This window comes from Scardinius erythrophthalmus (genome assembly GCF_964197995.2).
Source record: "Scardinius erythrophthalmus genome assembly, chromosome: 7".
NCBI lineage: Eukaryota > Metazoa > Chordata > Actinopteri > Cypriniformes > Leuciscidae > Scardinius > Scardinius erythrophthalmus.
This window is the reverse complement of record NC_138227.1, coordinates 37,096,743-37,168,831: the sequence shown is the minus strand read 5'-3', so window position 1 is coordinate 37,168,831 and position 72,089 is coordinate 37,096,743. Positions and strand designations below refer to the sequence as shown.

The 72,089-nt window shown below is 38.7% G+C and overlaps 2 protein-coding genes across 2 annotated transcripts; both read right to left on the bottom strand.

Annotated features, from left to right (window-relative positions):
* Positions 1–14,317: 14,317 nt before the first annotated feature.
* gjd1b (gap junction protein delta 1b) lies at positions 14,318–38,422 on the bottom strand (the record flags this gene model as incomplete). Its single annotated transcript, XM_081370390.1, has 2 exons — positions 14,318–15,161; positions 38,352–38,422. 2 exons carry the CDS (start codon positions 38,420–38,422, stop codon positions 14,318–14,320), a joined length of 915 nt encoding a protein of 304 aa, XP_081226516.1.
* Positions 38,423–44,953: 6,531 nt separating this feature from the next.
* Positions 44,954–55,799, bottom strand: nop53 (NOP53 ribosome biogenesis factor). Its single transcript, XM_081370164.1, has 12 exons — positions 55,568–55,799; positions 54,839–54,915; positions 54,662–54,749; positions 51,616–51,824; positions 51,477–51,532; positions 49,859–49,954; positions 49,665–49,763; positions 46,802–46,963; positions 46,541–46,716; positions 45,446–45,512; positions 45,282–45,358; positions 44,954–45,098 (listed from the first exon to the last, which is right to left on the bottom strand). The coding sequence occupies exons 1-12, from the start codon at positions 55,771–55,773 to the stop codon at positions 45,038–45,040; spliced, it is 1,374 nt and encodes a 457-aa protein (XP_081226290.1). The 5' UTR covers positions 55,774–55,799; the 3' UTR covers positions 44,954–45,037.
* Positions 55,800–72,089: the final 16,290 nt, after the last annotated feature.

The window sequence follows — 72,089 nt, the reverse complement described above, 5'->3', positions numbered from 1 at the left end:
GCCGTATCTAAGCACCAAGAGCGCGCGCGCCGCGCCCGCCCCTCCGTTTCGAGCCCGCGATGCGCGGCGATCGGAGCCCGGAGGCTATTCTGCCCCTGGCTGCACACGCAAAAGCGTGGGAAGCTATTCCAGGCGCATCAGAACGGGTGCTAAGCACAGTAAAACAGGGCTATACTCTGCAGTTCGCTCACCGCCCTCCGCGCTTTCAAGCGCGTATCGAGACCAGAGTGAATGGGGAAGTAGCACATCTACTTCGAGCAGAAATAGCTACACTTCTGTGCAAAAGGGCTATAGAACCGGTTTCCCCTTCCATGAGCGAGTCAGACCAATTTTGGATCTGAGACGTTTGAACAAGGCTCTTATGAGAAGACCGTTCAAAATGCTCACAACCAGACAAATTCTCGCGCAAATTCGCCCGAGGGACTGGTTTATATCTCTCGATCTAAAAGACGCGTGCTTTTCAGATCCTGATAATACCCCGTCACAGGCCATTCTTGAGATTCGCCTTCGACGGTCAGGTATATCAGTACACGGCCCGCCTGTCGACACAGCGCGCGCGCTGCATTCGACGCCTGGCCGCGTCCCTCCGGCCGGGCAGCACCGTACCTCTCAAAACATTTCAGAGGTTACTGGGTTGTATGGCCTCAGCCGCAGCAGTGCTTAGGCTGGGTCTTTTACGAATGCGCCCGCTACAACGCTGGCTGAATGCCCGAGTGCCTCACAGAGCATGGGCTTCCGGCGTTATTCGCATCAGAGTGACTCAGAGCTGTGTTTCAGCTCTGAAGCCCTGGTTAGCGGCCGACTGGTACCAGCGGGGAGTGACAATGGGAGCCATCTCACACCGCAAAGTTATCTCGACGGACGCTTCCACCTCAGGCTGGGGCGCTCTGTTCGAGGGCAAACCGGATTTTGGCCTATGGTCAGACCGGGAAAAATGCCTCCACATAAACTGTTTGGAGATGATAGCGGTCGAGAACGCGCTCATGCGCTTCCTCCCATTCATACGGGATCACCATGTGCTAGTCCGCTCGGACAACACATCCGTGGTATCCTATGTGAACCGACAGGGCAGTGTCAGATCCAGGAATCTGTGCAGGCTGACAGAACGCCTTCTCGTGTGGGCTTACCGCTCGCTGCGCTCGCTGAGAGCCGCGCACGTGCCGGGCCACCTGAATGTCGGTCCAGACAGACTGTCCAGGGACAACATTCCCCCGGGAGAATGGTCTCTGCACCCCCAGACAGTCCAGTTTCTCTGGCGCCTATTCGGCAGAGCGGAAATCAACCTCTTTGCGTCGAAAGACAATGCTCAATGCCCGAAGTTTTATTAGAAGAGCGAGGACGCGCTGTCCCAGACATGGCCCAGCCTCCCGCTGTATGCTTTTCCTCCGATCTCCCTGTTGCCACAGGTCATTTCGAGGATCAGAGAAATGCACCACTCACACAGCAAAAACTCCAGTGTTAAATTAACACTCCTGGGAGTGTATATGAGTCCACACTCAAGAGTGTAAAGTGTTAAAATATGAGTGTTAAATTAACACTCAAGAGTGTTAAAGTTAATGAGATAATTAAGTGATTAATTGAGTGATGATTGATCATTATTGAAGACATCTGATGTTAACTAGCAGAATCACTGAAGGAGAAAATCACAAATTTTAAGCCACCATTATGGTGATCATTGTTTGTTTAGTTGGGCTCTTGACCCTTATATTATTAACTTTAGATTTTGTTTGGCTGTTGTATCTGAGTTATAACTGCCAGATGAACAAAGAAAAAAAGTGATTTGATGGTGTTAGTTATATTATGACAATCATCATTTGAATTTGATCACTGAACTCATTAAGATCCTTATTTCTGACTTAGATTTATGTTGTTGATTACAGCATAATTGTGATTCTGCATAAATATCCAGAATTTTAGATATAGTACAAAGGATTTCTTAAAAGTTGTTAAAAAAAACAACCTTTCTTTTAGGCACACACAGACATCAAGATTCAGTCTATGCATCTCAACAATGGTGACGAGCAGAATATTCAATTAGGAAAAATAAATTACATAGACAATTCAGATCATAATTTATTCATACCACAATGCATGATGGGAGCCATTAATGAGTTGTGATTGGTGTCAGCCACTGCAACATGCTTTATTATTGTCACCACTGTTGAGATTCACAGGCTGATTATTGATGTATGTGTTTCTAAATAAATTCATTTGAAAGTATTTTGATCAGAACAATGTTTATTAAATATTTTGGATTATATGAAAAATACTGAAAATCATATGCTGTAAATCACAGAGCTGCTGTAATTAACAAGTTCAACCAATCTATCTCAATAAGTTTTGTTTTTCGGATCACAACATGATTATGTCAAAACATTACCAACACCATCAGATCACATTTTTCTTTGTTCATCTGACTGTTATAAATCAATAACAGCAGACAAGCCAAATTTAAAGTAAACATAGAAGGGTCAAGAGCCCAACTACATCAAACACTGATCACAATAATGGTGACTTACAATTTGTGATTTTCTCCTTCAGTGATTCTGCTTGTTAACATCAGGTGTCTTCAATAATGCTCAATCATCACTAAACTAATCACTTAATTAGCTCATTAACTTTAACACTCTTGAGTGTTAATTTAACACTCATATTTTAACACTTTACACTTTTGAGTGTGGACTCATATACACTCCCAGGAGTGTTAATTTAACACTGGAGTTTTTGCTGTGCAGTGCTGCTTATAGCCCCGCGATGGGAAAACCAAACTTGGTACCCAGAGCTAGTGAGGCTGTCGCACTCACCCCCATGGCCGATCCCGGTGAGAAAGGATCTCCTCTCCCAAGCCGGTGGATCGATCTGGCATCCCCATCCAGAGCGCTGGTCGCTGCATGCATGGGTGATCAACGGATACCCGTTGACCTGTCAGAAGGGGTCGTGAACACGATCACACAGTCGAGAGCCCCCTCCACGAGACGGCTCTACGCGTCTAAATGGTCGGTGTTTTCTAAATGGTGCGCTACTAAAAACTTGGATCCGCGCGCATGCGGGGTCCCACGGGTGCTCTCCTTCTTACAAGAGCTGTTGGAAAAGGACAGATCCCCTTCCACGCTCAAAGTATATGTGGCCGCTATTGCAGCGTTCGCTGAGACGACGCGCGGCCGGGCAATGGGAAGGAATGAGCTCATTATCCGCTTCCTCAGAGGAGCTAGACAGATGAATCCCCCGCGGCCCCCCTCGGTTCCCTCGTGGGATCTGTCCTTGGTCCTAGCGGCCCTAGAGGCTTTTCCCTTTGAACTGCTTGAATCCGCGGATCTAAAGTATCTGTCGCTTAAAACCGTTTTTCTGATAGCTCTGTCTTCAATCAAACGAATGGGTGATTTGCACGCTCTATCTGTTAGCCCTGCATGTCTTGAGTTCGGGCCGAATGACTCGAAAGTCATTCTCAGACCGAGACACGGTTACATCCCCAAAGCGATTGGAACCCCGTTTAGGGCACAAGTTATTTCCCTCTCGGCTCTGCCAGCAAAAAAACCTAAACCTGAGAGTTTACATCACGCGCTCCGCCGCTTTCAGGCGTTCAGAGCAGCTCTTTGTTTCCTTCGGCGGACGCACCAAGGGTCTTGCCGCCTCGAAGCAGAGCTTGTCCAGGTGGAGCATCAGAGCCCACTCCACTAGAGGCATGGCCTCGTCGTGGGCCTGGTCCAGCGGAATTTCTAATCACGGTATTTGTATGGTGGCGGGCTGGGCCTCCCCGTCAACATTCGTAAGGTTTTATAACCTGGAAGTTCCTGCCCTACAGGCAAAAATACTGTCAGCATAAGTGACATGTATGGTCTGCCCATTTCTCGTGTGCAGACTACGTTCATATGCTGGCGCTATTCTGGTACTATACTCAGGGTGAAGTGTTTGACTCAGACCGGCTGATCCGCTCTGTTTCCTATTTCCCGTTACGCGCTGTTGTCGGTGCTGGCCCGCGCTGCTGGCCGCTTGTATTATTCTCTGTCGCGCGGGAATTTTTCCCTTCATGTGAGACCGACTATGTCGTTTTTCTCCTACCCTTATGAGTGCTTATGTACTGTATGGGCTCGCTCTGCCGGCCCTACTGTTTGTACTGTTATATGTTTATAGACCGGCCGCGCCGCTCTATTTCATAGACTGCATGAAGTGCCTGTACTGCGCTGGCCCGTCTCTCCGACCAGCCACATTTCCCAGCAGAGTGTTTTCCCCGGTTCCCCTGGGATTCATGGGCTGGATGCTCGGCGCACACGGCGTTGACAAAGGGTTCCCGATGCGTAAGCTAACCTTACGCAATACGAGAGACCTCTCGTAAGAGAACGTACTCGGTTACTAATGTAACCTCGGTTCTCTCTAGAAGAGGGAACGAGTATTGCGTAACCTGCCGTGTCGCGCCACGAGCTTTTGCGCTTCAGACTGCGAAAACCAGAATTTTAGCCTGTGAGCGCTGAATATATACACGCTGGCCACATCCATTCTGACGGTTAGAAGGGTGTGGAGGGCGCAAAGTGCCCTCATTGGTTGCCGCGTTCAGAGCGCTCATCGATAGGCTTAAGCAGTTGCCGCCGAGCAGCCAATGAGCACGCTTATACAGCCTGCCTAGGTCTGTCGGCTGCTGCACTGCGTTGACAATGTATACAAAATTAAGGATAATTTTTTGGCTTCAGATCTCGAAGAAAGAAGACTTTCCCGATGCGTAAGCTAACCTTATGCAATACTCGTTCCCTCTTCTAGAGAGAACCGAGGTTACATTAGTAACCGAGTACGTTTTATATTATCCTGGAAACCAGCATGCATTATGACATGAAACTTTTGAATGTCACCATTGTTGAGATTCATGTGCTGATTGTTGATGTCTGTGTGTGTCTGAGTCAAGCAGGAGTTTTATAATGCACTATATGATTACTATATTCTTCAGAAGACCTTATTACAGAAATATTGATTTTATGTTGTAAATTCACAGATATTTGCTAAATATGAAATACCCATAAATTCAAAGAATAATTACAGAAAAGATCAGAGAATCAGACATGTCCAGGATGGTTGTGACATTATCACAAAAGCCAAAAACACCTGATCATCTTCCTCTTGACACTTTCTTGCCATAATAAATGTGTTTTATAAACTCACTGTTACAGCAGTCAGAGAGAGATGAATGGTAAGTAGTCAAGGGACAAGTGACCAACTAAAGCAAATACTGATCTCCATCATGGTGACAAGAAACTTTATTATTAACTATATCTCTGTTAATTCTCAACAAGAACTTTTGAAATAATGTTTAACTGGTTTCACACTCAGTGTTCCTGGAAGTCAATTGTAGTTTTTGTGTTTCTCTTTTTTCTGTTCTTGTTTCTCTGTCCTTCAGTAATTCTGCTTATCAGGTGTTCATCAGTTTCTCAATTCACTCACTTCTTTTCATTCACTCTGTCAAGTGGACTATATTAGTGAACTAATGTAGGGAATAGTGAATGAGGGTATAGGGTGTAACTGGGAAAACAGCCTCTGAGTGTCGACTTTGAGCAATGTTAATTCACAGTATATTCCTGTAGGCTAGTTTTGTTTTCTACGGTATATTACTGTTTTAATGGAAAATGGTATGATATTGTCAGAATTTGGCCTTTTTTTACAGCAAGGGTTAACAGTGTGGGCTTGAAACTTTATTTTTCGTTAGTTTAGCCACTGTTTCAAATAAATAACCTAGGGTTTTGTTTATTTTCTTCTAATTGGGTTGAAAAATAAGCAGATCTAGCAGCTTTTAAGGCCTCTATGTATGCAATCGAGCTCTCCTTCCATGAAATGCGAAATACCTCTAGTTTTGTTTTCTTCCAGTTGCGCTCCATTTTTCTGGCTGCTCTCTTAAGGGCCTGAGTGTGCTCGTTGTACCACGGCGTTGGACTATTTTCTTTAATCTTCTTTAAGTGCAAAGGAGCAACTGTGTCTAAAGTGCTGGAAAAGAGAGAGTTAAAAGTTTCTGTCGCAATATCTAGTTCTTCAAAGCTATCCGGGATGCTGAGGAGATGAAACTGATTAGGAAGATTATTAATAAAGCAATCTTTAGTGGCAGAAGTGATAGGTCTCACATATTTGTAACACGGAGTCGGCTTTGCAGCCTTGGCTAAATGAAGTTTACACGAGACTAGATAATGATCTGAGATGTCATCGCTCTGCTGCAGAATTTCCATAGCATCAACATCGATGTGATAATATTAGATCTAGAGTATGATTACAACAATGAGTAGGTCCTGACACGTGTTGTCTAACTCAAATAGAGCTCAGAATGGCTTGAAATACCAATCCTAATGCATATTTTTCATTATCTACATGTATATTAAAATCACCAACAATTAGGACTTTATCTGCAGCCAGTACTAACTCTGATAGAAAGTCAGCAAATTCTTTGATAAAGTCTATATGGTGCGCTGTTGGCCTGTATATAGTAGCCAGCACAAATCTCAAATGTGATTTATCATTTACACTATATATTGCTACATTAAGCACCAACACTTCAAAAGAATTATATTTGAAACTAGACTTCTTAGTAATTTTGAAAATATTACTATGAATTACAGCAACACCTCCCCCTTTGCCTTTCAGTCGAGGTTCATGTTTATAACAGTAATCTTGCGGGATGGACTCATTTAAAGTAATGTAATCGTTTGGTTTTAGCCAGGTTTCTGTCAAACACAGCATATCTGGGTTATAGTCTATAATCATATCATTAACAATAAGTGCTTTTGAAGTAAGGGATCGAATATTCAGAAACCCGAGCTTTATCATTTGCTCATTTGTATTATATCTGTTTTTTTATTTGTTGAACATCAATTAAATTTTAACCGTCAAAGCGAACATGCTTGAGCTTCCATATATCACAACTGATGTGTGGTATAAAAGCATAAATTCCATCTGTTCATCATATAAAGACTGTATTAAATACATTTATCAAATAACACTGCTGCTCAAAGAACCTAACATGTTCTGCAGCTTAATCGGTTGGAAAACTGAATAAAAATAAATGAATAAATAAACATTCATGCATTAGTTGCGTTGGTTTTCCTTTAAGCCTGTTAGCTGGGCTCTATGGACTAACATTAACTCCTTACATTTAAAGTTGAATAAAACTAGAAGGCAACTGTCTTCTAAGACATTATTTTAACCATCATGAAATCTTAAGTGATTGATTTGCAACACTAGGCAGCAACTATGCCAGATAATACAGTCAGGGTAGCCATATTTAATTTTTGACAGGAATGAAAAGAAGGTAATACATTTTTCTTTTCACATCGTTCACAGTATGTGTTCACAAAACCAGTTTTAGATTAAGTGATCCTGCTGTTTATAGAAACAATATTTAATCTGCACCAAATATCCATGAAAATATCTGAATTTAGTTGCAGCATACACACAAAAACGCACACTTTAGGACACATCATTGAGTTCATTCAAGGTGTTTAATTAAGTACACAATCCACAATTCAGAAACATATAGAAAGAAAACCTTCAAATAAGGTCAGTTACAAAACAGAAATCTGTGTTCCAAACAACAGATTTTCTGGTGGAAATTAGAAACAAGTAAGAATTGTTCATTTGAATTGAATTCAGCAACAACTATGAAAGAGATCGAAACAGGGCTGAGAGATATGGTGCCATTTGTAGACTTAACGATTAATGTACAGCTGTCAGTAAAATTTATATTACTCAAGCATTTTAGCAGCACCCATTTGATATTTCAGGAACATCACATTTTGCACACGGGGTTGAACATAATTGTGCGTTGACCTTTGCCTATCATTTCCACACACAAAATAAGACAAAAAAAGAAAAGAAAATCTGATTTAAATGAAGATTAATTAATAAACCCTTTTCAGTGAGTGCACATGATCTAACCCATTTTAATTAGTTAAAGTAATCAGACTGTTTATTTCAGGGAGGATTAAAGGGTTGCACATTGTAATCTCAGAAGGACAATCAGCTACAGGTGGCACCGTTACCCTTTACCATATGGCATAAGGTATCACAAGTCTAACATCTGCATTTCTAAATCTATTAATAACTGGAGAACTGTTGCTTTGTGTGAGAAAAAAAAAAACTATTTTTTCAGGAGGATAAGACCTTTAAATTGACTAAGCATTGCTTTAATTAGCAACTGTTGCCATCTGCCATATTATCAGACAAGCTTTCGCACGTTTAAGTAGAATATAAAGTGAATATTTTACAGAAATTATAAACTAAAACATTGTTGATAGGGCAATCATTATAGTGACACAATTGTAATCACTATGAAATTAGGTTTTTCTCTTTTCGTTTGACTGTAATAAGCATTTGGTTGAACTTCATTAAAAATATTCAGTATTCAAATTCATTCATGGGACGCTCTGTAAAACTTGTCGAGCAAAAGCAACCAAGGGGGCAGAGCTAAGCAAAGTCACTTGTCTGTCATGTTTCATATGGCTAATTACATTGATGTCACACTTTGCGATAAACTGAAAAGTTGTCCTGTAATAATCTTTCCCTTGTTAGACGAAGGGGCCCTGATTTGAATTTCTCATGCTGCTCTGTGTATAAACGTTGCTTATAGGATTGGTGCCTCTGCACAGATCCTGAGTTATAGCTGCGTGTGTTGATGTGATTTGTCCTGTGATGGTGCAGGTACGATGAATAAATTACGATCAAATAAATTACGATCAAATAAATGAATAAATAAACATTCATGCATTAGTTGCGTTGGTTTTCCTTTAAGCCTGTTAGCTGGGCTCTATGGACTAACATTAACTCCTTACATTTAAAGTTGAATAAAACTAGAAGGCAACTGTCTTCTAAGACATTATTTTAACCATCATGAAATCTTAAGTGATTGATTTGCAACACTAGGCAGCAACTATGCCAGATAATACAGTCAGTCAATTTCTCATGCTGCTCTGTGTATAAACGTTGCTTATAGGATTGGTGCCTCTGCACAGATCCTGAGTTATAGCTGCGTGTGTTGATGTGATTTGTCCTGTGATGGTGCAGGTACGAGGGATGGATGACTCGCCTACCCTTTTGCCTTTGCCAAATGCTAATCCTGTGTTTATGCGTCCATGTAAGCAGCTAGCAGTGATTAGGAGCCGCGACTCTTCTTATTCCTGAGAGATTAGTACGGCTTGTGCAGCGGGTGTCAAACAGCCCTGGCAGCACACGTGAAGTTGTAATCGCTTGAAGCTCCCCTTAACTATCATCCTAGACCAGTTTTGTACTTAAAGAGAAAGGAAAAGCGGTTACATTTTATTTTAAGGTGTCATTGTTACAGTGTAATTATATATTTAAGTACTGAGTAATATTAAGCAACTACATATACTTACTATATGGTTAGGGTAGGATTATGATTTGGTTGAGGGTTAGTTGCATGTAATTATGCATCATTTACTGTTATTACTATGGTAAGTACATGCAACATATGTAACAAGGACACTGTAAAATAAAGTGTTACTGGAAAAGCTGACCCTATATGAGGGTTAAAACTAAAGGATGGCTTTTTGGGAATGCAACAGTGGTTATTAAGAGAAGGAAAACCGATTAAAAATGCATAATCTCATTTAACTGTCCATGCCGAAATGAGGGATTCGTCACGAGTCAGGGATTTAGACGAACACCTGGGTTGGTAAAAGTGTGGTTGGGACACGGGCTCTGGTGACTGTGGGCGCCGTGATTTCTGGCAGTCGCTCAGAGAGCATTCTGGGACATTTGATGATCATTCAAAATGGATTAGAATGAGATTAGAATGATTCTTTTTCCTGAGCTAAGTGGGAATGAACTTCACTCTGTTGCATTCATTACTTAATATGTATATCTCGGTAGGGTGAATGTGATTTTACCAAGTAGAACATTGAAATCAGATTTGAGTTTACAGTTTATGTGAAGTTTAGTCCTACAACCAGGGTTAGTTGCTTCGGTCACCATGATTATGCCAAGTAAGACACGTTCCTGAATCAACATATTTTGATATTTGAGCATTATTCTGATTTTCCTGTAATGTATACATCCTGATAAACATGTTCGTAAAATATTCACTGGTATCAAATTAGTTTTAGAACTCTATAAAACATGGGCAAACTTTCAACTGGCTTTTGCAAAGATACCATACACAAAACAGTAATTGTAGAAACACTTAAACCATGTCATTTGAAAAGGTCATTAAAAAAAAAAAAATCTGACACCTGAGACATTTTTCCCCACACATGCACTGGTCCACTGTGTTTTTCTGGGAGTTTAATTGCCATTATGACTTTATGACTGAAATATCAGCAGTTAATATCTCACTGGCAGTAGATTAACGTCATATTGTCAATTAAACAGCAGGCTGGTTACTTACACATCCATTATGTCTCCATAAAACCTTTTTGTTAGTGAAAATGGTTATTTTCTACAAAATCATCTGGCAGTGACTACGGGGTGCATGTAACCATAAAAATACGTCCCTCACGTCAAAAGTTTGTGCTGAAAATTAAGTGTTGCATACGTTTGTTACAAGATTGCAATAAAAACCCTGCTACAGTCTTTTGATTCAATTTTGGCCCATTAAAGCCTCAAGAATTTGCCACTTTAACCAGTTTTCTAATCTAACCATGCTGTTTACTTGTCCCTGCTTTTGTGTTTCATAAAAAAGAGAGGGAAAAGAAGAATAAAAACATGCTTTCCATATCAGTCATTCATGCTTTACAGTAAACAACCCATTCACTGAAACCCAATTAGTTATGAAGTTGCATATAACTTTGGCAAGTAAAGCCACATTTTTACTTCATATCCTAATTCTGGTCTTTAAATACCCCCTGCGGTTAACCCTCATATTACAGCACGGTATAAAAGAGTAACACACATAAACATAATTCACAAGCTGGAATAAATAAAAAGAAGAAACAAAAATTGGACATTGTTCTTTTTTCGTCCAGTATTTAAACTTGGATATAGGATTTCTGAAAATAGACTGAGGAGAAGAGTGGATTAATGCAAGCACATGAAGAAGTTCTCACTTGGGGAATCAATCTTCATAATCTCTGAACTGCACTTGAAAATAATACGCTTGTAAAAGATGCCCTTTGACGCTGCATAGTTACAGAGGTTATGATTTTGGTAGAGATACTATATCCTTAGATCAGAATAAAAGAACTGGGATTTTCAGGAGAAGGTACAGCGTACTAAAAAGAGACAGATATAGGATGTGCTTGGTCCCAAGAGAAGGGATGCATTTTCTTTTTACCCCACACAAAAATAACTATATAATTTACATGTTAAACTGGTCCCGATTATTAAATCGAACTTGAACCTTACGTTCAGCCGTTGCAGTGTTATTATTATTTTTTTTTTTGTGATTAAATTGAGTTTTTTCCTATTTTTGCACTACAAAAATAATGTTCTTAAAGTATTTTTGCCTTGTTTTTCATATTAGCCTCCTTAAAACAAGATTAATTTACCAAACCGAATTTGATTAAGATAAGCAGTCTTCAGAGAATACATCTTTTTATATTTCAAAACCTTTTTCAAAAAGATTTAGTTGTATGCTACAAAAATATTTTTTTATTGATTTATTGAGTGCATACACGGCATCCAAAATTAACTTTTCATCATGCTGGCAAATTCCGGGGTTGTTTGTTTGTTTGTTTTAGTTTTTTTAAAGACAGTTTATATGTCTTTAAATTGCATCATCACCTCACCGAGGTTCAGAGTATTTCAGTCTTTTGCAGTTCCTAATAAACTGGCAAGCAGCTTCATTTGTGTACTTGCCAATTGCATTTGCCGCTTGATGAGAGTTAATTTTGCACCCTGGCGTAAATGTAAGCATAGAAATCCTGGTTCTCATCTTGGAAGCAACAGGGTTGCATGTACAGAAAAGTCTGCATTTGCTTCTGAGGGTTTACGGATCATTTACGAGTTGCTTACATTCGCAGTAAAACAAATGCGAGGCCATCATGCAATTGCATCATGCAATTTAGATGTGAACGACAATATCCATACTCACGCTGACTTCTGGCCTGAATCAGAATTGTGGCTGAACTGTCCAGCTAAACATAAACACACACTTTCCTGTGAAAGACTTTTCTATAAGACATGCCTAAGTCTGGATACATTGTGTTGCTATTAAAGGGCCTCTGCAGTTTCCTCTCTGTCTCTCTGCCTCTTCTCTGTCAATGTTTTCTGCGTCTGCGGTATGTCAGCGAGCTGGCCTGTGTTAGTTGACTGTGTTCTGTCTACACTGGGTTGTTTTTTATGTGCACGTGCAGAGGTTAGTCAGGGCGGTGTAGGCACAAGTACTTTCTTTAGTGGGCCTAAGCTACTGCTAATATTGGCTGAATGACAACTCAATGTAATTTGTGTCTTTTGTTAGAGACGTTACACCCTGCTTTATCCCACACTGTGTAAACAAAGGCACACAGGGGATCACAGCTACATACACGCACATACTCATCATTGATCTTATTTAGGATGGACCAATTCAAAAGGCTCACTTTCTCAACACTAATGTCCGTCCCACAGTGAGTTTCTCCTTTTATCCACTCTTCCCATCCCACAAAGTGCAATGCAAACATTTTTTTTTTCTACGCTTCGTCTTTTCTTACTAATAAAGGCATGCTGATAAACACGTGACAAGAAGAAAAAGCTAATAAAACACTGTAAATTATTCCTTTTTCCTAATAACACACACTGAACATCGATTTTCATTTCAAAAGTCATTTGACAGATAAAGCTTTGTAAACATGCCTTTGATAGATACCTTTATGCTTTCTGATAATAAATTCATCTGATAGAAACATCTGGACACATTTTTTTTTTCAATCATTTGTACGGGTGTCCCCTCCAAGCATTATCATAACAAACAAGATTTCCTTTGTTAATCACATTCACTAGAAAGACCATGCTGGTTACCAAGCATATTTCTTTTCCGGTGAACAGCATTGGTGCATCTAAAATCGCATACTGTGAGTAGGTACTACATTTGAATTTGAATTTACTTTGCGACCGATAAAAAGTACGTTCTATATACTATGAATGTATGTAGTATGAATGAAATTCTGACGTGCTACATTCGCCATATTGTTACTGTCACGTGACCTGCGTCGCTTCACTACCATTCATAAATCCTCTTCTGTGGCCTCTTGGGAGGATAAAGTGTCAATCGAATGCGCACTTCATTCATCATACATACTACTCTTTTGGCATACTGTTTTTGGCATACTATATAGTGGTGAAGTGTTCGATTTCAGACACAGACCGTGGCTATGCTGCTCCACCAGCAATAATCAACATAAACCAGCCTTGGACCAGCATGGAAATTCTTTTCAGCAGGGTTGGCTCCGTTTCCCAATAAAGATAAATAATCTAACTTTGTAATAATCTTTTAACTATATGTTTTAAATAATGATCTGAAAAAAAAAAAAAAAAAAAAAAGTAATTTAAGTTGATGGCACCAACCTTTTCACACACAAAAAAAAGTATAATCATAAAAAAAAAAAAAAAAGGAATCTGCAGTCTCTAAATTCTTTCAACTTTGGTCACATACGTACATATATAAACACACTTTCATGCACCACAAGAGAGAGGAATACTTGACTGGAACACGTAAGAGTCTTTGTGGAAGGGCACAATTTGCGCAGAGGTAATAATCATCTCCTAGTCTCGTACGACAACCAGAGAGAGATTACAAAAACGATGCTAATGTTTGTTCAATCATACATCAAATTGAAGGTGCCACTGCTGTAACAATGTTTATATCTCACCCGTTGTTTGTTTTAGGCCGATTCACTGCCAGGAGAGCAAACCTAAACAGTATTCCTCTTCTGGCACCATCTCAGTGACAACGGTTGAGAAAAAGTGGGAGGTTATAGTCATGCTACGCTCTCCTGCTAAATATCCTTCTTGGTCATTCCTCTTTCCTCAAGATCTGAGAGTGAGGAAAACACTCTGGGAAAACAATCCCAGATTCTTTTGTTTCCATAACATTCTGTGTTTGATGTCCATCAGCTCCTAGTATCATACCTCACGCTCTTCACCCTTCCACCGATGCTTGTTCACAGTTTGAGACTTTCAAATTCCTCCATGCCTCGTCTTCACGTGCTGTTCCAGAAGCCTTACATTGTGCAAACTTCCTCAAACATTGTCATGCGCAATAAACAGGGAGGGAGTGGCTTGTGGGAAAGGGGTGTGGCTATGTGGAGCCACTCCCTCTTCGCCATTATAAACATTTGCACAAGTACCATAAGCACCTTGTAATTTCATCATTCCACTCTCCACTCGACTCCTTGTGACGCCATATTTGGATGAATGGAGATCAGACATAAGCAGACTCACTGGACTGGGTCCTGCCCAGGTTTGGCGGTTGTGACAGGTGAGCCATGTCCTTTTTACGGATCTCACAGATGGACTTCCTGCGGGCTTGCACACCTCGAATGGCAGCCTTGATTTTCCTCCAGCCGAGGTGGTTGAGCTCTGCAAGGTTGAGTACGACGCAGATCCCACTCACAGCAAACATGAACACTAGGAAGACCGTCTTCTCAGTGGGCCGTGATACGTAGCACTCCACCTCCTTCAGGCAGGGGTAGCGGTCACACTCGAAAATGCCAGGAACACTGAAGCCATATAAAAAATACTGCCCCGCCAAGAAGCCTATCTCAAGTGCATTGCGGAAAACCACCTGGATTATGTAAAAGCGAGATATTCCCTCTTGTCGGCGTACCTTGGAGCTCCTGCCATGCAGGAGGCCTCTTGGAGCATTTGGGATCTCCTTTACCTCTAAGCAATCAGCTTCGTCCTTTCCGCCACCACTGTCAGAATGCTGCACCAAAATACCATTAATGTTGCGTAGTTTGCGGGTACCCTCACGACTGTAGTCCTTCTCCATGATTGGGTAGAGGAAGGAGTAGCGACGGTCACGCTGTTTGGCCGACTGGTGCACTGAATAGGTGATGAAGCACAAGCTGGGTGTGCAAACAAGGATGATCTGGAAGACCCAGTAACGGATGTGGGAGATGGGGAAGGCCTTGTCGTAGCAGGCCTGGTTGCACCCAGGTTGGAGGGTGTTGCAGATAAACATGGTCTGCTCATCCTCGTACACTGTTTCACCAACAATGGCCACAATCAGGATTCGGAATATCACCACAACTGTCAGGAGAATCCTGGAGGAGAGAAAGAGAGGGACAATTTGATGTGTGATGTGTACAGAGCACACACACACACACACAAAACCTTCCACTGACGTAATTTCTCCCTTATTTTGGCTACCAGCTAATTAGCATTGCAGATGTTCGCATTTGCTATTCAAATGTGCGTTTTTCACTTTCAAGAGCAACTTTGCACATTTAATCAAGAGCTCTAATTTTGAAACAATTCTGCTCTCTCAAGCTCTAATTATAGCTCCTTCTGTGCTATTAAGCTCTGTTAACATGGTAACCTGTACTGCTGGTACAGTAACCTGTGGAAATGCTAGTCTATGTAATGCTCATTTATTTGGTAGCATAATGGCAGTAAAATATGTTCTCTTCCCTTTTCCATAGCAACAGTTTAGATTTTACACCTCAGCTGTCACTACCGTTAGGGCTATTTCTGTACCAGTGTTTGATTGAGGGAAAGAGCGAGAGATGGATAAAGAGAGAGATTACATACAGTATGTTTGTAAGAGAAGGAAGGAGTAAAACACTGAGTGGGTTTGGACTTTACACACTTACTTTTAAGATGATTGGTTCTGTAATATAGGGTATATAGGGTAGCTCTTTTATATAGGGTATTTGCATATTTCTTTTTAGGTTCTGTAATTTAGCACCTGTGGATTATTCTGTGCAAAGTGAAAGGTGGATAATGGCTTGCTTTTCAACCCCATCCTCTTTAACCACAAATGTTTAGGCTTGAAAGGTTAGGCACATGTATTCAATGCAGTCCTGATTTTGCCGAGTTAGACACGTTCCTGTCAACATATTGATATGATCCTGGAACAACATTTCGGTCCGGAAATTTAATCCTAACCATATCCCTAGCCCTAAACCTAATCCGAACTGATCCCTAAAATCAGAGGGAAATGATAGGTGAATAACACCAATGTAGAAGCATCTAACCCTGGTTGTAAACCTAAACTTGACATAAAAAACTTGTCCCTCAAATCTGATTGGTTGATTGGAATGTTCTTCCAGGATCAACAAAGATGTCAATCCAGGAACATGTTGCATTTGGTGAAATCAGGTTCTGCATATTCAATACTGATTTGGTTTTCAAATCTGATCCGTAGCACTGCCAATCCACTTCTGCAACTGATGAAATCTGGGGTGCGTTTCCCAAGCCAACTATGGTTAACAACATCATTCAACAGAACTTGCGACCATAGTTGGCTAACTATGCCTTTGGGACATGCACCCCAGATCAGTTGTTTGGACATCCAGTATATCTAGAATTGTCACCATAGCAATGACTTTAGCTTTAACACAACCTCCGAAGGAGATAAAAGAGTAGCTGTCAGTGTGGACAGAAAAAATAAACTGGGAAATTGTGACATCTTGCCATTGTGCTGAATCATGAGACACATTAGACACCAGAGGCATTACTACATTATGCACATGATATGTCTAAAAACTCTCACTCTGAGCGAATATAGAGACGCAGCTTTAAACACTACTGTGATTTGCATTTGTTAACAGTCGGTCATGTCGCGTCCTGAATTACAACAACAAAAAAATTGCTTTCAATAAAATCTGACTTACTTAAATGCATTTCCAAAACTCTAATAGGCCCATTTTTCTTGTAAACTACATAGATCAAGTTTGTGAAAAAAAAAACTTTTTTGCTTTGCATTTTGACTACAGACAACCAGATGGATTTAACCAGATATTTTATGCTTCCCTGAACAAAGCTACATAGCCACAAAACCTGGCAAAAAGTACAAAGCACATTTCAAATAAAAGACACGTTTGTGTGCATTTTCTAGAAGTCAGGGCAGTGTTACTTCATCAAATAATAGTAAAATTAAGGCGAATGGAGTTATATTCTGGCACACTTCATCACGTACTTTCTGCTTTGTGGTAAATGTTATCACTTCCTTTTTCTTACTCACAGTAGGCTTGTGTAATGCCTGACACCTTAATAAGTCAATAAACAATTATAAAAAAAATATCAGGACTTTGCATCTTATGCTTTTTCAAATTTAGTTTTTAAACCCCTTCAGATACAAGGTTGTGTCCAGTCTCCTCCATACTCATTTTCAGTCATTTTCAGTTCATAACATTAGCAATTGACAGAAAAGAATAACCTGCAAAGCGTGGCCTCAATGCCGTATGACAATGATGTGTGACAGACAACCATTGTCATTTGTAGTTCTGTTCATATAGCACATTTCAACCAAACTCACACACGGAATACAGTTGTATAGTATTTAAAGGCAATTAAGAGATTTCAATTTTGTTATTTTTTTCAAAGCTTAAATATTAAGCCATTCTAAAAAAAATATTAATGAAAATATGATCAGATGTCACAGGTGAAAAAATCTGATGGTCAGTCACCCAGCGGGAGAAAGTAATTGCGTGATTTAGATAATGGCTGTTTTTGTTGTAAGCGCGAGTCAGAAAGCATCAATGAAGAAACTATTTGGTTGTCTTGAGTAAAAATAGCCAGTTGTCAAAGAGCCTGATGTGATTTTGACTTTGTTTCCAAATGTAATGAGCAGTCATTTAATCAACAATGTTGAAAAATATAGGGTATGGCTTTAATTTCAATTAGAACGTTAATTACTATAACGTGATGGCGTTCCTTACTGTGGTTGAAAATGAATATATCGTGGTAAGGATTTTGACCTTATCTCCCACCTCTAAGAAATTTAAACAGAGAGCTGCTTGAAACTTTACATAATGATTTGATCTAAATACTGTAAAGCCCGATAGTGGCACTGGTGGTTCATTGGTATATGGCATGCGAGCCCGATCTCACGGGAAAACGTACAAATTCTACGAGGTGGCTTATTCGTACGAATTCATACGACCTGGCTCGTACGAATTAGTACGATTTTTGCAAAATCGTACATATTTTACGAATTGGCCAATTCGTGTGAATTCATACGAATGACCTACCCCTGACCCCGCCCCTAAACCTACCCATCACGTGGGTTTAGACAAATCGTACAAATTCGTACGAGCTAGGTCGTACGAATTAGTACGAGTTAGCCAACTTTTTATCATTCGTACGAATTCGTACGAATTGGTCGTGAGATAGCGTTGGGCATGCCCACTTTTCACAGTGCAATCAACTCTCAATTTTCTTTTTTCCCCCCTTGAATATCATGTATTACTTGGAAATACATCACATTTCCAAGTGAAATGAGGTTGTGAATGCTGTTTCGGGTATTAAATGTACATTTGAAACAACATGTTCTTCAAAAAGGCTTTTACCATATATTTCTTGATGTCCTCATCCAGAAGTGTAGTCGCTTTTCAGATCTCATTCATTTTTAAATCAAATTCAGCACTTGAACATCTATTCAAGCAGTGGTATAACGATATATTAGGAATCTTAAGGCCCATTCACACCAAGAATGATAACTTTAAAGATAACTATAGCATCCACATCAGCTGACGATATCATTCTGTTTATTCTGAAGGCCCGTTCACACCAAGAACTATTACTGTAAAGATAACTATAACAATAACTATATTTGCATCCACACCAGCGGACAATATATTTCTGTTTATCATAAGCACTTGCTGCAGTTTTGTCATCTGCTGCAACGATATCCTTTCTCTGTGCCGTTATTGTTATAGTTGTGGTGTGGACTCTTTTATTCTCATATTTTGAACAATTTCTAGAACTATATATTTATTGTTATCATTGTATTTATCATCCTTGGTGTGAACGGTTTAATCTTGATTCAGAACCACATAAACATGGTCTTGGTGTTAGGTTTCATTACTCATCGTCAACTATTGATTAAATAAGCCATGTTCATTATGTCAAATAAACGTGTGTGTATATTTGTCAGATGTGTCTATAGACTCTAAAATGTTAAATCCTAGTCTGACGAAGGCTGACCTTAAAAACATTTTCCCTGACATTATTTTCCATTAATCATGTTTGTCCCATATTGTCTGTCAGCTGGAATCAGAATCAGCACACAAAAAGAGCCCACAATTAGTTGACTTCAATTCTGATATGAGGTTATCTCTTTATAGAAAGTAAACTGCATACATTCTGAATACAGTATTAATATAGGTTTTAAATCTTCGAATGCTTTACAGTTAAATTTCACTTTATGATTTTAATTGTTTCTCTATTTGTTCTGTAGAAAGTGTCACATCAGGAAAGTGAATTATGTGATTGGAGCCCTCAATTATGATTTATGCACTATGTTCCTGTTATCCAGCTGTGAGGTCAAAGAGGCAGCTTTAATCTGCATCCAATCAGCAGCAGTGTTTCCGCTTCTCCTGACTCAGTCTGAGTTCATGTCTGGACAGGAGGAAAACGTACACCCAGTTCAAAGTTATGTGATAATCAGCTGTTAAATGGATTGTGAATGGCTCTCAGAAGGGAGGGTTTAGAGAGACTGAATCATTATTCAAACCATTTCAGACACTGTGAGAAAAGAGGTGATGCTGCAATATATTATGATAAAAATCTTTTCATGGGACAGAAATCTCTCAGTTTTCATTAAAAATATCATCATTCATGTCCAAGATGAACAAAATTGGAGCTCAGAGCTGAGGGGAGTGAGGTTTCCCTGCTCAGCTCATACCATCTGGCCTATAATCTGATCGTGGTTGTATCTCTCTTTTAGTGTTACTGGATCTTAGTGCTGCATTTGATACTATAGACCAGGGATAGGCAACTCCGGTCCTGGAGGGCCACTGTCCTGCAGAGTTTAGCTCCAACCCTAATTAAACACACCTGAACAAGGCAATCACTGTTTTTCAGGATTACTAGATAGATACAAGCAGGTGAGTTTTTATCAGGGCTGAAGCTAAACTCTGCAGGACAGTGGCCCTCCAGGACCGAAGTTGCCTATCCCTGCTATAGACCATAACATTATTTTGAATAGACTCATAAATTATGTTGGCATTAGTGGAATTGCATTAGCATGGTTTAAATCATACATATCTGACCGTTATCAGTTTGTAGCAGTAAATGAAGAGATGTCTTATCGATCACAAGTTCAGTATGGCGTACCACAAGGCTCAGTACTAGGACCGCTGCTGTTCACTCTGTACATGCTACCCTTGGGAGATCATTAGGAAGAATGGTGTGAACACAATGGCCAATCAGAGGTGTTTAAGAATCAGCTCAAAATGCTAGAGGGAATTGCTGGTATTGTCACATTTTTTATATTTCAGTACCGACTTGGTACCAAAGTCCATACTTTTGACAACACTAATCTAAATTATGACATATGCTCTTAATGACAAATGCAGAAAAGGAAGTTCATGCATTCATGACCTCAAGGCTGGATTATTGTAATTCTCTACTGGGTGGTTGCCCTGCACGCATAATAAACAAACTACAGCTGGTCCAAAACGCAGCAGCTCGAGTTCTTACCAGAACCAGGAAGTATGACCATATTAGCCTGGTTCTGTCAAAACTGCACTGGCTCCCTATTAAACATCACATACATTTTAAAATCTTGCTAATTACTTACAAAGCACTAAATGGTTTAGCTCCGCAGTTCTTGAGCGAGCTCTTAACGCATTATAGTCCTTCACACGTCTATTGCGATCTCAAAATTCTGGCCAGTTGATAATACCTATATCAAAATCGACTGCTGGCGGTAGATCCTTCTCCTATTTAGCACCTAAACTCTGGAACAGTCTTTCTAGCTTTGTTCGGGAAGCAGACACACTCTGTCAGTTTAAATCTAGACTAAAAACACATCTCTTTAACCTGGCATACACATAACACATTAACTATTTCACAAGTTCACACTTATATATGATTAAGCAGAGTAAAGGTTATGCGTATTTGGCGTGCTGTTCGGGGGGAGGGCTCCGAGCTCGGAATTTGACCCAAACCCAGAGTACACCCCCATGATTCCCGTTCTCATGGATCCGCAGAAACTTGTAATTTGGCGATGTCACTTTGTAAAGAAAGACTTTGCACCCACGCACAGACACATTCAAACGCGCATACCTATATCAATTCATACCTATAGAGTAAACACATAATACGCATGTGTACGCCGTCACCGTTTTCACAGATTCGCGTTTTTGAAGTTTACACAGAGATAATAACGGTATCGTTTTCAAAACTTGTTTCAAAGTTATTTAAAAAAAAAAAAACTATTTCAAAGTTTACGTTCTCAGGCCACCAAACACCGGTGTCGTGTAAATGAACAGCCAGAACTCATTAAAAGTTTTCTGTTTTCAGTTAAAAACAGTGTCCTGTAAGCGGCCCCTAAGTTAATAACTAATGATTTTTATAATGGAAATGAATCAATCAAAAACCTACTTAAACTAGACGATGACTTTCTTCTGGGGCTGCTGAACAGCCAAAACAATCTTTGTTCCACTGATTTCCTATTATCATTGTAAAGCTACTTCTATACAATCTGTATTGTAAAAAGTGCTATATAAATGAAGGTGACTTCAGACAAGTAGTTTCTTTAAATTCCTCCTCTTTAAAGCACCACACGTCGATAATGTTCAGCTACAAATGACTAACACGTATTGTTTACTTGTAGTTGTTTCATTACATTAAACTGGGATATTTTAACATTAAAAACATAATGACACACTTCATTAAAATGATTGATGCTTAGATAAAAACTAATGAACATCACATGTTGCTAGCTAGCAGTGCTCAATTGCAGGTTTCCCGAATATTTCATCACATGGACATGAAATCCAAACTCACCAAAGATTAAATTTCTGAGGTGACTTTGTCAAGGTGTGTAACGATAATGTATTCTTTGTTTTATGCTTTTATGCAACTCGTTGCAAGCACTGTGCACTTTGTAGGAGTATGTTTTCTTTGTGTGGTTAACAGAGTAGGAAGCAACACTGATCAGAAGAGTCCAATGCTGGGAAATGGAGAAAGGAAAAACTGTGCAGGGAATTACACATGTACACAGACACACAAAACACTGACAAATAATATGAGATTTTAGTGAATAATAAAAGAAAAACCGCCAATACGGTAAAAATTTAATCAGAGGATGAATTATATAATATCTTCCACATGCCAAACCCACAACCTTTAATCTGCATTGCCACCAATAGAGGGATTCCTGCATTACGAGTTCTTTAATGCCATCCAATAGCGTTGGATTATCTATTCCCCAAACCCCTACCAACTCCTCACTAGTTCCCCTCACATTCTCTCTTTTCTATCTCTTTCATCTTCCTCCTGTTTGGCTCACCTCTCATTGGTTTCCTGTCCAAAAATACTGCGTAAATTAAAGAAGAAGTAAAAGAAAACTCATTTGTTACAGCCAAATTTATTTTTGAGTTTCTCAAATTATATCTATGGTTTGGTTCATTATTAATCAAAGATATTTATTTTTATATTTATATTTATTTTGAGATAAATATTTATTATTTTTAAGAACAAAAACATTAAAACAAAGTAAAAAAATAGTATTTGTTATAAAGACCATACACCTCATACACCCCAATAAACGTTCTTTAGACATAAGCCAAAATGTTACTTAATGTAGCTAAATATAATATTTTTTGTGACTTTTTACAATTTAATGTCATTCCCAATAATCCCAATTTTGATGACATTTATTTAACGGCTAAAATAATAGATGTAATTTACACATTTACTGTAAATATTAAAGATAAAAGTAAATTATGATAGTTTTATTTTGAATAAAAAAAAGAGCAAAGAGAAAACTGAAGTTTTATTTACAAACGAGAAGTTACATTACACTACATATATGACATATAATTAGCAAAAACACTTTTATTTAAACACACTCATTAACACACTTTACACAGGGTCTGAAAGTTTGGTCTGCTCATGCAGTCCCAGTGATACCAGCCATTGCAACACATTCAATCTAAAAGATATAATAAAATTGCATTTACAACAAACCTGTATTATTAAAATTTTAAATACACTATCATTTTTAAAACAAAGTGAAAATAAAAGTGTCTGCTTTGTCTTGTGTAGAGGTACAAGTCACCTTCTTTGGAAAAGAAACAAGGTTATATAGACATTATATTGGTTATCAAATGCATAATTCATCATGGCCTATTAAGATAAATATTAAAATAAATGAGCATTTTGTTTTTCTATGCATAGTAATAAATCCATTAGCTTTAGTTTGCATTTTTTTGTCCAATAATTTTGTCAGACAAATATCATAACCAAGTTTAGAATTAGCATTAAAAACAAATATTCCCTCCGGACATCACTTTTGGCCACTACTGTATATTGTACTCCTAAATGTCGACAAATTCATAATTAGCAGATGCATGCAAGACAGTCAATCCTGTTGCTCTTACAGAGAAACACTGTTAGTCTTACAAGCCAAAGGCATTAAATCTGCTGCACATTCTGGCCAACCACCATCTATTCAAATGTAAGGGCTCAGCCGTTTCAAACCACAAATTGTTTTTACATCACATCAGAGTGCATCAAAAGATCCAACATTCAACAAACATCTGGTTCACTTGGAAATATCTGACTCAACCATAATTCTTAAATATCTTTCAAGCCACACCATTTGAGGTCTCATTCATATGGTCTGTACTACGAACAGTACAGGGCAATGTACAAAACAAAGTTTAAAGTCCGCATGTAGTAAATTATTTTATTCCTTAAAACTCATTTTTTAACTCATATCTTATTGCCTTAAAATAGCTTGAATGTAACTCTAGTCTACTACCTTCCCTTGCCTCATATTATACGCGGTTCTATGAATATGCAAATGAGCCCTGCCTCCACTCACTCCAGCTCAGAGATCCACTGGTTGACGATCACACGTTGATCTGATTGGTTACAAGGTAGTTTGTGACGTCAGAAACACCAGCGATTTCAAAGCGTGTTTTTGAGACTGTCTTTGGTTCACTGCAGTTTTAAGGAGAAAATACTCAGCAATGGTGATGACTTATGAATTTGCATATAGTTTGTCTTAAAGCATATTAAAAACACCACATAGACATATAAACAACATTAAAAGCTGGATTTTCACCACAGGGGGACTTTAATACTTCGAGTTGGGAGTTTATTGGGTAACACATTATTTTGATAGTCCACTTTAGATCTTCTACTAAGTAAGTACATCAACTAGCTCTCATTAGAGTATTAGTAGACTGTCTGATTACTATTGGCTAAAACTTTATTTTGATGCTCCTCAACAGAAATTCTACTGACTATAAGTAACTTCGTAACTCTCAACTAATCCGAACCCTAACCTAACAGTCTACTAACAGTCTAAAGTCTACTAATACTCCAATGAGAGTAAGTTGACATTATAATCAATAGAATGTCCATTGGAATTAAATAAAATGTAAGTTTAAGCGAAAATTTTAAGTTAAAATTTCCAGAGACTAAAAAGATCTATTGTCTACTGTCAATAATCTATGTTATAAATAACATGCTATTGATGTTTGAAGCACAGCTTATACAGAAGTAATATGCATCTTGAGTCCACATGGCCAACTTGAACACGTTGCGAAATCTGCACGGGAAAATCTTTCACCCTCATGTGAAATTCCAGTTCGCGGATGTCATTTTAAATTAATTAAATTGAAATGACAGGATTTTGCCAGCAAATATTTACCGAACAACGGTAAATGTGACTGACCGCACCTTTATATTATGCTCCAAGTATTATACTTGATGGCATCAATGTTTTCTCCAGAGCTGCTTTATAGATGAACTGAGCTCATCCCAACAACACTTCAGCTGAACAATTACACTATTGTTTTTTTTTTATTTTAGATTTGCTTTACAGAATAATTTAACATCATTAAATCATTGTTTCCCTGTTTATCACTGTAAAGCTGCTTTGTAACAATCTGTATTGTATAAAGCACTATATAAATAGAGGTGACTTTTTTGTAAAGAATTAAATTAATACACTTCAGCATAAAATTCTGTAACATCATTAATCAACATGGTAATACAATGACCTTTATTTCCCTGATAAATACATTGAAAGCACTGTTGAACCACTATATGTGGAGAAAGGACACTAGATATCAAGTGCATCTACCACTAGCCTGTAATGCCTCTGACTGTGTGTAGTAAGGAGGTGTGAAGGCGTTCAGTCGGTGAGGGCGAGAATCCCCCAAAACTCCCCCCGTCAATGGTACCCACAGCATCACTCTCCTCCCTCTGCCTGTTACCACGGCAACAACACAGGGCAGAAAGCTGGAGAGAACAGGGGAAAGGAGAGCAAGAGAGTGATTTTCCCTCAGTTATGTGATAAGGACCTGCTATATTGAGCCGTCGCGCTCTATTCAGCCTCTGTTTGAGCTCTAGCAGTGTGATAGCAGCAATTACACTGGCACACTGATGACTGATGAAGAAAACACAAAGGAGCCGAGAGGCACGAAGAAAGGGCTTGTTTTGAAAATCATTCTTCATAATGCAACAAACTATCATGTAGTTCAGTTCAACCCAGCTCTTTCTCTTTCCCTACTGCTTCAGAAAACGAGGAGAACGAGTCGGATATAAGGAAAAATGGAGAAGAGAAGATAAAAGACCTCAATGAATCAATGAACCTGAAAGCTGATGTTCCTGTGCAGTTTTAGCTTGTGGCGTTTTCAGCTGCGCTGCGGACTGTGAAGTGTGACTGGGATTTGCTTTACATGCATATCTTACCATTGCTTAAATTACTGCATTAATTAATTAATTATGTTAACTATTTAATATTCCATTTTTGTTTTTCCACCGTGCTCACACTTCTCTGGGGCCAAACTATTATAATGCATAAACTCATGTCTGTATGCATAATGTATGGGCATATAACAGTCTTTTATACATTGTTGGGAGGGATGGGAATTGTATTTTAAACATAGTTATGTCAAACATAGTTATTTCAGTGTACAAATTACTAATTGCTTACTAAAATGTAATCAGTAACACAATGCAAATATGACAATATGGATGGGTTTTGCCACATGTGCACATACAAGAAAGGAGAAAGTAGAAAATGTAACTACAGTAGATGATATTTAAGACCTAAATGCTTTCTGAACACCAACAGTACCAGTAAATGGCAGTTTTATCTTAGAAATAAAAAAATAGGTGCAAGATTTTTTTTTTTCAATATACAGTTGGCAACCGTACCAATAGAGCGTGTTTGACTTACTGTATAACCAGAGTGGCTTAAGTTATAAGAATGGTGTATTTTGTGCATGTGGCACACACCTAAATGTTCACCACAGAATGTTACCCAACTTGGACTAATCAGCTGTAAATTTAAAGGGGCTTTATGTAGAATTCAGAAACCCTTATAGCGACACCGGTGGCTGTTAAGTGAACTGCAGCCACAATAGCTTCAATAGACTGAGGGCCCTATTGAACAATCTGAAACGCAAGTATCAAACGCGAAATGCAAGTAACTTTGTCGGTGGATCTCGGCGGGATAAATGACTCTTGCGCCCGATGCAAATCTAAAATGGGTTGGTCTGAAGTAGCTTCATTATTCATAGGTGTGGTTTGGGCGTAACGTGAATTAAACCAATCAGAGCGTCGTCTCACATTCCCTTTAAGAGCAGGCGCGCTTGTTCCATGGCGGATTGCTATTATAACGGCGGATTTGCCAGGCTCACGCCAGGAGTGGTTCACAGCCGAGGAGACCGACGTTCTCGTCAGGGCCGTAAAAGACAGAGAAGTGACAATGTATGGGCATGGGAGAAACCCACCCAAATTAGCTTCGGTTAAACAGGCGTATAATAATTTGGGTAAATGTGTAAGCTAGATTTATGCCTATTTTTTCACATCTTTATGGACACCACAATGATTTCCCTTGTGTGGAATATTTTTCCTTGTAATAATATATGGTTTGCAAAAATGGCAACTGCTGCGTCTGTGTGTAGATGAGAGAAGTGCATGCGCATAGTGCAAACACTACATTATTGCCAAGTATGCGCCCTTAAAATAGCATCTGAATAATGCGCCACTGACTTTAGACTAGGTTTTTCCTGGGCTGTGGCGGAATTGTTTTCTGAAACTGCAAAATAGCACCAGGGAACGTTTGCGCCGGAACACGCCTCCTCTTTTCGCTGAACCGCCCCCGGGAGCGCAAGTTCATTCCCTAATTTACCAACGTGCGTCTGTGGAGGGAAAGTCCGCTGTGCGTCGGGCGCAAAATAGGAATGATACATGCGTCGGTGTACAAAGTCAATTGCGCTGGGTGCAAGATAGGGCCCTGAATTCGATTCAAGTCCCCTATCAGCAAAGTTCTTTTTCGTTCTTTGCTTAGAAGTACAATACCTTTGTAAGTATCTTTTGCAGCTGTTAACGAACATCCCGATGCCGTCTACATTGCTGAGAGTGATGTTTAGATGTATATGTGTGCAGCACACATTTCTTTGTTTCATCATACATATATATCATTCATAGATAACCTAGGAAGTTCAGTTCCGTTATAAGCTGTTCACACTGTCACAAGAAGATGAAGATGAAGATGCTGAAGACAGGATACAAATATAAATGTAGTTTATTAAAACAAAAAGGTAGACAGGCATAACAGTGTGAAGCAAACACGAACATCGACCAACAGCAACAGACTGAACAGAGAGGAACTAAATACGGAAAACTCAAAGAAAAAACGTTTCCGTTTCAAGCATATTGTTGTTGTGTAAATGTACCCGAAGACAAAGAGACACACGTGACTGATGGACACAAACTGAAAGTCCAAGAAAACAGAAACTAAGATCGAACTAAACTGAGTGTGTGTGACACACACATTGGCAAAAGTGATTAATACATGAAAATCTTACATATAGGCAAAATTTTATTAGTTAGTGGAAATCCATTAGTTATTTCAAAATTAAATGGTCAATTGTAACCAAAAATACGCTCTGAATATAACTTGAAATTGTTAATAGCTAAAAAAAATTAGGTAATGTACTTCATACAATCCTGTAATGAAAAACATCTCAAGATATTGCCTCCGTCTCTCTGTATTCGGCATCACTCAACTGGAATTCTCCAAAATGTGATTAAAACATTACAAAGGTGATGTTTCAACACCTCACGGGTAAAGCACTGTTTCTTATGTGAGACTCGGCTGTTCAGTACCACAGTTACATGAAACTATGGGATTACCGGCACATTTATATTTTAGGTACTTCCTTCCACAAACCCAGCAGAGACCCACATGTCCGTATATAGAGAGTCAGAGGAGGGCTAGGCAGAAGGACAGAGGAGAGGAAGGTCCCCACGCACAGTTTTGTGCCAGGACAACCATCCGTTTACCCGCACTGACTTCCAGAATCCTGCGTGACACACATGCACACACAAGTCAGCAACAGGAAGTGACCGTTATTGTACAAAAATTGTGTTTGACTTTAATTGAGCAATCGCATAATGCTTTAAAAGGTCTTTAAATGTATTTGTGTGAAGCTTCTGTGGATCCTTAAGAGTAAATTTGGAGGTGATGTAGCTACTGTATGTACATTGCATAACTTGGAACGCTTTTCTCTCTCAACCTTTATTGTTTTAAATCTGCTGGTCTAAGAAAAAACAGCATCCTGTAGGATTACACTACTGTGCCGATGTGTGTACGCACATCTTACGCACTCGCTTGTCACTGTGAAGTCACATCCTGCTAGACAGTTGCTGTGTTGTGGGATATTTGTAATGGATATCTCTGACTTCCGAGTGAATGACTAAAATCATCCCACTGCCCAGCGCTTGGAAGATGACATACAAGAAAACGAAATAACAATGCTACCCTAAACCTAACTCTAACCTTGTCTACAAAGACTTTTCTTAACAACCAAACTGATGGGGATAAACAATGCTACAATTATCTACTCACTTCCGCATTTTATTTGCTTAAATGTGAATATGAACTCTGTACATCTCCTTGTGTGTAGTGTTTAGTGAATTTAATCCAAACGTACTACATTCACTATGTACTAAGTACTAGTACATACTACTCTTTTCACATACTGTTTTTCACTTACTATATAGAAGGGTCACGCGATATCGGATGCAGTCAGTAGATCTGCTGTAATGAATGGAAATGGATTTGTTAGCATCTAATGAGGCTAAAGTAATTTAATGTAGAGGTATAATTTCATTCATGGGTCATAGAGCTTTTCTTTAGCTGTATTTTCCCCACATTTTGTACATGTGTTAGAACAGAAATGGCGAATGAATCTCAGTAGTAGTTCAGTTGTATCTTCCTGAACAGCACAGAGATCAATGGAGAGCAAAGCAAGAATTTTGCTTCTCAGATTTTTCTCAGACCCCAATGAACTCACAAATATCCTTCTGTCCAGTTTCATAAAAGGTCTCAAATTGTTATAAACTGTGCTCAGATTTCCCAAGACAAACATCTGCCTAACCCTAACCCCAAAAGACGTTTCAATATGAAGACTACCGCATTAATTTTAAAGCTGCATGTCAAAAAAAAGTCTCATTTGCTTCTATTTTTTCATTTCTCCAAGGAAGTTTAGTAGAAATATCTGAATGAAGTCGCAAGTATGAAGGGTGCATGTGATTGTTGCTATGCAGAAATATTTGATGCCAGCCCTCCTACATGTTTGCCACATATGTGGATGTGTGTGTGTGACGTGCCCCTGAAAGAACACTTTTCTTGCTAATATGATGTGTTAGTAAATGGTGACACACTGTTGGTACAGACACCTCTGGTGGTGTGCATGTGTGGTTGATAATGAATGTGTGTGTGTGGTCTAATATTTGTTTTTATTTTGTGTGTTTGTTGGGTGGAATTTTGAAACACGTGTTTTTTTTGGTGGTGTCAGTCAGATCAGTCTGTGTGTGTATATGTAATGGTTAGTGGTCTGTAAAGTATGTTCTTTGAACAGATTTGTCTTTGTTTTGCCTCAGTCTTGAGGAACGTACTCTAGACGTTCACATAAACGCACAGTATCAGCCCTAAACCTCGTGTTGTCGTATATTGGTACTGACAAGCGTCTCCTGTCCTCACAGGACCCTTTTACCCTTCTCATCTGATCTTTCATCGAGAAGCTTGAGGTTTTGATGCAGTTCAGAGCAGGAAGACACTGATTTATGCTTTATCTGCTCAGGAGAGAGGCAGTTAACATGTCATCCCACAATTCTCCACGGTAAACTGCCACACATCTTCACACAACTTCAAAATCTGATGGTGAATACTACATTGTCTTCTTTATAATGAGTGTGTCTGCATAAAAGCTTTGATTTAATTCCCAGAAAACATTTGCTAGGTGATGTGGTGCCATTCAACACAAAGCTGTTTTTACCCTTCAAATGCAGCACTGAAGCCACTTCTGGCATGCTTGACACTAAAAAGTGCTGTAAGCACTGATTATGCAACAACGGTTTCAAGTTTACGGATTTCATTTACACAGAATCAAAGTCGCATTAAAACCTCCTTTGATACTGAGGGGGTCAGAAGTGGCATGTTTTTTTTTTGTTTTTTTTTTAAGGCAGTATTCAAATCTCATTTGCACAAATTCAACGCTAGCATTTGGTTTTGAGATACATGAGAACCAATGGCATTTTGAATATTTGACATCAAAACTGGCTTGACTTGAATTAAAAGAATACAGTAGTTCTCCCAAAAATGTTTAATTCTGTAACACTTTATTTTGATGGTCCACTTTAGACACTCGACTAACTATAAGTAACTTTGTGACTAGATGTCAACTACTTCTCATTAGAGGATTAGTAGAGTATTAGTAGACTGTCTGCTTAATATCTGCTCAATGTCTGCTCAAAATAACACTTTATTTGGCTGACTATAAGTAACTTTTAATGTGCGTTAATTTATTTTACTGGCCATAACCTAACCTAACAGTCTACTGATACTCCAATGAGAACTTATAGTCAGTAGAATGTCTAAAGAGGACAATCAAAATAAAGTGTAATTGAAAATTCTTTCATCATGTTATGTGGAACTTAAAGGGTGGTATAATGCCCTTTTCACAAGATGTAAAATAAGTCTTTGAGGTCCCCAGAGTTTGTATGTGAAGTTTTAGCTCAAAATGCCCCACAGATATTTTTATATAGCATGTTAAAGTTGTCACTTTTTGAGTTTTTGTGTCTGTTCCTTTAAATGCAAATGAGCTGCTGCTCCCGGCACAGGGGGCGGAGCTACAACAGCTCGTGCCCTTTTACCTCACACAGACATGCACTGAAAATTTCAAAAACTTTTAGCCTTTTATGTTCAAACCTCCAAAGATGGAGAGACTCAAGAAGAAGTGACAACATGTAGACAACATTTCTGAATGGTTAGTTGGCGAATTTATGAAGCTTATGTGTGTAGTTATCTTCTAGTCATTGATTAGCATATTACGGTCTTGATAATATATAAATCCTGTTCCCGGGGGCGGGTTTATGTAAATTAACCCCATATAGGGTTGGTGATGTCACTAACCCAGGAGGAATGTCGTGTAGTCCCTACCAGCCATTTGTTGTAATCCTTAAAAAGCAATTTTTTTAAAGCAAATATCTCCCTTTGCTTTGAACTTTGAGCGTTGTGTCTTTGCAGATGTTGTTTATGCTCAAACAGCAACATTACACACTAACTAAAGTTAGAAAAGTGTAATCATATTCAACCACCCTTTTAAAAGAAGATATTTTGAGAAATGTCAATGGTCGCCAAAACTGTTTGGTTACCAAGATTCTTCAGAATATCTTCTTTTGTGTTCTGCAGAAGAAAGAATGCCATACATTTCATTTTTGGTTGAACTATTCAGTGAAGCGAGATTTATGGAAGCTTGTTTCCGCCACAGAATACAAAATAAAAAAGGTAATTGCAACATTTTATCTCACAATTCAGATTTTTTCTCTCACAATTGCGAGTTATAAAGTCAGAATTGCATGATATAAAGTCACAATTGTGTCTTTTTTATTCTTAGAATTAGACTTTATAACCCGCAATTCTAACTTTATATCTCACAATTTTAAAAAAGTCAGAATTGAAATATGTAAACTCGCAATTGTGAGATTCACGAGTTTACACTTACATATAATTAGACAGAGTAAAGCGTATGCGTATTTGGCATGCTGTCCGTGGGGAAATTGACCGGAACCCAGAGTACTCCCCCATCCCAGGTTTGGGATAGGACTAGTAAGTGAGGAGATGGGGTGGTGGAGGGATGCTGGAAAACTGTCATAGAACAGTGGTAAAAAACTGCTGTATATATGCCTCTTGATGTTAATTGAGTTATTAGGATCTGAACGTGCTTCTCTCGAACTTTGTTAATTAAACATCATTAAAAAGTCGCATTTATTTTTTAAAATGTTTTATTCTGTGTTCGGAAACAAGCTTCCATAAAGATTTGAAGGAATGAGGAAGTTTTAAGTAAATATTCCTTTAGAAGTATAGCTTTAGGAGCGATGAAAAATAACTCAGAATTATTATGTTTTCATAGTGTTTTTTTCTTCTTCTCCTGTTCGGAGCTTTTAGGCACATTAAATGCTGTACTGTATGAAAGAAAGTCCTTCAGGATTGGAACAAACGAGGACATGATGATAGAATCTTAATTTTTGAGTGAACTTTTGAGTTTAACAGCGTCAGCTTTTTTAACAGATGCTTCAATAAGTGCTAGAGACATCTTTCTCTTTTTCCTCTGCGATAAATGTCTCCCGCTCTCCATCCCTTCTTTGAACTCCTAATCGCAGTTTGGCACGACATCTGTGTATAATCTTGCTTTAACGGAGATTGAAGACGATTGTGTCTACAATATACATTTGTGGTCTCTAATCTGGATGAAATGCTTGTTGATGTTGAGTGGCAAACGGATTGATGATTTGGAAATGTGTGTCATAACACATCTCCTCTGAGGCTTCATGTTATTTCCCTGCACAGAATCGAATGCATAACCGATATAATCCAAAGCCTAAAACCGGCGAAGAGATGAAAACATGGATGGAGGGCAGAGAGAGGAACTGCAAAATCAGGACAGAAAACAGCCAACAGCCTGTGGTTCAGGAAGTCACAGTGGGACTCAAGTCACGCACGAGTGTATGTGAGTGAACAGAGCTGTAATGAATCTGTAAATGGATGTTTAAATATATATATAGAAATGTCATGGTATGAATGAATGATTGAACAGTTAAATATGACTGGATGGTATGATGGAAATTCAAATCCACTGTGATGAAGGTGTCACTCTCTAAAAATACACACGGATACACGTCGAGAAGCACACATGATACCCATAAATCTGTGCAGCTATAAATACCTCGAAAGTGAGCATCCCTCAGCCTATAGTGCAGAACAATTGAAGTGATCACTCTTGGGGGATGCTGGGAATGACTAACTCATATTTTGTGATCCCTTTCCTTTTCTGAAGGGATTAGTTGCTTTCAACTCTACAGTATGTTTAGCGTCTGCTTCAAGAATGCAGAAATGCCATGGATTTTGTTCTGCGTGCATATTCAATACTTGCCAAAATGAAATAACCCAATTATAATCTGTAGAACAGTACGCCAGTAGTTATCATGAAACTTTCCAACTCGTGCATAACTGCGGCATTTACGTGTACGTATAAAATGCAGCGTACACATACAAAATACTTGTCTATTATCTTCATTCAAAATAATGTTTTTCTTTTCTTCAAACTGGTCTAAAGTGCACTGTACACTGCAAAATATTTATTCATTTGTAATAACAAGGCATCTGAATGAAGGATCTACATTATACAAAGACATTTCTATCTGATTTGGCTCTTGATAAAAATCTCTTTTATTGGTGAAATGGTGCGTTCAATTCATGTCGCAAAGATCATATTTATGAGTTGAACACACATGAACGCCTCCACAGTGTCGTAAATACGAGTGGGAAGCTCGGGATTTTCTTTAAACCCTGATGTTAAAGAGTTGGGGACGTGTCAGTGAACAACATGGCGGAATACCACAATACTTAAAGGTATTTAGCAGTGATATTGTCATGTTGCTGCATTTTTGTGTAATTAATGAAGAGAAAGTACACCGCCATCTTACTCCGACGAAAGTGACTATAAACACACCTGTCGTCGTAAACACGACTTCCCACCTCGTAAATACCAACTTCCCAGGAGGACTTGAACGCACCATGAAATGATGTAGACATGTTAAAGTGAGTTACACTTTCTTTCACTATCTTACTCTATCACTATTAGTTAATATTCAATCATATTAAATAAAGCTGTAACGCTTAGATCCAATAAAGATGAAGATAGTGTAAAAGGATTAATAGATAAATCCAAATAGACAGCCAACATGCAGACAATAATCAACAACTGAATGAAAAGGAGGAACTTAAATAGGCTACACAGTGATGATGAGACAACAAACAGCTGTGATGATTAGTGTCCAAGGTGAATGATTAGTGGCAGGAAAACAAAGACAAAGAAACAAACGTGATGAATGAAAACAAACTAGAGTCAATGAACAGAACTAAAAAGGAACATAACGTGACAATAGCGCTTTAAACAACAGAATTACTCGCATTACTGAGGCGACGTGGGTAGTTTTCAGCTGCAAGCTTTTACGACAAGGTTATGGCCAAAGTCAAAGAATGTGAATTAAATCACAATGTACATGGACATTTGTAATTTATCTAACAAAAGCTTTTCTTACACTGTATCCGTAAATATTTCCTGTGAGCACTATATAACAGCACAGCCACCTGTCTGCCGCACATCTCGCGTTGTCTATTTCAAGATGTCCTTTACTGAATAATAGCTTGTAAATGATACAGCTGTTTAGAAGCAGTCGCCCACATTCCTCCACCCCCTTCCCTATATATGAGAACTTAATTGAAAACCGCCTCCCATAAACCTCAGAGCGCAGCAAAATAAATCATCTATTAATTATGGAAGGGTTTATTAGGTGATTATATTGGCTCAATGACTATAAACCTATCTGGAGCATTTTGAAGTGCATGAATCTAAACTGGATTTTGCTAGGGTGTGGTTTTATCATTTCCAGCTAATTTTGTACGTGGTTACTAAAGTGTTTTTGAGCATTTCACTATGCAGTTTCCAAGGTGTTCAGTGTGGTTGCTAGGACGATCTGGGTAATTGCTTGGTTGCAAGCGCATTTGCAACAAACCAAGGTATCAGTCCGCTGTGTGTGATGTTTTCCTGTGATGTAAAGACTTGCGCATCAGTGCTACTTTTCCCCACTGAGGTATGAAACAAATGCTGTGTAATTGTCTTTTGTTGGACGAAACTCTCTTGTCTAGTATAAGAACACCCAATTCAGGTTCAGACAACTGCTGTAGTCTCATTTCTTTGCCAATTTGAAGCCTTTTTCAAGACAATATTTGATATCGTAGAATAACATATCTTGAGCTTGTGTTAACCACAGACCTTATTTGAGAAGGGCTTGTTTACACCCCTGTCTCTGATCAGATAAATGCCCTCTTAAACACTTTCAAGACAGATTTAAATCCGATCACTCAAACCCCTTCAGGAGGTGGTCTGAGATGCATTCGAGACGAAACGATTTTGCTCGATTTGAGAGAGTCAGTGGCACAAAAGAAAGAGCCTTGCGTTGAAACGCAAAGAACATTCTTTGGCAACATCCTCCATATTTACACACATTCATTAACCTCCTCGTAACAGCCCATATCAGAAAAACACAGAAAACTACCCACATCCCCTCAGTAATGCCAAACATAATGAATGAAACAGTCCCTCGAGACTGAGGCGTACCTTGTCAAGCGTAGTGCGATTCACCATTGGCTGCCAAGTAGCCTGCGCTCACTGAAGTGTGAGTGTGGGGGCAGTAACTGGTGAATGAGATCTGATAATGGTAATCATTCATATTCAGCACATCGGCACCTCTATGAAAGTGTCGCTCAATGTCTGACCAGCCAAATCGATGCCAGAGCTGACAATGGCAAGAGAAAAACATGGCAACGGTCATCTTGTCTTGTGAATGAGCAGAGAAAGACAAATTCAAGCATCTGCTGCCATGGAATCGATGTGTATTCTGAGTTCTGGCATAGAAATGAACTGCAGATTCAGCAAAAGTATTTTATTGTGTGCCTGGATGAGGTGGAGTCATCCATTACATCATAGTTTTAGATGGTCGTGACCTATGACGTTCATTTGATATATGACACGCTGTCAGTAGGTGAGTCACCGATAACCTGAATGCTAAGCATTGGTAGATGCCTGTTTGGATGTCTAAACCATTTCACACCCCATGTCTTCTGGTTGACTGCCTCAATGTACACTGCTTGACAGTGATTGCCTTCGAGATGAATTCAGATGACAGGCTAAGACAAATTAGTGTGTTTCTGAGAAAAATGCATCAGTGATTGTACAGGGCACAGCACAGCTCACAGAAAAGTGCCAAGCTAAAACCACATGTAGCTTAAACAAGCATCATGCAATGTCTCTTTATAATATGTATATATATTTATAATATGTATATATATATATATATATATATGCAATGCTTGTTTTAGCTTTTATATCCAAATTACAAAGGAAGAAGAGAGCGTGAGAGGCTAAACTGTAAGTGAAAATAGCATCACCCGAGCAGGCGATGTCACTTGAGGTCTAGCAAGCTTCAGTGGTTCAAACATTGGATCTACTGAAGCTTGAGATCAACCAATAGGAGCTCGCGGTGCCCGCAGGATTAGTTGAAAGCTCAGCCACGGGGTCATTTCTTTCTTCACCATAAGCCACCGTTATGGACCGATAACCGCATACACTAGAGCTTCTTAATCCTGGAACTGCATATTGTGTATTTCTCCCTTATTTAATGCACCTAAATCAAATTGTCAGCTCATTAGCAGAGAGATTCATGAACCAAACTTGGTACGTCAGATAAAAAAGACAAAATGTGCAGGGCTGTGGTCCCCGGGAACAGGATTAAGAACCACTGCACAGTAATTCTCATAATCCATCGATTCATCCCATATATAAATATAATATGTAAGGGATGATGTAGAGCAAGGCGGTTGTTAAAGCGAATACAACCCCGACAGGCTTGTTTTGCATTTAATGGCAGTGTTTGCATTTAAATCATTACCTGAATTTGCTTTTTGTTACCCAATGAATTGTTTGCATTATTTAGGTATTTTATTTGGTTACACTTTATTTTAAGGTGGCATTGTTACAGTGTAATTATATATTTAAGTACTGAGTAATATTAAGCAACTACATGTACTTACTATAGGGTTAGGGTAGGATTAGGATTTGGTTGAGGGTTGATTGCATGTAATTGTGCATAATTTACTGTTATTACTATGGTAAGTACATGTAACATATGTAACAAGGACACTAAAATAAAGTGTTACCGCTTTTTTTTAGCTATATCATGTATATTAACTTGCATCTATTACCTTGGAATGATCTGTGCTTTTGTTTTGCAGTGAAATCAAACCGTCTCTGTGAAGCCATGCCCCAAATATTACCAGTTTTATCATTTGCCAGATGAAAATCAATTTAGAAAAGTAATAGCACTTATTACTACTTAATAAGCCACATGGTTCATTCATGTTCATAGCAAGAATGGTATGGGACGAGTCACTCTGCACTCTGTATAATACTTGAGGTTAGGGACTTCGACAACTCGATCTCATGGGAAAATATGACTATTTTACAAGGTGGCGTTTTTGTACGATACAAAAAATCTATGTCCACCCCAAACCGCACCCCTGGTGCGGTAACACGTAACCGTTAATAGGGCATATGCAGATCGTACAAACGCGTATAACTGAGATGGTACGAATTCATACGAATTAGCCACCAATTCGTCAAAATGTAAAATAGTTACGAAACTAATGTAGACACAGATGTTGTGCTGTTTAAACAGAGCAAAGGTCCTTGCACAATGAGTCAGAAATTATCGTCCGAAATTTTCGCAAGTTAAAAAATAAATACGACCTTGTGTTGTGTCAATCACGTTTACACACTGTCTCCGAAACTTCGGTCCATCATAAAAAAAATTCAGATCGGGTTTGATTTTTTTTCTGCATTTTTCGCATTCCGTAGCAAGCATTTTGAGAGGTGTTTTGACAGTTCAGAGACACCGAATGACAAATACGAAAAAAAAAAAAACGCATTTGAAAATTTCAGACTCGTCTATACTCTTCAGAAATTGGCTTTCTTGTGGTTGCCTCTGCATATGAACCCACGAGAGGAGAATGCACAGTATTTTAGACATTAAAAACCAATCGTTAGACCCGTAGCAAAGGTCGCAGTTAATAATCATTTCGTTGAGACAACTGACGCCGATCATTGCATTGATTTTGCATTTCTTACCTTCCAATCATAGTGGAGTGCTGCTGCACGGCGGCCTCCAGGAGGCGCTCTAGAATGGTCCACTCTCCCATGGCTTTCTGCTGAAGACATCCAGGGATCACCGGACACTATACTGGACCCCGCCGATCCTTCACGAAGACCTCCGAAGAAACCCCGCCGACTCCGCTCCTTCTCTTTGAGGTAGTCAACAGCAACAGAGATGCTTCGGTCCTAGAAATAGTTCTGATGATGGCTCGAGAAGACACATGGTTTCTCCTTATCTTCCTTCAACAGTCTCTGTTTACTGGTTTGCTTTCCCTTTTAGGGTTTGAAGTACTCAGACAGCAGTTGCATTAAGAGTGCAGAATCGGAGAGCTGTGCCTGTCCCTGGATGCCCTTGTGTCCTCAAGTGCTTCAACTATCTTGACTATCTTTTCCCGTCCCTCAAGCACAGCTGCACGGTTTTTCCCTATCTAAACACGCACGCTCGCGGACAAGCTGCACCTAGCCCTTTTGTTCACCATTAAACACACACACTCTGACACACACACACACACAATCGTCCTCTTCTTGATCTCTCATAATCCACCGAGCACGTTTTCCTGGCAGTATTGGTCGCACGGACAATCAGACCCGCTCACACACACACACTCCACGCTCTGATTTAAGCACCGCCAGTTGCACATCACACACACATTTGAACAAATCACACTTTCTCTCTGCTTCTTCACTGTTGCTTCCTAATGTTTCTATCTAGGCTTGGCAAGCAGTCTGCATTCTCCTGTTTTCTCCTCCACCATCCCAGCTTCAGTGTCTTTCCTGCATTTTTCTTTCCCCCCCTCTGTCAGGTTTCTCTTCCCCTGCTTCCTCGCTCGCTCGCTCTGCCTCTCTCTACCCCTGCTGTCACTATGAGCCACTGTCTTGCCACACTCTCGTTTTCTGCTTAGCTCTCCCTCCCTCTCTCCACTGACGTTCTCTCTGTCACTCATGATAAGTGTGCCGCCTCCCACCATCTCTCTCTCTCTGTCTCACACACACACACACACACACACACACACACACACACACACACACACACACACACACACACACACACACACACACACACACACACACACACACACACACACACACACACACACACACACACACACACACACACACACACACACTCAGTGCTCTTGAACTGTTGCATGAGTCTCTGCTTCAAACGGTGTTGCTAACTGGTGGCACTCTTTATTAAACAGTTCAATGAATTAACCCTGTTCATTCACCTTTCACTCTACAAGCCTCTTTCTCCGTCTCTCTCATGGACACCTGGCTTATGCGTGTGTCCAAAGGATTAGTGGGAGAATTCATCATGCTACCCCTCCTCTCCTTTCCTCTCATCCACACGCCACATATCCAACCAAACTCCTCCTTTCATTTCCAATCGCAATCCCATTTTTGTCTCTCTTGCAATGGCGGAAATAGAGGTGTTTAACAAATAACATGAAAAAATTTGCAAAAATGTTTAAACGGACACATGTTGAAGACTGATGATCTAAAGACAGAAAGGAGATGGATTAATGGAAAATAATGAAAAAAAAAAAAAAAAAAAAAGCAGCATTTAACAGTAGGGCAGCTTTAACGGCCATTTCCAATGTGCTTCTTTTCCATTGTTTTTCTATGTAAACACACCCTTGACCGATGTGAATGATCGATGCGCTCGAATCTTGCGTCTTTTGCAGCGTCTCGCCGCATGTCACGGCGTTCTAAAAACTATAAGCTCAAGTTAAAATCAGTTCAACTTTTAAAAAAACGCGTCTCAAGACATTCCCAATTCTCAAAGCAAAAACGCACTCTTGTGAACAAGCCCTTACACTACCTTACACAACAGATGAAACTTTACAGACCTCTACACAATAATAACTACACCTGATTTTTGTAGCTTTAGGTTTATACAACGGAACTTTACATCACAATTACAAAACAAAGCACCTTTACACAACAGTTACACCACCTTTAAACAGATGTTTTGAAGAACAGAGCAGATTTACAACATCTTTACAACAGAACAGCTCTATAAACCTCTACACAGCAGAACAACGTTACAGCACCTTTATGTAGAAAAGCAAGTTTACACAAGAGAGCAGCTTGATGCAACAGATAAGTTTAACAAAAAAGCAGATTTACAACACCTTTACACAGTAGGACAACTTTACACCACCTTTACGTCACAGATCAGTTTTACACAACAGAGTAGCTTTACACTACATTTAAATGACAGAACAGCTTTACACAATGGTTACACAACTTTTACACAACAGATCAGTTCTGTAATCTTGCTCTTCTTCATAAAGGTGCTGTAAAGATGTTCTGCTGTGTAGAGGTTTGTAAAACTATTCTTTACACAACAGATAAGTTTTACTAAACAGAGCAGTTGTACAATACCTTTACACAGCAGGACAACTTTACACCACCTTTACGTAACAGAGCAGTTTTACACAACAGAATAGCTATACACTACATTTACATGACAGAACAGCTTTACACAATGGTTACACCACCTTTACACAACAGATCATTTTTACAAAGCAGAGCAGTTTTACAACACCTTTACACAGCAGGACAACTTTACACCACCTTTACGTAACAGAAAAGTTAAACAAAACAGAATAGCTTTAAACCACATTTACACGACAGAACAGCTTTACACAATGGTTACACCACCTTTACACAAAAGATACGCTTTACCAAACAGAGCATGTTTGCAACACCTTTACCCACCAGGACAACTTTACACCACCTTTACGTAACAGAAAAGGTAAACAAAACAGAATAGCTTTAAACCACATTTACACGACAGAACAGCTTTACACAATGGTTACACCACCTTTACACAAAAGATACGCTTTACCAAACAGAGCATGTTTACAACACCTTTACCCACCAGGACAACTTTACACCACCTTTACGTAACAGAGCAGTTTTACACAACAGAATAGCTATACACTACATTTACACGACAGAACAGCTTTACACAATGGTTACACCACCTTTACACAACAGATCATTTTTACAAAACAGAGCAGTTTTCCAAAACCTTTACACAGCAGGACAAATTTACACCACCTTTACGTAACAGAAAAGTTAAACAAAACAGAATAGCTTTAAACCACATTTACACGACAGAACAGCTTTACACAATGGTTACACCACCTTTACACAACAGATCATTTTTACAAAGCAGAGCAGTTTTCCAACACCTTTACACAGCAGGACAACTTTACACCACCTTTACGTAACAGAAAAGTTAAACAAAACAGAATAGCTTTAAACCACATTTACACGACAGAACAGCTTTACACAATGGTTACACCACCTTTACACAACAGATCATTTTTACAAAGCAGAGCAGTTTTACAACACCTTTACACAGCAGGACAACTTTACACCACCTTTACGTAACAGAAAAGTTAAACAAAACAGAATAGCTTTAAACCACATTTACACGACAGAACAGCTTTACACAATGGTTACACCACCTTTACACAAAAGATACGCTTTACCAAACAGAGCATGTTTACAACACCTTTACCCACCAGGACAACTTTACACCACCTTTACGTAACAGCAGTTTTACACAACAGAATAGCTATGCACTACATTTACACGACAGAACAGCTTTACACAATGGTTACACCACCTTTACACAACAGATCATTTTTACAAAGCAGAGCAGTTTTACAACACCTTTACACAGCAGGACAACTTTACACCACCTTTACGTAACAGAAAAGTTAAACAAAACAGAATAGCTTTAAACCACATTTACACGACAGAACAGCTTTACACAATGGTTACACCACCTTTACACAAAAGATACGCTTTACCAAACAGAGCATGTTTACAACACCTTTACCCACCAGGACAACTTTACACCACCTTTACGTAACAGAAAAGTTAAACAAAACAGAATAGCTTTAAACCACATTTACACGACAGAACAGCTTTACACAATGGTTACACCACCTTTACACAAAAGATACGCTTTACCAAACAGAGCATGTTTACAACACCTTTACCCACCAGGACAACTTTACAACACTTTACAAGTTTTACACAACAGAATAGCTTTACACGACAGAACCGCTTTAAACAATGGTTACACCACCTTTACACACCAGACAAGTTTTACAAAACGGAGCAGTTTCACAACACATTTACACAGCAGGAAACCATTACAAACCTCTATACAATAGAACATCTTCACTCCACATTTAAGTCCAAGAGCAGGTTTACAGAACAGAGTGGCTTTACATATCAGATCAGTTAAAACAGAGCAGGTTTATAACACCTTTACACATTAGAGCAGTTTTACACAACAGAGTATCTTTCACAACATAACTGTTTTGAAAGATACACAACTGTTGACTTATTATGGCATTGGCTTGTTATCCTGTTGTTTCAGTTTAATCCTCTTGTGACTGTCCACTTTCCCTAATCTTGTTTAATGATTCACACTGATGTTTATGGGCTTTGAAGATCTTTCAGTCATTACCCATGGCAACAACACTGACTTGTAGATCTCTTTTTCAGGGTTATGAGTAGTATAGATGTAGTTGTAGGGAATAAAGGTGCGTCAATACACAACATTACCCATCAGCCATTGCACATCACCTCAGCACTGCAAGAAGTCTGACTAAAACGAGAAGCAGTTAAGGCATTTTTATTGAGTTTAATTTGTTTCAGGTGTGGTTTGATATTCCTGTAAAAATCCAAAACTAGAAATCTAGCATTACTTAGAAATACTCAAGAGACTTTAATGATTTATAACACATCTATAAATGTGTTATTACTCCCCTACAACACAAGATTCAATTACTGTGTCTGTCATTAACATCCTTCACAGATGTGCCAATATTAATAGGACTTTATTGAGGTGAATCTGGCGAGTGCAACAGAGCAGGATTACTGATGTTCCACCGGACAGCAAGGATCAGAGACGATGACCAGGGTGGGAGTCTCTTTAGGTAAGATTACCACCCATGACTGCATGATAATCAGCTTTGCCTGCGCACTGCTAACAGGGGAGAAGCAATGGGGGAAAATCCCTCGTTTCCCCGGCAGGGGCCTTAATTAAAGCTTAAGATAATGGGACTGAATATATATATATACAGTAAATACATGCAGATATTTCTTAAATATATACATGCATGTGTGTGTACTTTATATATATATATATATATATATATATATATATACACACAAAATAATTATACATAGTACACACATGTTATGTAAACAAACTTTTATTTTCGATGCGATTAATCGTTTCACAGCCCTAGTTAAAAATGAAATACAAAGTGCACTTGTTACTGTACTTGATACTAAACAAAACCTCAAAATACTCAAAACTATTTTTTTTTTACAGTAGTGTGCTATGCAGTGGTCACATGACCTCATTTTGTTGTGTTTAATGCAGTGAGCACTGTAGTTATCACAAAATAAACATTCAGCATTCTCTATTCTATTGCAACAGAATAATGAGTCAAGAAATGTATTTTTAATTGTACTTTTTATGCCATTTTTATCTCATTGGCAACAACAGGACAGCTTAAAATACAAAGAAACTTTGCACAAAACGCATAATAAAATAGTATGGAAGTATGCCCATTCTCCGAAGATCTTTATAACATCTAAACACATTTTAGAAAATTATTTTATCATTTGCTCACCTTCATGTCTTTCCAAAAGTGTCTGACTTCTTTCTTTTATGAAACATAAAAGGTATTTTGAGATATGTTTCAGTTTGTTTGTTTTTCCGTCCATACAATGGAAGTCAATAGTCAACTAAATGGTTTGGTTGCCAACTTCAAAATATCTTCTTTTGTGAAAGTCATACAGGGAGAGGCAGAATTTTTATTTGGGGATAAACTATCCCTTTAAGATTAAAAAGAATAGCATTGTCAGTTTGCATAACCCCATAGAACGTCTCTAAAAATGGAAATTAAAGGTCCAGTCGAGTGCATTGATTGCGAGATTCTCAATTCCACACGATGTGATTTGCTGCAGTGGAGACATAACTTTTTTTTATTATTATTTGAACTCATTCACAAATGGGTCACACAAGTTCTTACATTCGCATATTAAATAATAGACATTACTGGCCTTAATTTTAGCCTGTTTAGCAGGCAATGCCTAGAGCAACAACCACAATCTGCAGCTGTGCGAGTATGAGTGTACCGTTTAGTTTTAACTGACCGCGTTCACTACATCTACAATGAACAAAAACACATTACAACACAATGATTTATTAGAGGTCCAAAAATGATTCAGTGAACATATAAGCATTGCACATACTATGTAACTAAATATACTGCATATGCCTAATATTTTCTATTGTAATGTGTGTCTTTCCAGGGGGGATGGGCTCCCCCAGCTGAGTCTGGTTCCTGTCAAGGGTTTTTCCCCCACAATCCTCACATCTTATGGATTTTTCCCCTGGCCACAGTCACCTTTGGCCAACCGGAGGCACTAAAGGATGATTTTCTGAAAAGGTGATTTTCAACATTGCGCATTGAAAAAACAAACAAATAAAATTGACTTGACTCTTTCAAAAACACCACTGAGGCAAGAGGTTGTTGGAATATAACAGCTTTATTTTCTTCTTGCAATATGAATAGCACACTATAATTTGTTGGAGGACTGAGTAACAACTGCAGTCACACTATCTCCCTGAACGCTCTCTTCTCTGTGTACTTCACCTTGTACTTCCTCTTAAACCTGAAAAGAGAATAGCAAAGATTAAAAACAGACACAGAAAAAAAAAAAAGAGAAAGCATTGTAGCTTGCCACAAAAAGCCTACAATTCCACACTGACACTCTTAATCTTAACATCCACTTTATACAAATAAAGCAGTAAAACATCCACTTTATACAAATAAAGCAGTAAAACATCCAACTTACTTGGCTCTTTCTCTGGGCTCAATAAGGTTTCTCTTCTGTAAGCTCATAAATCGATCTTTTAGGATGCTGCCCTCTGGCTGCATGACAAAGAAACACGTGTTATTTCAAATAACATGCAAACGGAAGTCAGTAAGAGATCAACGCAGACACAGTTAAACACACACCTTCAGACCGCGAAGAGAGCCGGCAAGCTCATGGCTAAGCTGAACGTCGAGATCAGGTGCCTGAAACCTGTGGAAAATACAACACTAGTTTAATTACATTCAAAGAACAAGAGGTTACATCTTCATCAAACTTTGTGTTTTTGTTAAATATCTTTGTGTGTAGGGCACTTATGATGAATATGGTACAAAACCGGGCTTGACGATCTTAAACGTCCCTAATGCCAATTTATGCTCTTTTTTTCCAACAAAGTGTCAGTAACACATCAGAAAATCTCACCTGGAGAGGTGAAACTGTCAGAACTCTCATTGATTTTTTATTTTTCATTGAGTCGATGTGTGAAAACTTTTGTGGAACATTATTCGTGAAATTGTGAAATCACACTCCTAATTCTAACACAGGTGACACAATGTCCTGAAAATTTTAAAAGAAGTATTTTCTCCTTAAAACTGCAGTGAACCAAAGACAGTCTCAAAAACACGCTTTGAAATCACTGGTGTTTCTGACGTCACAAACTACCTTGTAACCAATCAGATCAACGTGTGATCATCAATGAGTGGATCTCTGAGCTGGAGTGAGTGAGTGGAGGCGGGGCTCATTTGCATATTCATAGACCCACGTATACTAAATGAGGCAAGGGTGTAGAGTTACATTCAAGCTATTTTAAGGCATGAAGAATTTTTCTTCAAGTAAAAAAACTTTAAATATGTAATTTGGTGATCAAAGATGAGTTAAGGGATAAAATGATCGACTACAGGGGGACTTTAAGGATGGAAAATTTGATTTTAAACATCAAAAGCTGATCAGGCTGGATATAAACTTTGCAGGGCAGTGGGTCTCCAGGAGAAGGGTTGAAGACCTCTGTTGTAACTCAGATTCTCAAAGGAACGGAATTGATCTAATAATACCATAAGATAGCTTTGTGTAATAGCGTTGCCTAAACTGAGATCACTCATGAAGCCCTATGTAATTAGACACCAAACTGTGGTGTGAAGTTATTAATAAGCATTTCCTATTTCAAGATGTTACCATTGATTTTTGAATCACTCTATTCCCATCATTATGTCAGACACAGCTGGAGAACAAAAGAAACAAACTTGAGTCTGCCGAGTCTGCGAGGCATGCTCTTCTGCGCCTCCTGATTGGCCTTGCGCTGAGCCTGCCTCTGTTTGGTCCTCTGTTCCTGCGTCTTCAGGTTGGCACGGATGGATCGCAGCTGGAACAGTTGCTGCTGCTTGTCAATCATTTGACGCTCGGCCTTCCTCCGCAACTCCTGTTTAATAAATTAAAGGTTTGAATGTGAATCGAGAGATTCATCCACAACTTGGTCAAGAGGCGGATCCATTCTGCTTCCTTACCTTTATCCTCTGAGCCTTCTCTTTCCTCCTCTGTTTCTCAGTTTTCTTTTCCTGTGTTGCGGTCGGCCCAATGACTGTGTCTTCGCTGCCCCCTTCTGGCTCTTCCGGCTCAACGTCCCCTTCTTCAATCAATCCCTCCACCTGCTCTTTAAAGCTGCTCTCCTACAGAAACACAAGCGCATCTATATTTAGAACAGCATGTGGACACATTCCCGTCTAAACCTGGAGTGGAAACAGAACGCTAGCTTACCTAAGATCCGCACAACAGCACTGTATAATGCTTACTATTTAGAAATATATATATATATAAATAAAATATTTTTTTTTTAAATAATGTCTTACATCTTTTTTTTTTACATGTCTTAATGTGACAGTTTAACGAGTCGAGAAAGATGCTGAAATAAACTCATTCTTCACTTCAAGTTAATTGCATTACACTGTATTATACAGTATTTAATTGCATAACACTGTAATATACAGTATTTAACTGCATTATACAGCATTTAATCGCATTACACTAAATACTGTATATTAGAGTAATGCGATTAAATACTGTATAATACAGTATAATGCGATTAAATACTGTATATTAGTGTAATGTGATTAATTACTGTATATTAATCACATAACACTATTAAATACTGTATAATCGCATAACACTAATATACAGTATTTAATCGCATTACACTGTATTACAGTATTTAATCGTATTACACTGTAATATACAGTATTTAAAGGCATTACACTAATATACAGTATTTAATCGCATTGCACTGTATTATACAGTATTTAATCGTATTACACTGTAATATACAGTATTTAATGGCATTACACTAATATACAGTATTTAATCGCATTGCACTGTATTATACAGTATTTAATCGTATTACACTGTAATATACAGTATTTAATGGCATTACACTAATATACAGTATTTAATGGCATTACACTAATATACAGTATTTAATGGCATTACACTGTATTATACAGTATTTAATCGTATTAAACTGTACTATACAGTATTTAATCGTATTACACTGTAATATACAGTATTTGCAGCAGTATATTACACATTTTTGCAAATACAATTAAGTGTTGCAGACTCCAAGCCTTTCAGTAAGGGCAGAGAAATGACTGTCCTGACTGAAAGGAGTTCAGGAAACATCCTGTCATGCGTTGACAGGGTAAAGGTGCAGTGAAGGAGCGTGGAATGATGGAAGTGGCCGTCTTCTCCTCCCTTTATTTCATTTTAATGAATTAGCCGCAAGTAGTGTAATGTTTAAAGCTAAATGACTAATTATTCGTCGAATTAAATGCCGTGGTAAAGCAGCGCAGTTTTACGTGTTCAAAACATACTAAAAGTACATTTGAACGTACCCACAGCATTTGAAAAAGGCTGACTTACATATATATAACCTATACTGTAAATGACTTTAATTACACTGCCATAGACTTGTTCAGCAGACCACACCGACATGACACCATTGACAAGCGACAGAATGAGGAAGGACCTTACACTGTTTAAATCCAGAGAAATTAGCAAATTTAACCATTGATGAAAACATTTGGGACAATGCAAGAACACAAGTGAACAAACTATATAACACTGTAAAATAAAGTGTTACCAAAATATCCAAAAACCACTAAACACAGTCTCTTCTTTACATATGTACATGTAGTTACTGTAGTAATTACTATAAATTGTGCTTAATTACATGCAACTAACCCTGAACAACACCCTAATCCTAACCCTATAGTAAGAGCATGTAGTTACTTATTATTACTAGGGCTGTAACGATACACCAAACCCACGATTCGGTTCGTATCACAATTTTTTTTGGGGGGGGGGGAGAAAAAAAAAGAATGATTTTTATTAAAACAATATTTTTTATTAAATAACATTTGTAAAACCTATACAAACTGAACACCAAAGAACAAGATTAACTATGCAAATTATTAACAATATAAATAGCCATATATAAAATAAATAAATAGCCAAAGCTATAACACTTCTGTTTTCTTTGTAACAAAATACTGTTGAAAAACAAACAGAACTAAACTCCATTGTGGTGATGATTCGAGCATGTTGAAAATTCTCATTCAATCAAGTTCTCTTACATTTACAAAGTAGGCTAAATTAAATGGCTACTGTTTCACACTGAGGTAACTGAGGCTTACTGCCTGTGCTGCAAACACCAATCAAACCTTACAAATTGAGGTAAATTGTGTTTTTTTTCTTGCTTTTCCCCAGTCTTAAAGTGAAAAAGGTAGTATGTAATTAAATACATTTATGGTGAGATTACTACATTTTATTTAATTAATCGCATTTATTGTCAATCTGTTTTCATTTTGACCACGAACCATGCGCTGTCACTTTAATTCAGCGCGTGCAGCACAAAAGAAATACTCGTTGCGGAAACGATCGCTGCACTGCTCTATACGCACGGCAACTGGAACGGGTCGACGGACGGCAACCGCGTGCAGTGTGTGACCTGGGTAGGCTACGGAAAAAATATGCACCGCATACGGAGTATGTGTGAAACGGCCGTTACTCTGAGAGTTGGAAGGGGTGTGTCGCGATTTTGCCTTCTCACACCGCGAAACTGGATCGTGGATCCGAGTGTCGCGATTTCGATTTCATATCGCGTATCGTTACAGCCCTAATTATTACTCAATACTTAAATGTATAATTACACCGACACCTTAAACTGTGACCAATATTTTAATGCAAAAATCATACATATTGTGCCTTTAAGGTGGGGTGGATTTAAATGAATGGCAAAACGCCCGTCACCTCATGTACCCCAGTCTGGTGTATATTAACCCCTGAGTTAAGCTGTTAGCATAAGGTTCGAGGTTGTACCTCAGTGGCGATGTCCTCTTTCACAGCCAGCTGACGTGCCAACCTTTCCTCAGCTTTCAGCTTCTTGACCTCCACTTCATGGGCTTCACGGAGCAGGTCCTAGAAACACACACACGCTGATTTCTAAACACACAGATGGGACGTAAAAGCAGCAGATCAAGGTTTACGGATGCGAAGAGCTTTGTGTAGTTTACCTGGTGAGAAAAGAAGTCTGGGTTGTATGAGCCTCCAGGACCAACGACCTCAATTGCAGGAAGAACTGAAGGTTTCTCATTCAGCCTATCTGGTCTCTTAAAGAGGAAAATGAACAAATTCAGCACATGAACAACAGCAGCTAAACCTAGCGGTCAACACATGTGGATGTTTTGATACCTGAGAGAACAGAGTGGCTGATGGTTGATATAAAGCCAATATTTATGACAATCACACTATTCAATTTAAAGATAGAAAATAACATGCATAATAATTGCTGAAATTTTTTATTTTACATCATATTTAATAAATGAATGAGTAAAATCAGAAAATAAATTTGTCAAGTAAACTGATTTACTTTACCCTGATTTATAACAGAATCAAAAAGCTGCTAATCTATAGACCACTTAGGAGCAGACGTCACAGTTACGCCACTGCAGTTGCACACGCATTGTAGTGGCAGAAAAATAGTGCTAACAAGAGGAAGAAAATGGGCGAGATCCACAGAATAATGGGGAAAAATGTCTTGTGCGTCTGTACGTCAGAATCAACCAGAATGCAAACAAAGATGGTCTTCATTTTTCATAGAACATCGTCAAAGACTTTAGATATATAAAGACTGTGCACTCACATTACTTATGAATGTGGGAACAAGTCCCGTCTTCTAAATAAAAGAGCCAATCACTGATTGATAAAGTCATCACGTCACTGCAGCTGCCGTCAGTTAATATGTTATTTGATTGTGAGTTCAGCGGTCAGTTTTTGAGATTTTAGGATTCCTCCATTCAAGTAGGTAGGATTGGGTCTTGGATGCCCGAAGTAGCAAATATGACCGCGCTGAGTGAACTGACTTTCCTTGGAAGGGACTTTGATAACGTCGAAGATGCACTTTTAAGCTAAACGCAAACGTTTATGGTTGCAAATATTAGACTGATGACGAATGTGACGAATTACCCTATTATAGATCTACATAATATTCACATATGCAGTTCATAGAGGGCATGGAATAATATTTAAACCTATAACACTGACATAGATAACATTTAAACCTTTTTTTATCTCACAGTTCTGACCGTAATTGCGAGTTCATATCTCCAAATTTGAAGTTTATAACGCACAATTTTGTGAGTTTACATCTCAATTCAGAGAAAAGTCAGAATTGCAGTATATAAACTCACAATTCTGAGGGAAAAAAAGGGAAGTTCTAAGAAGATTTTTCTCCTCAGAATTGCAGGATATAAACTCGCACCTAAGTTTTTTTTTTTTTTTGACATGGCTTCCATAGACTGCTATTGCAGAACTGTCACTTTTGGCCACGTGGAAGGCTCTGCCCAAACAACACGTCAAACCAAAACCAGAATGGTCTATAGTATTTTTATTTTATATAGGAGTCGGAGCTCCTTGTGCGTTTGTGTTCAGGCAATGGAGTTCTCAGCACTGTCAAAATAAAAGTCCTGCTTTTACAACATTTATCGGTCAAACTGAAAAACCAAAAATCTAAAAATGCCAAATATTGTCCAATATATTGGTCAACCCCTAGCTACATTTGTCCGAATGACTGTGAATACTTTTCTTAAGATAATGATCACAAAACAAAACAAAAGAACGCACTGCTCTCACCTTGACAAGCTTTTTTTTTGTTTGTTCCAGGTAGTAGGGATCGGCCGTCTCTGGCGCTGTTGGACAGAGACATTGAGCGACATTACACCACTTGTTTACATTACTTTCATTACATCAGAGAGTGTGTAAAGATACTCACTGCCTGCACTCCACAGGTCATAAAACGCTCTCGCTGGATTGTTATTGGCCACTGGAGTTTCTTTGACGGGCAGCCCAGAGGCAGCTGCAGCTCTTCGGAGTTGAAGAAGCTTTTCTCTTCGTGGCAACACTCCCATGGCCGCCAACCTCGCTGCTTTCTCTGCCATGCGCCGCTGCTTTTTAGCATTGGGCTGCTGGAACGCCAAGACACTAAAAGAACATCCGGAGAATCAGGGTCATGTAAGATTGGGGATACATGGTTTGGAGACGATCAGATTATCCTTATATTATAGATGGATTTTATGATGCATTTTCCTTAATACTTAATGCCATTATATATAGCAAATCTCTGCTGCATGATTGATTATATCGTCACAAAAACAAAAATATATGAAATCACACAGCTCTATGAAGCTGGATATATAAATGTCCAATTTTATCCACACACACACTCACAAATCCGATATATACTATATAGAAACTCTCAACTGCATGATTGTTTGAATTGCAAAATCTAAACTATATTATCATCCATTTCTAAGATTCAGATTCACATTATTATATTTAATGCCATGTCAGCATTCAAATCTATTTTTATGGCAAAAATCCAATTACAAAAATACAAATATCATATTAATACAATAAACATATTATAAAAGATTTTTTAAATGAACATATTATAAAAAAATCCAAAACCTTTTCAGGCATAATCTTATTAAATATGTTTTTAGTGAAGTTAAGTAACTTCATAAAAGAGCATTCTGCTTCTATTAAGTCCAGGACAATCCAATAAAATATGTTTGACAGATAAGGGAATCTTACAAAACATACATAAAGTTGGGTCTTCACCTTTAAGCCCATCTCTAAGATATTGCAAACATTAACATCACTATTTTCTGTAAAGCTGCTTTAAAACGATGTGTATTGTGAAAAGCGATATACAAACAATACTGACTTGACTTTTAAATCTACAGCGAAGACATGATTTGGTGGTAAAATATAAATCTTCAAATCGGCTTAACATCTTCAGCTCATAGTTTTTCATCTGTTATGTTTCATGGCCAGATGTGAAACGTGTTTAACAGCGCAATATTTGATTTGAGAGCTGAGGCATTAGTATGACTTCAAAAGGCTTTCTAATATAATGCACGAGTTGCCTGAACCACTTTTAGGGTGAATTTTAAAGGGGTGGTTTACTGCCTTTTTTCTTTGCTTGATTGTGTTTATGGGCTGCAATATAACATGTCTTCGTGTTTCGTTTGTTAAAAAACGCCTTATTTTTCATAAATTTCACCTTTATTGTAAGCCGCTTCCTCCTCTGTCATTTGAACGACCGGTTGACTTCCTGAGTCTATGAAACCACTCCCTCAGAAACAGGCAATAGGCTCAGATTGGTTAGTTCGGCCGGTGTGTTGTAATTGGCTAAACTGCGTCCGGAATCTTCACGCCCATTACCTTTACGGGCGACAGTTACATGTGCTCGGACCCGGTCAAATGTAATGGTGTCAATATTGCCTCAGTTTGAGCCAGAATCAGACCCAGAGAGCGGTGATGAAGAGAGTCATGCAGAACCTCCGCAAACACGGCTCTTACTAAACGTTTCTGAATGGTAATTTTTTTTAAATTATTATTATTTTCTCAAAGAATTTCCACACGCTGTTACTTGAAAATGCTACTGCTGTTTGTTAGCTTTTGAGATACGCTTTCCCCCTGATTAAACATTTAATATAACTGAATACATGACTGAGTAATACCGTTTTTTAAAGAAATTGTTTTATTGATAGAATGAACAACCGTTTAACTATTCACAAAACTTACCGGTAGTTTACTCAGTTTGTCGTTTTCTTTAGGTGTACATGTGATAACAGCAGCTGAAGTTTGCTGTTGCGATAATTTTTTGAAGTTTGTACACGTTTCTTCTACACACAAAATAACATCGAACTAACTAGCTACTATAACCAAACAGCTTTGGCATTGGTTTGCGTTCTTGATCAAATCAAAAAATTACGTCATAAAGTATACATGGAAAATACGTTTACAAAATTTGTACATATACAAATTCGGGTCCAAAATGTTTATACGCATCTAAAGCCAGCGCTGGCATTTTTTTACATCCTTGATAAAACTAAAACATTACGTCTTAAATTATACAGGCAAATACATTTAAAATGATTAAATCTTACTTGCAGGTTGTGGCCTCTGGTTTTAAAGCTGTAACTGCTTCATGTTGGAGTAATAGTTTCTTGTTGAATCCGGCATTGAACTCGTGTAGATTCTGGAAGCTGTCTTCCGTAAAATGCGCAGCACAGAGAGCTAAACTACGATTGTAATTGTCAGGAACATAATCAAACTTAAATTTGAACCATTGTTGACGAACTACAGCGTCTGTAGGAAGCCTGAACACAGAAGACCTGACAGCTACAGCTCTCCACTATAACTCCTCCTCTTCGACAGCAGAACATGTTCCGGAGGGAGGGTTGATGTAAATGTATGGGTTAGTTACGTATAAAACCCGGGAAGTATCTCGTTGTAGTCCCATTCGAGTCGTTTTTGTAGGCATTAAACTTCCTGATTTTTAAAAGACAATATCTCTGCTTACGTTGAACTTTCAGCGCAGCAACTTTGCAGATACTGTTCATGCACCAACAGCAACATTACACAGTATTTAAAATGAAAAAAGTGAAATAGCAATCAACCACCCCTTTAAGTAAATATTAGTAATTCATCTCAGCAATTGTGTGCATGTATGCAATTTAATTAGAATATATAATTTCACTATTATATCATTTCAGTGTTCTCTAGATATAATGGCATTGGGCAAAGAGGATGCTAAATAAACACCAAATAAGAGTTTAATAACTGAATCCTGACAATATGCCCTCAGATCCTGGACGGCTGTTCACACAACAGCCCTCCAAGCTCCACTGTGTTATCTTCACATTCCCAAAGAAATACTGGGAGCGCAAGGATGAGATCATCAGCGGGCAGAAGAGGATGCAGATCACGGGTCATTTTGAAAGTTCATTTTACAGTCGTACTGTACTCACTTTTTGGGGGCAGGTATGCGGGAATCCGGCTGAAGAATGAGATCTATCCGCAGAGGTTTGGAGCGTTTACCTTTCTTAACTGTCGTCTCTAATAACAAGAAAAACAGTTATGGATTGGGCAGGGAAAGAACAATGACATAGTAGGTTATATAAAGAGAAGACCTTTTTCAAACTTACGTGGTTGAGTTTCTTTGTCTTTTTCACCAGTGTCCACAAAGAAGAGACTGGCATCGGGTTTTTCAGCTATCAACCCCCTATGAATGAAGAAAGAGGAGAAGAAGAATAAATCAGTGTTTGTTCAGAAGCTCCTGTATCATGAACCGTCGTGCGGTTAACTGAAAGGTTGTGTTATAAGACGATATATATTTTATCATCACTTTTTATATATATTATTGTTATTTTCTCATCTTTTTAACATACAAAATGATGTCGACAAACAATCAGCCATGCAACAGTAAGTGGAAATCAAAACAACAGCAACAAATAGGCTAAAAATAACAAATAAGTTAGACTGGTTAACTTAGTTACACAGAAGGGTGAATGACGAAAAAATAACCAAAACAAATAAATTAGAAATAATATGCAGCAAAATATGCACAGCACAGTGCGTGAATTTAAAATGTAAACATCCAAAGACATGAGCCTCAATATAAACTTAATGACTCGATGGTTACGTTACGTAGGCTAACGTTACTAAGTTACATAAAAACAGCCACGTGACGCTTATCAACTCTTTATAACCCACACACAGTCACATATAACCTAAATTAATGTTTTGAATTCTACTGGAATAAAGCAGACTATAGACATAAATATAGAAGTCTAATCATTTCCATCAATGTTAAACTTTAATGATAATAACCCAGGGTTATTATCATTAAAGTTTAACATTTACCCATGACTTACCCTGCTGCTTTCTCCTGAAGCCGCACATCGTCCAGAAACTCCTCCACATCCTGGATATCACTGTATTTGTTCCAGTTCTTTTTCTTATTTTTGTTCACGCGTTTTCGTCGTTTAATATCCGAACTGTTTCCATCCAGACCCGAGTTAAAAGACAGAAACCCCGGCTGAGACGCCGCCATGCGCTTGCGTTTCCTGGCGGCCGCCATGATGGTAAAGAAGGAGGAGGAAAAATGGGGGAGGAGACTATACGTTTGTGGACTCGACTCATGAATATTTAATTAGGTCACGTGAGCTCTACAAAGCGGGTCGGGAAATCCAAAATGTGGCCCCTGTCCTTTGGGTTGTATCTCAGTTATAAATGTTGATTTGCCTTAAAATGTTCGATTACATTATTTTAAAAATCCTTACCGTTCAATTTTAAACAGCTGTGTTTGGTCTATTCTAATGTACGCCAAAGATACAGAATTGGAGAAAGTGCGACGCGAAATATGGTGGAATAAATAAATAAAATAAATAATAAATAAAATAAATAAATAAATAAATAAATAATACATAAGGAATTGCCACTTTTCATATATTGAAAAATATATTTACACGAAAATGTAGCCTAATTAGTTGTGAGTATCATTTACTCTAAATTGTTAATACAAAGACACACAGAAAAAGTGTCAGGACAGTGATAGAGTGTGCATTTATTTCTATTTATTAAACTGCAAATACTTCATGCAGGTTTAAAACTTAACTGAAAAAAAAATACATTTTTAAAAATCACTGCAATACAGTAATGCCTTTTAAATAAAGCGACACACAACATTTTCTCAATGTTTTTTGATCTTCTTCTGGGCTGAACCACAGGCTCTACTCTTCAGCACAATGGTGACCCACAAAACTCAGACAACAGAAACCCTTTAAATCCCACCAGAACAGTAGCAGATCTCAGCAGAGAAGTCTAGTATCTGTAAAACTGCATTTTTCCATCTTAAAAATATATCTAAATTACGCCATATGCTCTCATTGACAAATGCGGAACAATTAGTTCATGCGTTCATGACCTCAAGGCTAGATTATTGTAATGCTTTACTGGGTGGTTGCCCTGCACACTTAATAAACAAACTACAGCTAGTTCACAACGCAGCAGCTCGAGTTCTTACCAGAACCAGGAAGTATGACCATATTAGCCCTGTTCTGTCAACACTGCATTGGCTGCCTATTAAACATCGCATACATTTTAAAATATTGCTGATCACTTACAAAGCATTAAATGGTTTAGCTCCGCAGTTCTTGAGCGAGCTCTTAACGCATTATAGTCCTTCACGTCTATTGCGATCTCAAAATTCCGGCCAGTTACTAATACCTAGAATATCAAAATCGACTGCTGGCGGTAGATCCTTTTCCTATTTAGCACCAAAACTCTGGAACAGTCTTCCTACCATTGTCCGGGAAGCAGACACACTCTCTCAGTTCAAAGCCAGATTAAAGACACATCTCTTTGACCTAGCATTCACATAATACATTATAGACTTCTATAATTTAATGTTATGCTGCATAGATTAGGTCAGCCGGAACCGGGAACACTTCCCATAAATCCTGATGTACTCGTTACATCATGAGAAGAATGGCATCTACGCTAATTTTAGTGTCTGTGTTTATCACGAGGTTTTCCTGCAGCCTGCCGGATCCAGGCCGTATCCAGATCTGACAAAGGACCTTCGCCTGGACCGATGACAACGCAGTGCTGAAGTGCCAACTAGTCTCTCCCTATGGAGGATCCCTTTACCACTCTACAGATAAGGCGTTGTCGGGAAAATTCGTCTCGCGGTCCTACCCCAAAGCAACAAAATAAAATAAAATTCTTTATCAAAATTTATAAGGAAAGACAAGTACTTTGTTTAGGCTTGGCTTGTAGGGAATTCCAAACCTGCACCATATATTTAAACGCACATAACTATAGAACCAATTCTAAATGCGCATGTGAACGCCATCAGCGTTTCTCACAGGTTCGCGTTTAAAGTCTGTGTAGAGGGAATGGTGTCGTCTTAGCGGCCCCTAATTTAATAACAAATGATCGTTGCGACGGAAACAAATCAATCAAAACTAACTTTAGATGGAAATAACTTAACTCTGCTATAAAGCCAAAACAATCTCTGTTACCTTAAATTATACGCTTATCTCTGTAAAGCTGCTTTGAAACAATCTACATTGTTAAAAGCGCTATATAAATGAAGATGACTTGACTTGACTTGAGGAGGGTTAAACAACAAAAACAGCATTACCAGTTTCACTTATTGTTCGACTTTATTTCAAATGTCTACAGAAGTTCTTATTGAGAATCAACTGAGATTAAGATGTTGATGATTTATTGAAAATACTAAACGTTTGTAGTTACCATTATGGCGATCAGTGTTTGCTTTAGTTGGGCTCTCGACTCATGTGTACTCAACATTTGTGTTTGTCAGACTCCTCGGCTGCTGTGACTGTGTGTTTTTAAGACAAAAAAGCCAAGAGGTATTCTGTGTGATCTGTTGAGTATTTATTGACGATGGCGTTATCATTATAAATCTAAATCACAGATTTTTGAATCGCGGTTTAAACCGCGAGAGGTGTTTAAACTAACGCTAATCCTACATCTACGTCATACAAGCATCACAAGTTACTCTTGTGGCGCAAGTCGACTTGCATAAGCGTCTGCCGGAAGCTAGTTATTTTACTCGATAAAGTCTTAAACATTGATATCTTTCTTACACAAACGCATTGCTTCATTTCAGAAGGCCTTTATTAACCCCTCGGAGACTCGTGGAGCAGTTTAATGATGGATGGATGCACTTTTATGAACTTCAAAACAGAAACAACCATTCACTGCCATTATACAGCTTGGAAGAGCCAGGATATTAACTCTTTAAGAATGCCATATACACCTAGGATGAACTGAGAGTAAATCATTGGGGAATTTTCATTTTTGGGTGAATTAATCTTTTAAAAGAATTTCAAATATTGCATTACAAACACTGTGCCACTATAACAAAAGATTCAACGCTACTGTGGTAATCAGATACTTTTAAAACATGCACATGACATTTTTAAAATCTGTATTTAGATGCACACAGACATCAAGAATCAGCGTATGAATCTCAAAACCGGTGACATCACTGATCATTATATAGATCAGTGGGTGACATGCTTAATGCTGCAATGCATGCTGGGAACAATGGATGACTTTTATACTACGGTAGTTCCCAGCATGCATTGTAGCATGAAGGTTTAGGTGTTGATATTTGCTTCATTTGAAATCAGCAAATGAACAGCAGTATTTGCTTTAGTTCTTTTAGCAATCTTGGTCCCATCAGCTGGAGTGCCCTTGAGAGCCACCTGAGGGCACTCCACATCAGACTATCATTATTCACTCAACTACATTTCCCATAATTCACTTAAATAAAAGCTGCATTTGGATCTCAACCTTCGTGTCTCGAAGCAGTTCGTGACAGAAGACTTCGCCGGGAATGAGGAGGTGAACCAGGCTTATATCTTCTTCTTCTTCTTCTTCTTCTTCTTCTTCTTCCTTCTTCTTCTTCTTTGGTGTTTATTGGCGGTTGGCAACCTAGCTTATTGCTGCATTACCGCCACCAACTGGAATGGAATATGGATCAAGTTATTTGCTTTTATACAAAATATAAATAAACATAAAAACTAGGGCTGTCAAAAGATTAATCGCGATTAATCGCATCCAAAATAAAAGTTTGTGTTTACATAATATATGTGTGTGTACTGTGTATAATTATTTTGTATATATAAATACACACACATGCTTGTATATATTTAAGAAATTATTTGCATACATATACTGTATATATTTATATATCATTTATATTATATATAAATATATTTTTTTATATAAAAATTACACATTTTTCTTAAATGACAAGGAAACGCCAGTACTTTGTTTAGGCTTGGTTTGTAGGGAATTCGAAACCTGCGCACATATATTCAAACGCACATAACTATAGAACCAATTCTTAATGCGCATGTGACCGCCATCAGCGTTTCTCACAAGTTCGCGTGAATCGCGTTTAAAGTCTATGTAGAGAGAATGGTGTCGTCTTAGCGGCCCCAAATTTAATAACAAATGATTGTTGCGACGGAAGCGAATCAATCAAAACTAACTTTAGCTGGAAAATAACTTTATTAAAGAACCGCTATAAAGCCAAAACAATCTCTGTTACCTTAAATTATACATTTATCTCTGTAAAGCAGCTTTGAAACAATCTACATTGTTAAAAGCGCTATATAAATGAAGATGACTTGACTTGACATTTTATAACACACTCCATCTTTCCCCGGAGTAGTCTGTCTAGCACTAATGATTGCTCTTCTCAACTCAAACATATTTAAAGGTAAGTCTAAAGGATTTTCCGACATCTTATTTTTCTTTAAAATATTAGGGAATTCCATTAAGGTTTTATTCCTACACTGCCTGGCCACTTCAGAAAGATTATCTGAGCTATGAACCTTCTTGAATATTTGAACCAGGAGTTCAGCCTTTTCTAGATTGTTGAACAAATTCAACACTGGCAATTCATAATTCCTTCTGATCCCCCCCATTCTTCTGATCATGCCCCATAGCCATACATCTGATAGTTGTACTTCTCTTCCAATGCTATTGCAATATTGCCTGTTGATGATGTACGTTTGTGCTTGATGTACGTTTTTGTGCTTTTATAGTTTTCCTATTCACTCAACTACACTCAACTACATTTCAACAGTGTTGAATAGTGGGGATAAAATGTCAACAATCCAGCTGATGACCGTTACAGTCCCTGTGCTTTTAGTGTTAGTTTTCTTTGACTGCTGAAAGTGTCAGGAGTTGATGATAGCATCGTTGAACCTCCATGTTGATGATGACAAAACATTCATCTTGATGGTTTATATTTGGTCAACCTTGTAAAACAGCAGCACCAATTACAAAAGAAAATTTGGGATATCACACAGATATCAAGATTTTGCATATGAATCACAGCAATGGTGACAATCAAAACAAAACAAAAAAGCTTCATGCTGCAATGCATGATGGGTGGCTTCATACTTAATACAAAACTCATTCTTGATTCCCAAGCTTTTTTGTTTTTACTGTCACCATTGTTGCAACCAGCAGTGGTTGGAGAGAGCTGTGGTGAGGAGACCTGAAGCACCAGCCAACAGCGATCAACCTGAAGCTTTGCCTGCACTCCCACTGAAGCTCAGGGGGGTTGAGCCCAGTCTTCATCTGGATGGGAGACCTCCTGGAGACTGGGCAGCTGCTGGAAGAGGTGTTAGAGGTGTTATTGTTCAGATTCCCCAATCGGAATGCATTCAGTTAGATTGAAACAAAAGGTGTGCATGTAAACAATGAATAGCGACTGCAGAAAGCAAAAGCCGAATCCCGGACATTTTGGATGATCTCGACGGCCGGACATGTCCGGGAAAAAGAGGATGGTAACCCCTACTACTCAGTTTTCTCCTACTACTCAGCTTTCTCCACAGAACAAGAGCCTGCTAGCTTAGCTTCCAAAAAAAGATGGCTGACACTGTGTGTACATTCTGTGAGTGAGATCCCACCCTCTATGGGCAGGTTGAAAACATGCGGGACAGCCCCTACCACTGGCTGTAGTCTTTAGCCTCTGGCCAAAAATCCTCCGATGATGCAAAATGACAATTTACAGAAATCTCTCGTCTCAGGGGGATATGAGGGTGGAAAGCACGGTAATGTGAAAATACTACAGGTTTTCTACTAATACAAAGCTTAATGCTAAATCCTGAAGTATCCCTTTAAGGGAATCCTTTTGAAGGAAAGATCTATAATAATAATTTGTATAAGTGAATTGATATAGGTTGATGTAAAATGAATGACTCTAACAAATGTGAGTTGCAAAAATGTATAAAAATTATATTTATTTAAAAATGCATGTCATTTCTGGCAAAGATGCCTTACTAGAGTTAAAAGATGGTAGATAAAGCTTGATGTTAGAAGTTTATGAGAGTGCAGTGTACCAGTCCTGAATGCTTCAGAGTCTCTCTCATTCAGTGTCAGCTAAAAGCTGTTATCTGAGCCTGTATCATATGTGATAATAAGCTATTTATAGTAAGGTAAAGTGTTTCATTTGAAAATCATAGACATAGAGATGTTAAAAGAAATCATGCTACAGGCAGTTCAGATCTTATACATTTAGAGGGCAATTTGTAAATGTTTTAAAAGTAAAACTGAATGACTTTAAAGAAGTCTTTAAAATAATAATACACACCTTAAACGATAGAAGTGATTTCTTTATTTTAGGACCAGTAACTTTCGTTTTATTCTCTACCATACAGGGCTGATGGCTCCGGCTACAGATGTAACAGTACACTGAATAGACGGATGTGATAACTAAATTCACTGAATATAATCTCAGCATTGCGATTTTGCTGATTTGGAGATGTTTAATGGATTTTAGTGATACTGGATACTGCTGTTATTCACCTGTCTCCATGTGTTAACACTATTAGGCAACCTGATGGCTCTGGTGACTCTTGAATGCACCTTCCCTAAGCTCCAGAAAACAACTGATTATGTCTAAGAAAACGGTCAAAGATTCTGTTACGGGGAAGAGCAGTTACCAGTGTGCACGAGGTGATTACTCAAGGACAGGTAAGATCCTCTTTGGCCAAACGAGGGCAACCTAAGGCAGGGGGTCACGCCTACCCTTATGGGAGGTGTGTTATGTGAGATGGGTATGAGAGTGGAGCTGATGACTGTGAGGCCAGCAGCATCCTTATATCATTAAGGGGGGATGAGCTGTGAGGAGTTACGGCAGTCTGACCCAGAAATGTGAGTTCCTCCATATCACTCACCAGAAACCGCATTCATTGGATGGCTTGTTTTTCATTGTGACAAGTGTCTGCAACTATGCCAGGGGACAACACCCTGATGGAGATTATAGATAAAGAGCTAATGGGAATGGGCTTTCAAGAACCAGCTGAGACCATGAGGTGATTGTCATTATTCGAAGTGTTGATTTTGAATTAATATGTCTATAACATAGTTTTTATCTTCTGCAGGTTGTTACACTGTAAAACCCAACAAGTTTAGCTAACTCATTTCATTTATTCAGTTAAGTTTATAAAAACAATAATTATGAGTATAAGTGAACTTATTTTAATCGAGTCCACTAAAACAATAATAAGCGTAAAAGTCAAGGGTCAAGAGCCCAACTAAAGCAAACGCTGATCTCCATCATGGTGACCTTAAATGAAACTCAAATCATCAACTTCTAAACCTTTGTTAATTCTAATAAGAACTTCTGTAGACTGTTGGATTACATTTTTATTAAAAGTTTAATTTAGTTTTTCCACTGCAATAGTATATAAACTGATAAAGTTTAGTAGACTGATTTCAGATGATTATTGAGTCTCCAGCAAAGAGTCTCCTTTCCTGCCAGACTTGTTTTCTCTATTGTGTTTTAAATAAGTCAGATCACTTGATTCTCACCTTTCGGAGCCCAGACGTTGAGTCGTTAGGTTGATTGACTTTCACCTATTGTCTTTAATGGCTCTGGGATGGCTTTTGGAATTGGAGTTCCTGGCCAGTATCAGCATGTGAATAGTTATGCTGATTCAATTGGACTCAGAGTAGGGTGTGTTCCCACTTCATTTGCATGCTTTATTCAGAGTTCCCGCCTCTATGTAATCCCTCCCCCTTGGAATGTATATAGCTACAATGTATAATGTTTTAGTTAGATCATGTTGGAAGTTTCTACAGCCGTGTACAGAGGAGTTCTCAATAAAGAATAACTTCCGTTGAACGCGATCCCAACTGTCTCCTGGTCTCTGCTTTGAAGAAAGAAAAACTTTACAACAGATGGTGCCTTGTGACCCGGATGGAGAAAAAGGAAACTCAAAGAACTGCATCTTGAAACTTCAAGCTCAAAGATCTCAACGAAGCTGACTGAGTTCCAGACTGAATCTTCTGAATCCAGATTGAAAACTTCAAGCTCCAAAAAGATCTCAAAGACTGATTTTTTTCCAGACGGAATCTTTCTCTACAAATGAAAGACTCGGTGAGTTTCACTCCATTAAAAGAACCAATGCAGACCAGTACAAATGTTTTCCTCTGCGCCATTCAGAGAAGAAGTTAACAAACAGCTGTAGAGTTTGGTTAACTAAAGATAAGCCTCTAAAAAAGTTTTTCTTTTAGAGATGAAATTTACCCCCTGTTGTTGGCAGGGAAGATTAACAGTTACATGTTAATATTGTGTGTATGCTCTTGCTAGAGAAGACCTATCTGTAAGCTAGAGAATTAGCTTTAGAATTAGATTTAGCTTCTTGTGCTAATAAGATTGTACCCTATGTTTGCAAGACAGTAGAGAGAAGTTTTTTTTAGTGTTTGTTTGTGGTAACAAAAAAATTCACAAAATGTTTAGGAAAAGTACTAGACAGATTACACCTTTTTGGACAGATAGTGAATTCAAGTCTTTGTTATCAGAGCACATGGACTCCATCGTGACTAAGCCAGTCAGATTGAATTTAACCAAGAAATTTGGCATTGATCCAGAGAAAGTGTGGTCAATTGAAGATTGCAAGAAAGTGTTGAGTGCATGTATCAGGAAGAAAAATCTGAAAGGCATCATCGGTTGTCACCGAGAATTTAGCTTATCCATTGCACAAGAACAAGCGCAGTGTATTGCTAAGTTGAAAGAACAGATCAAACAATTGCAGACTCAGGTGTCCTGTCTCAAGACAAACGTGGGCCATAACAAAGCCTCAACCAAATGTGATTTAGAAGACCAACAGTCAGAGGAAAGCTATCCTGATTTACAGTCTTTTGATAGTATAGAGGACAATGTCAATACAGATGTAAATGCAGTTGAAGTGTGCGTAGCTAGACAAAAGCCTCAGGGAAAAGGTGTTGATACAGTTCCATTTGCAACCCCCATATTGCAGCCACAAGCAATCAAAACATCTTTAGGTCCTAAAGAGATTGAGAGAATTGCTGAAAGTTTGCCATCAGTGCAAAGAAATTTTTCTGAGTTTAGAAGAGCATTGATCAGCAAAATGCGGCTCTATGATATGACTCTAGCTGAAGTCACCCAGCTAATATCACAGATCTTGACTGAGTCAGAATTCAATGATTTTGAAAGTGCTGTAAATAATTCTGAACTGCAACAGGCCAGTAAAGATGAATTGAGAGAGGAAGTTGTTAAAGTGTTAAAAAACATTGTTGGACCGAAGGTGGACTGGTCAAAGCTCACTAATTGTGTACAGAAGGAGGATGAAACTGTTTGTGAGTACACAGAAAGATTTTGCCAGACCGCTGCCGCTTACAGCGGAATTGCCGACACTTCAGAGAAAGTGTTAGGTCATAATGGTCCTCTAGTTCGTGCATGGTCCGATGGTCTTTTGTCAGAACATAGAAATGCATTGCCTTTCTTAGATCTTACATGGTCAAATAGAACCCTGCAAGACAACTTGGACAGTTTAGCTATTTGGGAAAGAGACTTTGATGTCAAGGCAAGAGTAAAAATTGCAGCAGCATCCTTTAAGGTTAACTCAGAGAAGCCAAAGAAACGCAAAAGTCCTAGAGAAGCCAGTTGTTCTTACTGTGGCAAGCACGGACATTTTGGAAAAGAATGTCGAAAAAATAAAAATAACTTAAGACAAGTTAACAATGTTATGCAGCTCTTGCTACATTTGTTTGCTACTTTGAAGCAACCCCTCCCCTCGTCACTGGACTCGTGGGTAAGCTTTTTGAGGTGTTAACAATTTGGGCTGTGATTGCTTAATCTCCCCAGTAACTTACAACAAAGATGAAAGACTTATTTTTTTTTGTTTAATAGAACAAAAGGAAAGTGACTGTCACAGCCTTTGTTTGGGGGACATTCAGAAAACTCACAGCCATAAATGTTACACTGCAGAACACTACAATCAGACCTCCATGCTCTATATGATGTCTATTAAGACTGATGTTTCACTGGAGAATGAAAATGTGCCAATTTTGTGCACAAAATGTGCACAACACAGGGACAGAATAGGACACGGTTCAGTGAGGGCCCTGGAAAGAACTGACGCAACAGGCGTCGGGGGCCAATCCAGGGTGAAGACACTACCTCATAGGCCTTTCCTCATTTAGTCCATCCTTACCTCACTGGTCCATAGGTGTCAAATCAATTAAGAAATAGGGAAAGAATGAAACGACAACAGTACACTCTGAAAACGATAGAACCATTGTGTTTAAACTGCTACAACCGTAGTGTTTTGAAGAAATACTGCTCTCTGTTTTTCTGTTTTCTGTCTTACAGTGTGCAGATAAAACTTGATGGCTTTTTCAAGATCCATATGCAGCGACCGTCTCATCTGCGTATGAAGCCCCAACCTCAAGAAGACAACCAGACCCACTGCTGAACGAACTATCACAAAAGAAAATGAAAAATACACAACGCAGAAAATTCACGGACCCTAAATTGCATGTTTGTTTCTGTGTCAGCATGCAATTACAGATGAACAACACAGAGCAAGTTATATGTGCCTGTAACTTACACCAGTTACAAGAATGAACTTTATGTGTCTAAATTTGTATTTTTGTGAAAGTTTGTAAGAACTCTCAAAGAGGGGACTGAAGGGATCCAAATTTAAGAATCTATTTCAGATATGTTTCCTTACATAACATCACGGTGAAGAATACTGATTTTAGCATTTGAGGTTTTAATTTAGATAGTATATAAACTGAGAAAGTGATTATTGAGTCTCTAGCAAGAGTCTCCTATTCCTACCAGACCTGTTTTCTCTATTGTGTTTTAAATGAGTCTTTAATGGCTCTAGCCAGTAGCTCCAAGACGCACCCTTTGTCTTAAATGGCTCTGGGATGGCCCGTGGAACCAGAGTTTCCTGGCCAGTATCAGCATTTGAATAGGTATGCTGATTAAATTGATACTGGTAAACACGCTGGGGTCTGGGGCAGGTTACCTTAACCTGTATACCTCATTTACATGCTTTGTTTGTATTTGTCTCCACCTTCAAAAAGTCCCTCCTCCTAAAATGCCTATAAGATAACATGTAAAGTTATGTTAGATCAGATCATGTTGGAAGTTTCTACAGCCGTGTACAGAGGAGTTCTCAATAAAGAATAACTTCCGTTGAACGCGATCCCAACTGTCTCCTGGTCTCTGCTTTGAAGAAAGAAAAACTGTACAACAAGACGAATGGCAGTAATGAAGTCAAAGTGGTTAATAATAAGTGAAGCTTGTAATGCTGTTCGTGGAGTTGTTTAATCCTCCTCTGCTGAGATCTTCAGATATTTAATGTCTTCTTTTATCTCCAGTTGGTTTTGCTGTGGCTGGAAGTCAGTTGTAGTTCTTGTGTTTCTCTTTCCTTCAGTGATTCTGCTTGTTAACAGCAGGTGCTCATCACTAATGCTCAATCATCACTTAATTAATCATTAAATCATACAATTATCATTCTGGGATCTAGAAATATTCTATAATTCATTCAGTTTGAGTTCTGTTTCAGTCATTCAAGTTTCGGTAATATTTGAGTGCTGTGAACTCAATTTTATTTAGTACATAATACTGTTAGGATTTACAGTGTGTGATTGTTTTTTGTATGACTGTGTAGAGAAGATGAATGACAGAAACTCTTTCCACATGCAGCGCAGTGATACGGTTTCTCTCCAGTGTGGATCCTCTCGTGTGTTTTCAGGTTCTGTGAATGACTGAATCTCTTGTCGCAGTGTGAACACATGTAAGGTTTCTCTCCAGTGTGAATTCTCTGGTGCTCTTTCAAAGTTGAAGCTCTAATAAAAGGCTTCCCACACTCAAAGCACACAAAAGCTTTTTCACCAGTATGTATTTTCTGATGAACTCTTAAATTCTGCAGATGTGAAAAACTCTTTCCACACAAAGAACATGAATGTGGTTTCTCCCGTGTATGAACTAGCATGTGGCTCTTCAGTTCTGAAGCCCTGAAAAACATTTTCCCACACTGATCACATGTGAACAGTTTCTCTCCAGTGTGGATCCGCATATGATTCTTAAAGATATATTTTCGTGTGAAACTCTTCCCACACTGATCACATGTGAACGGTTTCTCTCCAGTGTGGATCCTCATGTGAATCTCGAGATTATATTTGCGTGTGAAACTCTTCCCACACTGACGGCAGGTGAAACATTTCTTGTCTCTTCTTTTCTCCTCCTCTTCACTCTCCTCATTCTCCAGCATCACATCTGAAATGATAGTTAAAAGTCCCATGTTTCTGTAGCATATATTAGATCAACTGCACAATTATGTAACATAATATTAACATTTTAAAACTATACAACAGTAATACAGTTCTGACAGTCTCTCAGATAAACATTACATTTATTTTAATAAAAATGTTGTAAATACTAACTAATTTAAAATGAACAATTATTTAGCCATTGTAGGGTTGGGCCGATAGACGATGCCATCGTCCATTGCAATGGCTGACAAGACATCACGATGTTGAGCCGGCATCGCGATACCCCTGGTACCACCCACTGGCCCAACGACGGAATCCAACGGCCTGGCGAAGGTATAATGCATGTATGTCTTTTCAGCGCTCCAGTGAAGTTCACTTAATTTATTTGAATTTAGTTTTAGTATTACTTTAGCTCTATGCGTAATGTAATGAATCAGACCAAATCAGACACACTTATTTGGTACATGTACCATAAAAACTTTCAAACTTCTCTGGGATCTGCGTCCCATCCTCCAAACAGGACAATATGGTCTCCGTTACCCGGACAACGATCAGATAAGGTTTTATGGGTGTTAAAGAATGTGGCCAAATGCAAGAGAGAGACCATGAAAAGACAGGGACAATCTTCCATGCAGACTTCGCTGCATTAGACAGAAACAAACTGATCTAGAAATGAACGTGCATTCCAGAAACTGTGTGAATGATTGTGATGTTTTGTGTACTATTATGTATACACCATGGTATGTATTTTATTATACAACCAACGGTCAGTGTAACTTTAACTGTATCATGTCTCCTATCTAATTACTCCTCATTTAATGACTCACACTTTGATGTACATCACCTTCTCTTAGAATGCAGTGTGGATTCGTTATATCTATCAGAGTATTAATGAACAGAAAATAGTACTTGAGACAGCGACGTAAATCTCCCACAAAAAGGAAACTCCCGCCAGAAATTCCCTCTTTCTGATTGGTGTAAGACCGCCTGCAAGGCGTGCCTTTTGTTAAGCTTTAAAAGGCTGTTCCGTTAGCCCTGCCTCTCTCTTAGCTTGTCTAATCCAGCTACAAAACTGCTTGTGCTGATACTGGGGAAAACCCCTCCCCCATCCCTGGGGCCCGGGGCCCTGGGCCCATAAGGCCGGAGCACTGCCTGCCATGCTTTCACGCTCCCCAAAGGGAGACAGACTGCCTCTTCTTCAATCCAGAAAAACTGCAACTTTACCATCATTGAATTGGCAACGATCAACTCCTTGCCTTCTCGGCACTTCAGGAGGCCGCACCGTCCAGCGTGCACTCAGCAGGCCAGGACAGCAGGCTTCGACTCACCACAGCCATGTGCTCGAAGCCACCATGCAAGCTCCGACCCACAACAGCGTCAGAACCACACGATGGCAACTTGCACCATGACTTTGGACCCTCACAGACCCACCAACGAACTCATTTTTCAACCACTTCAAGAATTGTCCACGATTGCAACTGACCATGCAAGTATTTAATGAGGTGCAAGTATTTAACGAGGTTCCATAACACTCACACCTTTACCTATGCATGTATGGATGGATGAATGTATGTATGTTTGTTTGTTTGTTTGTTTGTTTAGTTTAGTTATGTTTGTGATTTAGTTAATAAAACTTGTGCACAATTATGCATCTGGTTTCTGATTCTCTGCTTGCATACAAAGTCCCTTTTACGATTTTGATCTTGTTACATGTTCTAAATGCTGTACATGATAAGAAATAATAATTTTTCAGTGACCCTGAAAGATACACTTTTCTTAGAATAAATGAATAATCGAAGAGTTCTTTGGAACTGATAAATTGATTGTAATATTAATTTGGCATACCTCAAAGTTAATCTAATTAACTGACCCAAATATTAATAATTAATCATAATTGGTAATTATGGATTATTATTAATATTTCCCCTTTGAGCTAATTTGCTACAGTAATCTGACTCCAATTTCAAATGAAAATCAAATTTAGATTGTGTTTCTGATTAGAAAATAATCATAAATATTGATTATGAATTAATTTAGATCTTTGATTATTCTAAGTATCCCATACTTTGAATTATTAATTCACAAGGGACCCGATGCCGCACAGAGTCACACGCCCCGGGTTTATGTGGATTTCATGGACACAGCCTCTCCAGTCTGATCTTGGTCAGAGGGTGCAGGGTTTGCTAATACCTCTTAAGTCGGTTGCCTACTGCTCACGCATACAAAAAAGTGTAGTTTATTTAGCCACTTCCGTACAACTTGCCAAGTCAGTGATAGACAGAAATCAAAAGGTCTTCAGATGACGTGCCTACTGCTCCGTTCATATGCGCCTTTAGTTTGACCTATCCCGGACACAGAGCTGCGGTAGCACCAGTCTCCTCATAGTCTACTAAAATAATGATTTCAGAATAAATCAAGATAAAACATTTATTTGTCAGGAAGAAAGGTGAGTGTTTTGGCGTGTTGATGCTTTCAAATATTTGAATAAACTGTTGCTAAATCCGTGATTTATCGGTTAAAGCTGACCCTTATTGGGATTATAAAGTTTACACCTTCGTTCTGTGGCGTGAAGTGCCTAATTTTGGACAAAATTATGGGGGATCAAGACAAACAAGGGCGAACCTCCAGAAACAGCAACAAAAATGATATTGAATGTTGCAGCAGTGCTGCGGTGATGAAAGAACTGAAAGCAATTAACGCAAGACTGGACCGCATACAGATTGACATGGGAAAGCAAGTCAACGCTAGAATTGATAGCATGGAAAAGCGAGTGAATTCTAGAGTTGATAAGTTGTGTGAATCGATGGAGAAGATGATGTCTGAAAGTCAGAACGTTGTGTTGAAAGAGTTAGAGAAGGCCACAAAAGACATGAAGACAAATCTTGACATTGAGGTGGGAATTCTGTGTGCACGAATGGAAAATATCGAGCAGAAAATGTCTAAGAAAGAGGTTAAAAAGAAGAGTTTTGATCCGGATTTTTCGCTGATCGTTGTGGGGCTGCCTCATTCAGAGGGAGAGGATTTAATGGCTAAAGTGAAAGACCTGCTGCACGTCGGCCTCGGATGTGACATTGAGCTCTGCCCCGCTGCGGTAGAGCGGATGCGGGCGCGTGGAGACCGACCTGGGCTTGTTAAAGTAGAGCTGAGCTCGGTTCAGGAGAAAGTGGCCGTGTTGCGCAGAAAATCGGAGCTGAAAGATAACGACAGCTTCAAGGACGTATACGTGTCTTCAGCGAAATCACATGCCGAACGGATGATGGATTTTAACTTTAGAACTTTGATCCGTGAAACGGCAGTCGGGAGGGACTTCTACTTGGCAGCCAATGGACGTATGGTGAAGCGGACACAGACATCCCGGCGTGCGACGAGAGAGCCGGCAGCTGAGGGCGGTCATGCGTGAGAAGGGCTCGCCCAGCCCGTTAGGTTTGTAAATGAACAGTTTTTGTTAGTCCACTGGAATGTTAATGGGTGGACGTTGTCAAACTGTGAACTCAGGAGACTGCTACTTAAATCTTTAGACCCTGATTTCATTTCCCTTAATGAAACTCACTTATGTAATGATACTTTGGAGTTTGATGGATTTACTTGGTTTGGACATAATCGTATTGCCCATAAGACGGCTGTTAAAGCCTCGGGTGGAGTTGGATTCTTGGTTAAAAATTCTGTGTTGGAGCGGTATTCAGTTAGTATTGTTGATAAAACATTTGATGGAATATTTTGTTTACGCTTTGAGCATAGAGAATCGCAATATTCTTTTATTTTAATTTCATGTTACCTGTCCCCAGAATCATCTGTCTGGGGCAGGGATGCAGATCTCTACTTCAGCCATTTATTGGCATTGCTATATAGTGTTACCGACCAGGTGGATTCAATTTATATATGTGGTGATGTTAACAGCCGAACCGGGGCTCTTAAGGATTATGTGGAAGGAGATGACCTTGCTCCTCGAATAGTTTTGGACACGAATGTAAATAAACATGGTCATACCTATATGAGATTTTTGAAGGACTCTAAATGTTGTATACTTAATGGGAGGTTAAATCCTGAAAATGACAACTTTACTTCTATTTCTGTAAGGGGCAAAGCTGTTGTTGATTACATAGTGACATCTCATGTTGATTTGAAAACATGTCTTGGATTTAATGTTTATTCCCCTTCTGAGCTTATTGACAGGGTTGGTCCAGAAAGTTTTAATTTGATTGATGACCATAGCAGACTCCCTGACCATTCAGTTCTTTGTTTACGTTTTCAAACGGGGGAGGTAGTTCAGAATAATGTTGACTGTTTACAGCATGTAAAAAGACG

What these genes read in the sequence shown, in the direction of transcription:
- nop53 (XM_081370164.1), bottom strand. Translation starts at nt 55,773, where the DNA reads ATGGCGGCCGCCAGGAAACGCAAGCGCATGGCGGCGTCTCAGCCGGGG. An exon ending in AGACAAAGAAACTCAACCAC is followed by an intron (nt 54,750 to 54,838) that starts GTAAGTTTGAAA and finishes TCTTGTTATTAG; the next exon opens with AGACGACAGTTAAGAAAGGT. An exon ending in CAGACTTCTTTTCTCACCAG is followed by an intron (nt 49,764 to 49,858) that starts GTAAACTACACA and finishes GTGTGTTTCTAG; the next exon opens with GACCTGCTCCGTGAAGCCCA.